Source organism: Opisthocomus hoazin, chromosome Z (genome assembly GCF_030867145.1).
Source record: "Opisthocomus hoazin isolate bOpiHoa1 chromosome Z, bOpiHoa1.hap1, whole genome shotgun sequence".
NCBI lineage: Eukaryota > Metazoa > Chordata > Aves > Opisthocomiformes > Opisthocomidae > Opisthocomus > Opisthocomus hoazin.
The window spans coordinates 80880873-80950446 of NC_134454.1; the positions used below are offsets into that span (position 1 = coordinate 80880873).

Genomic DNA, 69574 nt, shown 5'->3' on the forward strand with positions numbered 1-69574 from the left:
GATATCTTGGGGCAGATTCATGCAGGTGGGTAACAAACTTACCACAACTGATGCTGCATTTCAGTGCTGGGCACTTCTATATTCTTAAATATAGAAATGGCCCCCAACGGCCTGTCTACCCATGCACTTCACTTTGTGGAAGTCCACCCTTGGAAGGGTGTAAGGCCAAATGATACTTCCTCAGAATATTTCCTCGACCTCCGACATTTTTTTGTGAGTCAGACTCCCTGAGTCAGAGGTGTCCTTGTATTTAATAGTCGTCAGTAGATTTTTCTCCCATGAATTTTGTTTAGTTATTTTTGAAGTCAGGTAAATTTTAAGCATTTGCAACATCCTGTGGCAAACAGCTGCTCAATCTAATGACCTGTTTGGGTGCAGAATAATTTCCTTTGATTTATTTTGATCCTGCCACCTGCTCATTTTTTTGATGGCCTCATCCTCACGATGGAGATGATGATGAGTGGTCCTTTCCTATCCAACCACACTCTGCCTCTTGTAATTTTGCAGGCTCTGCCATAACCTTTCCCTTGGATGTCTTTCAGGGACAGAAGAGTCCCAGCCTGTGCAGCTGTTCCTCCTATGGACACAGAGACCTTATGGTCTTATGGTCACCTGAAGATGATTTGCCTTTTGCGTCCATCCCTTTCATAATAAGCACCATGAGTCTTGGGTACACTGCTCCCCCCCCCCCCCCCCCCCCCGCCCCCGTTGTTTAATGGACAAATCAAAGGAAAATGGTCCAAAGTGAGATGTCCACCATCTGCCAAAGTGACTTCAAATTGTCCCATACCCCTATTTTCTTTCCTGGGTGCTGCTGCTGTGCTCACCCAGGCTGCAAGACCTGGTGCCTGAGGGATCTGTCTCTTTGTGTTTCCCCCTACACCAGGCACAGCGGGGGGCAAAGGAAACCCCAGGTGACAGCAGAGCCTTTCCTCTCCAGCATAAAACTTGCGTGCAGTAACCAGACTGTTTCAGAACATAGGCTCATACCCTGGGGGGCCAGGAAGCCTTCTGCTCATGGCTTGGTAACCCACAGCAGGGCAGTATGGGGTACCTGAGTGAGAGCATCCAGCTAAGAGTTTCAAGCATGCCTGTGACCCCTGGGTTTGGGCGTTTGGGATTTCTGGAACTGCCTTGGAGGTTAGACAGCACAAAGCCCTCAGCTCCCTCTGTAGCCTTCAGTGCCTTCAGGAGGCCTGTGTTCCCCTCACTCATCTCAGGGCATGTCTCTCCCGGGTGTCTAAGCAAGGGCAGGTAACTTCTACCCTTCAAGGTCAAATCAGGCTGAAGGGCAGCAAAACGGATTTGTCCAGATTCCCCAAAGCCAGTGCCCAGTTTTTGTGTTGGTGGAAAGACCCTTATGATAGAATCACAGAGTCACAGAAGGGGTTGGAAGGGACCTCTGTGGGTCATCTAGTCCAACCCTCCTGCCGAAGCACGGTCACCTACAGTAGGTTGTAAAGGACCTTGTCCAGGCGGGTCTTGAATATCTCCAGAGAAGGAGACTCCACAACCTCCCTGGGCAGCCTGTTCCAGTGCTCCGTCACCCTCAGAGGGAAGAAGTTCTTCCTCATGTTCAGATGGAACTTCCTGTTCCTCAGTTTGTGCCCATTGCCCCTTGTCCTGTCACTGGACACCACTGAAAAGAGCTTGGCCCCATCCTCCTGACACCCACCCTTCAGGTATTTGTAAGCATGTATGAGGTCCCCTCTCAGCCTTCTCTTCTTCAGGCTGAACAAGCCCAGCTCCCTCAGCCTCTCCTCGTAGGAGAGATGCTCCAGTCCCCTCACCATCCTTGTAGCCCTCCGCTGGACTGTGTCCAGTAGTTCTTCATCTTTTTTGAACTGGGGAGCCCAGAACTGGACAGATTACTCCAGATGAGGCCTCACTAGGGCAGTGTAGAGGGGAAGGAGAACCTCCCTCGTCCTGCTGGCCATACTCCTCTTGATGCACCCCAGGATTCCATTGGCTTTCTTGGCAGCCAGGGCACACTGCTGGCTCATGGTTAACCTGCCGTCCACGAGGACACCCTGGTCCCTCTCCGCAGAGCTGCTCTCCAGCAGGTCCGCCCCAAGCCTGTACTGATGCATGGGGTTGTTCCTCCCCTGTGCAGGACCCTGCATTTGCCTTTGTTGAACCTCATCAGATTCCTCTCTGCCCAACTTTCCAGCCTGTCCAGGTCACGCTGAATGGCAGCACAGCCTGCTGGTGTGTCTACCACACCTCCCAGTTTGGTGTCATCAGCAAACTTGCTGAGGGTACATTCTAACTCTTCATCCAGGTCGTTGATGAAGAAGTTGAACAAGGCTGGGCCCAGTACTGACCCCTGGGGGACACCACTAGTTACAGGCCTCCAACTAGACTCAGCGTCGCTGATGACAACCCTCTGAGTTCTGCCATTCAGCCAGTTCTTAATCCATCCCACCGACCGCTTATCCAGCCCATACTTCCTGAGCTTCCCTAGGAGGATATTATGGGAGACAGTGTCGAAAGCCTTGCTGAAGTCGAGCTAGACAACATCTACGGCTCTCCCTTCATCTACCTCAAAGGGGTCTTCCCTGATGGGGAAGACATCTCTGACCTCATTAGACAAAAGCTCTGTCTCACAGAGCAGCCTTGTGGGGGCTGTAGGGACTAGGGAAGAGGGGTTCATCCCAGCCCAAAGCCAGGGTGTTCCTCTCTGTCCTTCCAGTCCCAAAGCACCCTGTGGTGTGAGACCAAACACTTGGAACTTATCCCTGTGGAGCAGGAGGGCCAGGAGAACAGCCTCAACACCCACAGGGTAAGAATTCTGCAAGCTGTTGCTGAAGCAGCAGAGCTTTGAAGCTGGTTTCTTGTAGCACCCTCTTGTGTGGTGTCTCATGTGGCTAGTAATACAATTCAGCGTGCCCCACTATCTTCCTCCCTAGTGAAGGAAGACTTTGGTCTTTCTAGTGCTCCCAGCTGAGCTGCCTAATTCCACAGAACATCTCTGAAGCACTCACATCTGGGGGTGAAGCTGCCCCTCTGGGTTAAAAACCACGAACGAGGAGGCATCTGGCAGAGACAGACAACACAGTTGCATAATCTCTGTTTCTGTGAGAACCGACAGCAAAATGGAGAACTGTGAGGGAGTTTCCCGAATGCCCCTGTCAGCTCTGACTCAGCTTTCCTGCACCCCGGCAACCCCTGCCTCTGCCCTGCCTCAGTTTCCCCACTGAGCAGACAAGAATGGACCATACCTGTCCTGAAGAGTCATTGGTATGGGGGGGCTGGGGCAAAGAAAAAAAGGGCCGGAGCTGTTAAATCTGAGTCAGGTGTGCCTGAAGATTTCAACTAATCAAGTCATCATCATCATCATCATCATCACCTCCACTGACGCTTGCCCAGTGCCATGTGGGTTGGGTTTGGCTGAAAGGGAGGGAGCGAGGGCGCTCACATTGCCAGGCGGTTTGGCACTCAGAGGTTTAAACCATGAATAAATAAACACCTAATTTGCATGTTTCTGGCTCTCTACACTGCACCTAGTCTCAGGAGCAGTCTGGAATTTTTTTTTCTGGGGGGAAAACATAGCACTATCCTGCTGCAGGGAGATTGAGGAGGACTGTTTTTGTGGAACAGACAAGGCAAACGAACCATTGCTGATAAAACATGGCACAACTACAGGAGGAAAGGGGGCAGAGCTTTCCACCTCCCTCAGTCTCCGATGTGCTTTTTGGAGGCTGCAGGTTGTTTCTTACCATCAGAAAAAAAAAGGAAAGGGGTTTCTCCTGCTTGTTGCTATGTGTAAAGCCCACAGCAACAGCCGGGAAATCAGATAAATTCGCTCCCTAGCCTGTCACAGAAAGCAAACAAAAGCGATCAGAAAATAGAAACAAGGGACAAAAAAACCAATCTATGCAAAAAAGGAATTGGTGATTTGAAAGGAGGCAAAACACGTTACGAAATGTATCAACATCTTTTCATGTTAGTTCAGGTCACCACAGTTTTGAGATACAGCTGCCAGAGCCACTGACTCTGGACAGTCAAAATCAGCCTCTCCCTCTCCGACCCCGACCTACAGGTATGGATTCATTTAGTCCTCTCTGAATTTTTGACCGTTTAGGCTACTTTTTTTTGCCTAAGGAGGAGTGTATAACACCCACACCCCGTTCGCCCCTCAGCATATGACTGACCAAGGAGGGCTCTGGCTGTCCTACCAGCCTGCAAACCATAGCTTTACCCCAGTAAAGCCCTGGAGCCGCTGCTGCCGCCGGTGGTGGGATGCAAAGCCAATGCCCCATCCCCATGCAAACAGGTGGGGTTCAATGAACCAGGTGAGACTTAACCCCATCCAAGCACGGAGTGATGACTGAGACTCATCCAAGTCAATGCTGCATTGCCCAGGTAGTCCCAAGCACTGGGAGGGACCTTGGCATCCCTCTGACCCCATCCGACAAGTGAGGAGCTTGTGATGTCCGAGCCAGGAGCTAGGCTCCAGCTCTCTTTGGACTTTTTCTCTTTTGATGGCTGCCAGGAACATGCTGGTGCCTGCCTGAATCCCCGGGTGAAGCCGTTGTGGTTTTATTTAAAGCTTCAGCAGTCTTTGGCATGATGAGGTCCCCCACATCTTGGCCATCGTGAAGACTGCTCATTAGCTATGGGTTTCTGTGATATGGCCATACTGAGAAGTGCTGCATCCTCGTATGGCTGAACTGTGCCTTTCTGCCACTCCAGGCATTATCGCTGAGATCAGGTTTTTGGGAGGCCTGGAAGAAAACAGCTGTGGCCGTGGGGTGGCCAAGGGGGGTAAGGGATGGATGCAAACGTCCGATAGGAAGAGCCCAGGGCAGGAGCTGGATTTGCCCATGGGGAAGCATGAGACACCTCCGGGTGATGCCGAGCCCTGGGGACATGCCGAGGTTTTAGCTCGAGATTTAGCTCCCCGCAGCTGCCGTGGGACCAGAGCATTCCCACATCAGCAGCGTTTGCGGGAAGGCCCTGGGGTGGGACAAGGTGGTGAAGAGGGAGAGCGACGCAGCATGAGCCAGGGTCAAGGTGACAGCAGGAGAGGAACAGAGGGACAAGGACATGTGTGCACGTGGGTGTGCGTGTGAGTGCGCGCTCGTGCACAGCGGTTTGAGCTGTGTGGTCGAGGGCACCAGCAGCGCGGTGGGCTGAGGTTGGGAGGTGCTCAGGTTTTTGAGAGATGCTCTCAGGAAGCGCAGCGCCAAGCAGCCCTGTGCCTCCTCTTGCCCCAGCTCAGCGAGTTCAAAGGTCTGAGCCTGTGGGCAGGAGGTTGCTGGGCTGGGATCTAGCACGATGTTTGCAAACAGCCTTGGCAGGCCAAAGGGATTTGGGTCTCCTTGGAAAAAAAGCCCCGCAGGAAGCCTGTCTGCAAATCACCACCAGGCTTTTCACTCTGCCAAGAGAATCTCTTCTGTAAAGAGATGGTGGGGAGCAGCAACCCCCTTTTTCTTCTGCAACTCCTCCTTTTTGGGACACCAGTGATCCCTGCCAGTGGTTCAACATGGCCCCTGGCCCTCCTTGCATCCTAGGGGAAACCGCACTGCTCCACCAGCATGGGGGAACCAAGTGAGGAACAGGAGGGGAAGAGCTCAGCTGGTCCCAGCAGTGCTGTTATCTCATGTGAGATATTTCGGGTACCGGCTGTCACACTGGCTCGTCCCATTGCAGAGTGGCAGGCTGTGTGCCCACACGTGACACCCATTTGCGTGGAGCGAAGGGATGGGTTGTGGTTTTTGCCCTGGAACTGGTGGTCGTGGACCTTCTGGGGCCTGGGGTTGACTGTGTAGGACACAGCATCAGGTATTTAGCTGTCTTGGGTGTCTATCTGACAGGAGTCAGAGGCTGTGTAGTGGCTTCTTTAGTGCGATGTAGATGTTTTAAAGGAAGTGTGCATGTGATTGTGGGGAGTTCTGCCGTTTGTAAGATGCCACTGTTGAATTTTGATGGCGGTGTCTGCGTAGCTGGTGTTGATGTGGGATTTCCCCAGGGGTGCGTTGATGCCAGCTTGCTGTCCATCTGCACCTCTCCAGAGAGCTCTGGGATGCCATGCTGAGAAGATGCTGGCACACAGAGCTTGGGGTTGCTCGCTCTTGGTGAGAAACTGCCTGGGAACGGCTTCACCTGGGGTAGGAAACACCAGATTCTTGGGGACAGAGTCATGGGAAGGATCCCTCCGATTCCCCAGGGGTTTCCGGGTGGTGGGATGAAGCATGGTTGGGAGCCCGGCAGCGGGTGGGCAGCCGGGGCCACGCTGCAGCTTTTTGTGCAAGGTGGGATGGTAGGAGGTGCGTGATGCCTGCGAGGGCGGGCACGGGGTGTGGAATGCTGTAAAATATTTTTTTATTATTAGTATTAGTATTAGCATTGTGGGATGGGGCGTAATTAATGACTCACCAGGTGCTGAAATACTTCGTTAAATAACCCGTTCTGGGAAAGGCGTCACCGGCCCTGCACTGTGCTGCCCGGCTGCCCCGGGGTGGCACATCCAGGACCCAACCTGCCCTGGTCCCCCGAGTCCCCCTAACCCCCCCGGCACCCTCAGAGCTGGCAGCTTCTTGCTGTGGCTCTGTGTGCGTGAGCACACGTGTCTGCAGGTGCGTGCGTGTTGGTCCGTGCGCCTGTGCACGCGTGTATTTGCGGGTGGGTGTGTACGCGTGTGCGTGCGTTTGTACGTGTAGGGGTGCCAGAGGTGTGTGCGCACGTGTGCGTGCGTGTGGGCGTAATGTATGCTTGTATTTACATGTGTACACGGATTTGTGCATCTCTGTGCTTACGCGCACGCCTGTGTGCGTGCACGAGCGTGCGTGTGTGCTTAGAGGTACGGGTGTGAGCAGGGGGGGTGTGTACCTACGCACATCCGTGTGGGCATGTGCAGCTGTACGTGTGTGTCTATGTGCACACGTGCGCACGCAGCTCTGCGTGCCCTCAAGCAGTGCAGGGACGTGACCCTGCGGCCAGCGATGGCCAAACTGGTTTTCCCAGCATTCCCGAAAATCCTGCGCAGGGCCGTAATTACCCTCGCCTGCCATCGGCGGGGAGCCCGGCGCCGCAGGTATGCCCACAGCACCCAGGGGTGTCGGGCAGTGGATCACGTCTCGGGGAGCAGCGCGGCACAGTGGGGAAGGGGCGCGGTGAACCGCGGAATGGGGGAGAGGAGTGGGTCTGGAGCATGGGGGGTCCCGGTCCCATCAGGGGCGGGAGGGAAGGGGGAGGGATGGGACCTCCTCCAGCCAAGGAGCTGTTTCTTTTGGGAACACAGAGGATAAACTCCTCCTGAGTTAGGAGCTGACGCTGTAATTTGTACTCAGGAGAGTCTCTGGGGCTGTGCACAAGAATTGCTTGCAAAACAAAGGGGAGTTAAACATCTGCGCTAACTGGAAGTCAATTTTGGAGGCGACCTTGGGATGCAAGGGAGTGGAAGGGAGCATATGCATGAGCGCAGATGGATGAAGGCGGTTCATCTCCCCAGCTCAAGGGGCAGGGGTAAGCCTGCAGGACCCAACCCAGGCCGCTGAGATGGAGGAAGAAGCAATTCAGGGTTGCAGCGGGCAAAAATCCTCTGCTGGGATGCTCTGGAGAAGGCTGGGGATGTCGCTGATGGCGGCTGGGACTGAGAGGCCGTGACACACTGACTGGGCAGGAGCTGCGATGAGCAGTAACAGGGACCAGAAACCTCATCTCAGACCTACAGCTGTCACCTGCACCCCTGCTGCGAGCGTCTGCCTGCAGGACGTGGTCCTCAAACGCGGCAGCAGGTCAGCGTGGCTCTTGGGAGACTTTCCTTGGAAAGCAGGAGCCAAATGCCCCCCTGAAGGAGTCCTCATCCTCTGGCTGACACAAGGCAGAGACCCCGCTCTCAGCAGGTTTTATTGCATGGAAGTTGTTTAATACCGGGGACGTGAGGCTTGCAGCGCTCTCGGCAGTGGGGCTGGCGGCCGTGCCCAGCCAGGCAGCAGGTCAGGCGACGCACGGGGTGCTGCCAGCCCTTCCTGGGAATGCAGACGATGCCTGACCCCAAGCAGGGGCTTGGCACCGGGGTTTCCCAGGCAGAGACGCTGCGCAGCAGCAGTGCGTGGAAGCAAGCTCTGCCAGGTGAGAGCTGTGAGGCTGCAGGCGCCGAAGGACATGGCATTGCCCAGGTTTTTTCCCTCCAGCACCCAACCTTCTTATTCTTTCCCTAAACCTTGTTTTTCCCCAGACATGCTTGTGTTTCCCGTGAGCACAGCCCACGAGCAGAGTGGGCTGATTTGGCTTATGGGTCCTGTGTTGGAGGCAGAGTTCAGGCCAGTTCACTGGGGAGCTCTCTGAACACCTACATTTACCTTTCGGACGGATCTGTGATCTTCCACCCTCTGTCTTAACACGCCTACATGCTTGCTCTTGATCTTATGGCGTTCCCACAGAGCAGGAAAAAACCTGAACTGAGAGAGGCTGGGGTTCAGGCAGAAGAAATTGGACCTGACATAGCAATGACACACTCCTGGCTGGGTTTGCTAGCCCAGAGCAGAGTCCTTCTAAAGAAGGATGGTCCCATTGGACTCACAACATCGCTGTTCCATGGCAGGGTGCGGAGTAGTGAATTAAACCATCCACAGTTATGCAAAAGCTAGTCAAAGAGCTGGAAGGAGTACTGAAATTATCTGAGTCCCAAACCTGTGACCTCCTGTTCAGGGACACACATGGGGTGGGCTTTTAAATACCCTGACAACCCAAATCTGGTCAGACCTGAGTTGTGGAGTTGCTTCTGTAAAGGCATATGTATGTAAAGTCATATATAAAGGGGATATTTCTCCCGCTGTGGTCATCTGCACGTAGGCTGCCGCTGGCCCAGCTCCTGTGGGAGCTGGCCAAGCCGGGTCAGGCTGCCACAACTTTGCCTTGTGCTCTCTGCAGGTCACGTAGGGGATGTCCACCCTGATTAATCATGCAGTACCAGAGCCCGACTCTGCGGTGTACAGGCAGCTGCACGCTCGCCCTACCCTGGATCAACCGGGTCATGCTGCCTGCAGACTGGCTGCTTTGGGAAACAAAGCTGTTTTCTGGGCGCAGGCAGCGGTTCTCTGCCTTCACTGTGTCTCAAAGGCTTCAAGCAACTCAGGGTTGTTCGAAAATCCTCACGCCAGAAGGCAAAGGCAGCTCTACCGCTGAGCCACTGGAAGGGGGTGATTTTCCAGACCCGCTTTCAGCTGTTCGCCAGAACCGCGCGTACTGTGTGAACTGCAGCTTGTTTCACGGCGTGCGCATCGGATCGGCCGCTCTGAGCCCAGCTGATGCTCCGCTCACCCACCCCACCCACCCAGACAGACCCAAATGTCCCCCGTGTCTACCCTGTGAAGTCACACCAGATGGAAAACTGCAGTCTGGTTTGTCTGTTAAGCCCCAGTACACCTCATCTTCCTCCCCCCAGTTACTTCAAGGTCGCTTTCGAACTCGATGTGGAAAACACAGCGCTGCTTCCATCAGGGTCCCCGAGGCCGGTGGGTGATAGAGGGGATTGTAAGAAACGTGAAACTATAACAAAAAAGCCTTAATATTTTTAGTTTTTAGTAGTCTTTAGTACTGTAACTTGTATTTCTGCATGCATAGTGATCTAATGATGTAACTGTTACACTAATCCCTGTTCTCTCATTAAGGAATGTAGTGGAAGGACGTGGGCACAAGCTATCACTTAGTCGTTAGACAAAATAATTAAGTGAAACAAAAGTGGTCTTGGTTCTCAGCAAATAATTGGGATAATTGTGGGATAAAAGAGACTCCTGAATAATTCCACTCCAGACAGCTCGGCCTGGGGAGCGCAAATGCACCAAGCTACAGAGATAAGGAGGCACCCAGAGCGCAAAACAACACCAGAGCCAAACAACCTGAAGGACACGATAGACATGATCCTAGAACAGAGTTTGCCCAGAAACAAATGTCAATCAGTGAACAGCATGATGAAGAGGATGGGCCTTCATCTTGGGACCCCTGAAGACCACCCAAAGATGCTAACAGACATGCGTGAAAGATATTTACATATGCTAATTAGTTCCTAGAAATATAATGAATATTTACATGTGTGATTGTATCTAACCTGAAGCAACAGGGTGCCTGGTGCGCACGTTTGGAGGAGAAATCCCCCGTGTGCCCGGCGCCGCAATAAAGAATCCCTGCTGAACAGTACACGTTGTGCTGTTAGGTTTTTCCTACCGGATCTTCGAATCATGGGGCAATGCCGGTCCCGGACCGGGTCGGTCCCGCGGGGGGAGCTGGCGTGTGGGGCGTCAGGCCGCGCCGGGCTGCCCCGAGAACTGCGGCTTTGGGGTGAAAGGTTGTGAATCTGGGTTACGGCCCGCCTGGGCCTGCCGCTCCGGGCTCCGTCGCAGCCAAGGGAGGAGGAGGCCCCAGCCGAGGGCCTGCGGGGCCCGGGGCAGGCGGAGGCGGCAGGCGGAGGCACCCGGCGGGGGGATCCGGCGGGGGAACCCCGCGGCCGCGCCGTGACGGGACCGAGCGGCCGCGCTGCCGCCAAGCACCCGGATCCGCTGCAAAGCGCGCACGACCTGCCGCAAAGCGAGGAAGCGGCCTCTTTCCCTCCCCCTCCCAGACGTGGGCGGGGCGGGAAGGCGGGGCGCGGGGCGGCGAGGCCAATAGGGAGCGTCGCGCTGGCGGGGGCGGCCAATGGGGAGCGGCGCCGGGCGGCGGGCAGGGCGCGCGGCTCCGCACGTGGTGGCGGCGGGGCCTAGGCGTGCGCGGCGGCGGCCATGGCGGTGAGGTGGGGGGCCCGGGGCGGGGGGCCCGGGGCTGGGGCCCGGCGGACCCCGGGCGATCCGGGCCCCGGGCGATCCGGGCCCCGGGCGAGCTGTGCTGTGTTCCCCTCGCAGGGCGCGGAGGCGGCGGCGGCGCGGGGCGGGAAGAGGGCCGTCCCGGCCGGGAGCGGGGCCCCGCAGCCGGCGAAGCTGAGCCGGGCCGAGCTGTACAGGCCGCCGACCAACGAGGAGCTGAGCCGGCTGAAGGAGACGGAGGATCTATTCCACTCCAGCCTGCTCCGCCTGCAGGTCAGCCGGGAGGCCCGCCGGCCCGGCTGTGGGCCGCGCTGGGGGCCGGGGCCGTGGGAGGGGGGGGGAGCAGCGGGACCCCGGGCTCCCGGGAGCCGCATGGGGAGGAGCCCCGGCCGCTGGCGGGGCCCTGAGCCCTCCGCACCCGCTGGGTCCGGGCAGCGGGGCCTGGGGCGGAGGGCGCAGCCTCCGCGTTGCCGGGTTATCGGTGTTTCCGCCGAAACTCGCGTTGCCGTCCCGCCTGTGCCTCTTTTGCACCGCTAAAACCGACCCCCTCCAGCGCACAGCGGCGGCGTGGTGGAGGCGCAGCCCCGCGCCACGCTGCGGGCCTGGGGAGGAGTGGCTGGAAAGCTGCCCGGAGCAAAAGGACCTGGGGAGCCGGTCGACAGTCGGCTGAACGTGACCCAGCAGTGTTCCCAGGTGGCCAAGAAGGCCAACAGCATCCTGGCTTGTACCAGGAGGAGTGTGGCCAGCAGGAGTAGGGAGGTGATCGTGCCCCTGTACTCGGCACTGGTGAGGCTGCACCTCCGGTACTGTGTTCAGTTTAGGGCCCCTCACTACAAGAAGGACATTGAGGGGCTGGAGCGTGTCCAGAGAAGTGCAACGAGGCTGGTGAGGGGCTGGAGAAACAAGTCTTACGAGGAGTGGCTGAGAGAAGTGGGGCTGTTTAGTCTGGGTAAGAGGAGGCTGAGGGGAGACTTTATCGCTCTCTACCACTACCTGAAAGGCAGTTGTAGCGAGGCAGATGTTGGTCTCTTCTCCCAAGTAACTCGCCATAGCACAAGAGGAAATGGCCCCAAGGTGCCTCAGGGGAGGTTCAGATTGGATCTTAGGAAAAATTTCTTTACTGAAAGACTGGTCAAGCATTGGAACAGGCTGCCCACGGATGTGCTGGACTCACCAGCCATGGACGGGCTCAAAAAAGTCTGCATACGGCATTTCAGGACACGGTTTAGGAGGCATGGTGCTGTTGGGCTGAGGCTTCCACTTGATGATCTTGGAGGTCTTTTTCAACCTTAATGACTCTACAGTTCCAACCTTCACCTCCTCCCGTCAGAGCTCTACAGCTACAGCAGCTGGCCCCGCTCCAGGGAAGGGAACTGCTGGAGTCCCCATCCCTGGAGGTGTTCAAGGCACAGTGGTGTTGGGTTGATGGTTGGACTTCATGATCTTAGAGGTCTTTTCCAACCTATGATTCTGTGTGCCCTGATGTGGTGATTTATTGCGCACTGGGGTGAGGAGGTAACATCACTAAGCGCACCCAGCTCCTGTCTTTGACTGGCTTCTGGGTGGGACAGGAGGGTTGGCTTATGTCCTGGTAAAGCAAGCTCACCTGTGTTACAGGGAGGTCGGTCTGGTGACTGGCTCCTGGTTGTTGTGACGCTGCTGATTTTATGAGGAGCAGCTTTGACCTCCTGAAGAACTGCTGGTTGTGGTGGCAGGATCCCTAGGGTCTGCAGGGTTGTTCTGTGGAGCTGAATCTCAGTCATACAAAAAATGTTTCTTGAGAGCTGGGCATACACAAATTACATCTATTTTTTTTTTTGTTTTTTTTTTTTTTGGCTGGACCTCACACAGAAGCCAGTGGGGTGGAGTTGATTTCCATCCAGCACTTTACAGGAGGTGGCAGGAGCTGCATTATCCTTCTGCCCATGCGCTGACCAGACTCCCTGCACCAGGCAGGGTTTATGGAGAGGCTCAGGTGTGATCCCCAGCTCACCTGCTGCCCTCTTCACCAGGCTCGTGGTTGGTGCTGGAGGATAAGGTAAAGGGCAGGAGCAATTCCAGTGTTGCAGCTGCCTTTCGTGGTCCCCTTTCCTTCTACAGATAGAAGAGCTTCTGAAGGAGGTGACATTGAAGGAGACGAAGAAGAAGAAGATTGATGCCTTCCTCCATGAGATTAACAGCCTGCTGAGTGCCATCCCAGAGACCCCAGAAACTGAAGTATGTTCTAGAGGGATGGAGGAGGCAGCAAGACCCCTGTGTGGGGCAGGCTCTGCTGTTGCTGTACAGGCAGAGGTCCCTGTGCGTTATCTCCCTAAGGGGCTGAAAAAATAATACCTTATTTTATGTTGGAGGGGGCAGGGGGATGCTCCATCTCTAAGCCCTGGATGCAGGCACCTGCAGTTGTGTGGGGTGAGGGGCCCTGGTCTCTGCATATCTGTTGGTGATGCTCAGAGCATTTCTCATCTCTTGTCTGTTCGCAGCTCACTGACCAGGCCTGGCTCCCCAAGGGTGTGAAGGTCCCGTTCCTGCAGGTGCCGTTCAGCGTGAAGGGCAGGTTCCGCTTCCTGCCCCCAGCCGAGCTGAGGGTGGTGGGCAGCTACCTGCTGGGCACCTGCATTAAGCCGGAGATCAACGTGGACGTGGCGGTGACCATGCCGCGAGTGAGTCTGGCCATGCCTGCTCCCAAATGGCCTGGGGCCCGGCTGAGCCCCGTCCCCTCCTGTCCCCCACAGCCTCTGCCCTGTCCTCGCTGTTCCTGAGTGAGGTTGCAGCACCTGGACCTGCAGTGTCGCAACTCCCGTGAGCGGCTGGGGAGTGCAGTCTCACCGCTCGCTCAAACAGAGCTTGCAGCTGCTTTGATTTTAGTTCCTCATGAGGATCTTCCTTCTCTCTGCCTGGGGTGGACCTCTTCCACATTGCTGGGGAGACAGATGCTGTCCAGTGTTGTACCCCATTACCATTCTGCCCCAGCTCCCAAGTCGGTGCTACGGGGAGGGTGATACTTGCAGGCCGTTACCCCTCCAGAGCTCCGTCCTCTTGCAGCCCAGATTTTGTGTGATGGAGTTTGAGACCAAGCGACGGCCTGTTTGGCTGTATGGCTCTGCTCTGTCTCCTGTGATCCTAGAGCCTGGTGAGCCAGCAGCAAGGTAGTGCTCCTGCTCGATTTGGAGCCCCTTGGGGCTGTAGTAGCCTGTCTGACACAGGGCTGCCTGTGGGGCCAGAGGGTGGTGGGTGGTGTGTTGCCTCGGGCTGAACTGGGCACTGCAGGCAGGTGAGGTGGGGTTGCCCCGTCCCTCTCTTCCCAGGAGATCTTCCAGGACAAAGATAACCTGAACCAGCGCTACCACCGGAAGAGAGCTCTGTACCTGGCCCGCATTGCCCAGCATTTCTCCAAGGAGAAGCTCTTCGGCAGCGTGAAGTTTGCCTACATGAACAGCAACCATCTCAAGCCCATCCTGCTCCTGAGGCCGCAAGGTAGCACTTGAGCATATCTCTGTTGGGGCGAGTGAGTTGGGTGCTGGCATTAGCTGGAGGGTGGTGGTGGTCTCACTAGAGACCCTTTGGAGAGCGGTCAGTTTGGGCCTGTCATCACAATTGGTGGCAACTTTTGGAGCTTCGGTTTGCCCAGTTGTCTCCTTCCTTCACACTTCCTAGTCCTCAAGGTCTCTTCCCATGCTGTGGTTCCTGATCTGCCTCTGCAGCTTGGCAGGGCTCCCCAGCCTTCGCCTTGCTGGCTGGCCCTCCCTGTGGGTACTTCAGGGAATTAAGCAGACCCTACAAAATCACATCTGTGTCTAGTGCTGTCCTTCCTCCTGCCCTCCCCGTCCTTGCTCCGCACCGTCCCCTTGCCTTCCCAAGGCACTGGTGAGCAGCCTGGCTCTTTTCTGGGATGAGATGGAATGCACTGGCTGCTGGGTGCTGCTTGTTTCTGCCGACCCAAGGTGACAGCAGGTTTGGATCTGGGACAGGCAGTAGCGTGGCAAGGCCAGGGCAGGCAGGAGGTTGCTGAGAGAACAAATGGGTACCCGACGGGCCAGGGGCGGTGGAGGAAGATGGTCGTGAACAGTGTGACTTCAGGGTTATCGGTGGCTGTGGAATGTGGTCACTCTCTGCTCTCAGATGATGTCCACTGCTGCTGAGCTTTGCTGGGAAGGAGCTTTTCCTTTCCCCAAGCTGAGGATGCTCCTTGTTTTCTCAAGTCATTCTCTGCATCTCTGATATCCCTTCCTCCTGCATATCTATTCCCTGGTGCTTACAGACAAGGATGAGAAGATAGTCACCGTCCGACTCCATGCCTGCCCTGCCCCGGGTCTCTTCAAACCCAGCCGCTTCTATCCCAGCAAGAACAATGTCCGGACAGCCTGGTTCATGGAGCAGAGCACCCCCAACGAAGGTAGGACCTGGGGCTGGGAGAACACGAGGCTGCTTGGTTCAGCCAGAGACTGCACCCAGCACCGGGAGGTGGGTTTGCTGCAGCCCTGTTCTGTGAACAGGAGGTTTGTAGTTGGGTCCAACGTGCTGTCGTCTCCCCACACAGGAGTCACCGAGCCCCCGACCCCACACTACAACAACTCCATCCTCTGCGACACGGTGCTGCTGTCCCACCTGCAGTTCTTATCTAGCGCAGCCACCGACTTCCCGGGCATGAAGGATGGCCTGGCCCTTCTCAAAGTTTGGCTGAACCAGCGGCAGCTCAGCAAGGTGTGTCCTGTGCCAGGGGACAGGGAAGGCTCTGCTCGCCTGGCTAATGCGCCTTTGGCCTGCTTTCCCTTCCTAGGGGTGGAAAGGTGGTGGATTGGTCCTGGTGGGTGGTGTGGTGGGCTTGTGACTTGTGTGAGCTGTGTTAGGTTTCAAGAAGCTCCATCTTACCCTGTGGTTGGGTGAGTCTGTGTGTACCGGACAATCATGCTTCCTTGAGATCCCTGGAATGATCGGTTTTTGGGGTGGGGTTTTTTTTTAGGGTGGAATTCATCCCATTTCCCAAAGAACTTTAAGGTGTTGCCTTCCTGCGAGGCGATCTGTATCTCTGCTCATTGTACAGGGCTTTGCCTAGATTGTCTTCCTGCCAGGGTTGGGGCTTGAGGGCTGCCCTGCTGGTGATGATAGAGATCAGAAGCAGTCATGTCGGATGGGCTCTGGGGCTTGTGGTGCCTTGTTGAGCTCTCCTTGGCTCAGCCCTCTGTTTTCACAGGGCTTGGGGTGCTTCAGCGGCTTCTTGGTCTCCATGCTGGTTGCCTACCTGCTGATGAAACGCAAGATCGTGAAGATGATGAGTGGGTACCAGGTGCTGAGGAGCACCCTGCAGTTCCTGGGTGAGTTTCCGGGGAAAGGCTAGTGTCAGCAGAGTCTCCGTATTAAGCCTGAATATGGTTGGGAGAAGGGGGAATTGGGGCTTTTCTCCCTCTGATGCTGAGAACCCTGTGGGTGAGGTGGGCAGATGGGGATGAGGCAGCAGAGCAGGGCTGGATGGAGCAGCTTGCAGAGGGGTGGGTAGCCCTGGAGGCCAGCATCGTGTTGTAGCACTGTTTGCGTTGTGAGACTGTGGTGGTATTGGCACATGGCCGTACTACTCTCACCAGTGGGGGACAAGGCATGACTTGTTCCTTCCTGTCTGCCCACAGCCACCACTGACCTGAGTGTGACGGGGATCAGCCTAGCGAAGGATGTGGATGCCTCCCTGGTAAGCAGCCTCCGGCGGGGGTTGTGCCTGCGTCTGGCTGTGCTGCCACCACTGCCTGGGCAGGGATGTGCCTGTTACAGGGAATCTGGACGGCAGCGAGGTGGTGGTGTCCCGGTGTCTGTGCTGCGCCGTGGCACTAAGGTCTGTGTTTGCTCTTCCAGCCTGTCCTGGATGACTTCCACCAGGCGTTTGAAGTGGTCTTTGTGGATCCCTCCGGGCTGGTGAACCTCTGTGCTGATATGACTGCCAGCAAATACCACCAGGTACCAGGCAGGTTGTGGTGGCATCCTGAGATGCCATCTTAGGAGCAAGCTGAGGCAAGCAGAGGGTGCTTAGACATCTTGGAGGAGGATATTGGACTCTTAAGCTTTTTGAACTTTTAACATCGATCTCTGTCTCTGAAGCTTAGAAGTGCATTTTAAGGATTGTATTGCTGGCTTACCTGTCTTGCTTCAGTGACAGAGGAAAGTTGTTTTCCTCTTCATGGGTACCTTTGGGTGAAGCCGAGCATCTGTTTGACAGAAATAACTGTTTTGGAGCAGAACAACACTACCTTGATGGCAGGCATATCAAGGAGGGACTGTCTGGCCCGCAGCGACAGCTGTTGGTGACTTGGCTTCACGCTGAGTACAGAGGCTGTCTGGGATCAGGGTCTGGTGGTGACCATGGATCTGTGGTGGCTGTGTTTGATGGAGGAGCATTAGCGACTGCTGCTGGAGGGATTTGCTTTCCTTCTCCCCTCCAATTCATGCTCATGCTCTGTCTTGTCTCCTTGCTCAGGTCCAGTTCGAAGCCAAGCACTCCATGGAAATTTTGGATGATCGCATGGTGGACGGCTTTCAGGTGCTGCTCATGACTGCGAAGCCCATGCTCAGAACCTTTGACCATGTCTTCCAGTGAGTCTTGCTGTGCTGTTGGGGTAGTGCTGAGGAGCCTGTTCAGAGAGGAGTGGGCTGCTTCTGGCTTTGGACTGGGGTGGATTTGGACTTACTTGGTGGGAAGTGGCCACGCTAGCTCTGAGATAGACACTGGTGCCTCTGGCATTTGGCCACTCCACTTCTACTGTCTAGATAGCCTCCCAGGAGAAGGAAGTGCTTTGGTCTTTGGGAATGATAACTGTCCCAGGGATCAGCATCTGTGGTGCATCCTGAGATGCCAAAGTGCAGTGTTTCTTTCTTCTTGTAGCCACCATCCTCAGCTAGGACCCTCAGCTCCCCACTTTATCCATCCCCTAGCATATGTGTCTCTCAGAATGGATTTGGTGGCAGAGGTGGGTGACCAGCTTCTCTCCTTCTTCTGCAGCCTGAAGCATGTCTCCAAGCTGCAGGGTGCCTGCAAGAAGATGCAGCTGCTGAACGAGCTGATGGATTGGGGTGGGAACTACGTGGCTGCAGCCCTTCCTTTTGTTGTCTCGCTGCTGACCCGTGGGCTGGCTAGGAGAGCACTGCTCGTGGCTCACGCCTTGCCCCAGATCCCTGAGGTAATGCAGCTCGGCAATGACACTGCATCCTTCGCAGCACCTGGGGTCTTGTGTGTCCCTCGTGGCACTGCTGGGTGTGGGGACGAGACCTTTGCTCACTGGGGGAGGAGACAGACCTGTCCTCTTTGTGGGATATACAGGACCTGAGGCCCTGCACTGCTTTGTGGGCTGCAACTGTAAGGCTGGTTCTAGGCACAATTCCTGGCCCAGCAATGGGGCAGGGTGAAGACAACTGGTTTTCTCATCAGGGACACCTATTAAATGAGGGTTTCCCTGTCCGTGCTTGTGCAGGCACCAAAGAGCGTGTAGCAGGAGGTTCATCTAGCAGCCCGATATTGTGGCAGCCATTGCTCCAGCAACCTCATTTCTCCTTTTGCTTCATGTTCCCCATTTTCCCCCAGTGGTCAATTGATGCTGAGCCCCCGAAACACAAGGATGTTGGGTCCCTGACATTTGGGCTCCTGTTTGTCCCTGAGTTTGCTGCCAGCACATTGGAGAAGGGTCCGCAGGCCGACAGCCCTGAGGTAAGGGGAGCCCTGCTTGTGCTGAGTTGGGTGGAGCAGAGCTGGTGTTCTTCTGTGGTTGCGGGTGGCTGTGGGGCTGGCTAGTGGTCATGGGAGTGGTTTGTCTGGCTCCAGTGCTGACCCATGTCCTTGGCCTTGCTTGGCCAACATCCACCCCACAGGCCCTGGACTTCCGGACCTTCTGGGGGGAGAAATCGGAGCTGCGGCGGTTCCAGGATGGCAGCATCTGCGAGGCGGTGGTGTGGGAGGCTGACACCATCTGCCAGAAACGCCTCATTCCTGAGCAGATCGTCAGGCACCTGCTGAAGCTGTAAGTCATACCAAGCAGCAGCCGAGGCTGGGAGACCTGCAGCTGCATGGGGTCACTGCCACTCTCCTGTCTTGTGCCACGTCCCTGGTAACCCTGTTGTCAGCTTTGCCCTTTGGGGGTCGTTGTGGGTAGCTTTGGCTTTGTGAAATCTGGAAGTCACTTTGGTGATGGTCCTGATGCTGCGAGCTGCTTCCCAAGAGAAGGTGGGGAGGGCAAGCGCATGGTGCTGTAGCTTCTGCTGGTGGCAATGTGAAGGGCAAGGAGGCAGCATGGTCCTGCCCTTACGTGCAAATGGGATGTTGGGACACTCATTGTTCGCAGAGCTGGAAGAGAATCCATCTGGACCTTACAGGATGTTTCATTAAATCCTCTGAGACCCTGTAGTGGTCCCTACAGCATTGGAAAGCCTCCCTGTAGCAGGTTAGGCCTTCTGCTGAAAATGAGACCCTCTTGCTGAGAACAAAGGGGTTGTGTGGCCTCTTTATCTTGACTTGAGAAGGGGCCTTGTGAGGAAAGGCTGCATGTTGGCAGCTTCAGCTTTGAATCGTGTGAAGCTGAACGAGGAGTTGTGCCGCTTTGGGTGGATAACTTGGGCATGGAAGGAATGCACAGAGATTGGTGTCCTCCCCATGACCTTCCTGTATGGAGGGGTTCCTTGCTCTTGAACTGACCCTTGCCTGTGGGCACAGCGTGCAGTGTCAGGATGGATGGGCTGATGTGTCGTAGGTCTGATGCTCTGTTTTCTTCTTCCACATAGCCACACGGACATTCCTGACTCCTCCATCTGCTACACTGGAGCCCTGCTGGAGTCTGTGATCAGGACTGGGCAAGAGGTACAGTTGGGGCTGTGGGTTTCTCAGGGAAGGGAGGTATGAGAAGGGCTTAAGAGGAGGTCGTTTTAGCTTTCTGGCCCTGTGGCAGCTAGGTGGTTCCAAAGAGAAGGAAGCAAGGGTAAGGAAAGTGCCCGCCTGTCGGCGCTTGGATGGGCAGCATGGTGGTCTCCTTGGATCTGCTGAGCCTTTCATGCCAGCCAGGGGGTAGCTGCTGAAGTCCTCTTGCTCTGGTAGCCCCTGCAGCCGATTTTCTCCTGCAAACACCCCACTGGCCTCCTCTATCTGCTTGTGTCCACTATGTCCACATTGTCTGAGGATATATCACTGTCCCGCTCTGCTTCTCCGGCTGCACCTTTCAGGTCCTGTGTCCTTCAAAACGTGGGCCAGACAATCCTGTGCCTTCATCCCTTAGGCCCACCAGAGAGACCCTGAAGGATCTTTCCTGGCATGCTGCAAAGTGTGGATCAGGCACACTGAGGCCTCCGTACTGTTACAGCTGAACGTGCATCTGAAGCAAAGAAAAGATACATTTTGGAGGCTGGGGAATACTGCCCTCCTTACTTGTGCTCTCCAGCTTGTGAAATTAAAGCCATGATGAGCCGTGAGCACTTTGGCACCACTATGCTGGTCTTTGGTAAAAACAGCTTTTTACCTGGTTGTTGGATGGAGGAGGAAGTTGTTTCCTTTCCCTTTTTAAGAGCAAAGGGGACCAAATCTGACTGAAAGTCCCCTGTGCCAGGACTAGTTGTGGTCTGGGTCGGAGCTACACATCAGATTTGTGGTGAGATGCTGGTTTGTAGAGCCCACTGTGTGGTGAGGCAGCAAAAGCTCTGCGCTGTGACCCTTCAACCTAGCGTGGGGTGGGCAGGGTGGATAAAGGCCATGCTGAGAGGCGATGCGCTTTCCCAGAGCTGGAGGGGCATTTGGGAGTCCGGTTGTTGCTGGTCCTCAGCGAAAGAAGGAGACAAACTGAAGCACAGGAAGTTCCGTCTGAACATGAGGAAGAACTTCTTCCCTCTAAGGGTGACGGAGCACTGGAACAGGCTGCCCAGGGAGGTTGTGGAGTCTCCTTCTCTGGAGATATTCGAGACCCGCCTGGACAAGGTCCTGTGCAGCCTGCTGTAGGTGACCCTGCTTCGGCCGGGGGGTTGGACTAGATGACCCACAGAGGTCCCTGACCATTCTGGGATTCTGTGATTCTGAGATGCTCGCTCTTGTGTGCAGAGCAGTGGGTAAGGTGTGTGTCTCTGCTCCTCCAGCTGCTTGTTTGCCTGGGGGGTCTGCCGTGCTCAAGGGACGCGGGGAGTGAGGGAAGGTGGATGGTGCAGCCAGCTGTAGAGTCGGGCAGGACGGGGTCTGTCGTTCGTGGCGCACCCCGCAGAGGGTGCTGCTGCTCTGCCGTAAAGCCCAGGCTGGATGGATGCGTGCAGCTCCCCTTGGCCACGTAGGAGCCCGGTGCTTTGGTGTTGGTGAAGACCTTTTCTCCTTGTTCAGGCTCCTCTGCTGTCCTTTAGGGAGGTGGAAGCAGCAAGGGCAGCAGCAATTCTCCTTCTGGTGCTCCTCATCCACCCTCCCCAGGGCTCCTGCAGTGGTCTGGATATTTTCTGTCTTTCCTTTTGCCATGCTTCATAGCTCTGTCTTGGCTGAGGATGTAGTTGGAGCAGTTTTCTGTTAACTGCTGCCCCTGTTGGCATCTTGATAACCAGTGTGGAGGCAGTGGCAGAGCTCTCACCTTGCTAGTGTGTGGTCTCTTTACCCCAAATCAGTCTTAGCTGCTCCCTTCCTAGGGAGAATGCTGGCAATACAGCTCTCGGTGCTGCCTGAGTGTCTTGCACAGGAAATAATTTCACTTGCTTCTTGTAATGCAGCCTCTAGGATGCCGGTGGCTTCTGAGGAGCCACAGACAGTCTTGCCCTTGGCTTCCCTCTCTCTCTCTCACCTCCCCGTTTCGCTGAGTGCTCTTACCAGAAGCGGCTCCCTGGGGTGTCAATCCTGGCTCCTCGGAGCTTGGATGCGATGTCAGCCTGAGAGGCAGGTGAGGTGGGCATCCGTGCAGGAGTGGGAGAAGTGAACGGAGAGGCTCCCTGTGTGTCCGCAGGCATCAGGGACGGGCGAGGAGGCCATGGTCAGCGTCATCTGCTCCTACGATGACCTGAGCCGCAAGCTGTGGAACCTGAAGGAGCTGCCGCTGACGGTGACTGCTGTGCAGGGCGTGCATCCAGCCCTCCGGTATACAGATGTGAGTGTCCTCGGGCACAGCCCACGTGTGGGGGTCTGTGAGGAGCTGGGGGGAGGCCCTGGGCTGAGGGAACAGAGAATTTGTCACCCTTCTGCTTTGGTGGTTCCTGAGAGCCCTTGGGGTGATGCAGTGCCTCTTCTTTGCTGTCCTGGAGCTGGCTGTGCACAAGTTTGGCAAGCTGGCCATGCCCAGGAGCTTTGCTGGAGTGGGAGGTTTGGGTGAGGGGGTGCATGGTGCCCGGGGTTTCTGCTCCTTGTTCTCACTCCCCGGGCGGCTGTTGTCTCCCAGGTCTTCCCTCCCATTCCCATGAAGCCGATTTATTCCTTCCATGCCCGACTCAGGACCAAGCACTTGCTGCTTCCCTCGGAGGAGAAGCCTTGCCCGGCCTACATGGCCCCTTTGAAGAGTAAGTGGGGAGAGGTGTGAGCGGGGGATGATTTGGGGGGACGGAAGCAGAGGCACGTGGTGGCGCTGGCTCCGTTACTGCTGTGTTGGTGTGCTGCATGCAGCAGCAGAGCCCCAGCTCCTCCTGCTCTCCTGCTGTAACCTCTAGTCCCAGCCACCCCAACACCTTATTTTTGCCTGGGGCTCACTGGCCTCCTGCTGTCCCTCTGCCCCCAGTCATCTGCCACATGGAAGGCAGTGGCCGGTGGCCACAGGACAAAGAAGCCATCAAGCGCATCAAGGCGGCTTTCCACCTCCAGCTGGCTGAGCTCCTCCAGGAGCAGCACCAGCTCGTTTGCAGACCTGCGGTTACCCACACCGACGTGTACAAGGTAGGGGGGAGCAAACGGGGACCTTCTCCAGACTAGACTTGTTGCTGAGGAGGCAGGCGGGGGGGCTGTGGCAGTGGTCCTACTGGTCAAAACCAGGATTTGGATGGTGGGCATAGGAAAGAGCATAGTGAGACTGCGCTGATGCCAGGACACTGCTGTTGTGTCCCTGAGGTGCAGCGTAGCCTGCTTACATTACCACCAAGCCTGACTTCACCTTCTGCTCCCACCTCAGGATGGCTACATTTTCCGTCTCCAAGTAGCCTACCACCGGGAGCCCCTGATCTTGAAGGAAGTGGTCACCCCTGAAGGGATGCTGAAGTACCAGGACACAGAGGAGTCTCGGCAGCTGGAGCTGGAGACGTTGCATCTGCCCTATCTAACCAGCTCCCTGCATGGGTAGGTGAGGCGGGGGGTGCCTGGGGGTCCAGGACGTGGGATGTGGCTGGAAAGCGGTGTGGAGGTGCCCTTAGATGTTGAAGGGTGATGGCGGGGAGAGGAGCTTGTGGTGGGAAGTGGCCCTTCTGCCTACCTCGTGAGAGGCTCTGCGGGGGGATGGAGAGATGAGGTGGCACCGGTTGTCCCTGTTGTCACATCCAAGGTCACTGGTATGGGGAGACAAGTACTAAAGAGCCGCCTGGTTAGGGATGAGCATGTGGCAGCATTTCCCCTTCGTTCCCCCAAAACCTCAAGACCTGCAGAGAGTGCCCTGCGCTCATGAGGCTGCACACATGTTCCTGGCAGACATTTGCCCCTCTTCTCTTCTGCTGAATGCCAAGAGGTCATTTTGGGTCCTGCAATGTGTGAGTTGAGCAGTGGCTTGTCTCCCTCCTGGCAGGCTCCAGCAGCAGCACCCCGTCTTTGGCAGCACTTGCCGTCTGGCCAAGCGCTGGGTCCGCGCCCAGCTTCTGAGCGACAACATCTCTGAGGAGTGTTTGGACCTCCTGGTGGCGTTTCTCTTCCTCCACCCGGCCCCTTTCACACCACCCAGGTGAGGTTGAGGAACCTAGGCTGGCCCGGTGGGGATTTAGTCCTTTTTTTAGCTTACCTGGGATGGAGGAGGGATGGAATACTGCTAGGTGCTCTGGGTGCTGGGAGGGTGCATAGCAGGGAATGTGAGACCCCTGCGCTGCCAAGACGCTGTCCCAAGCCCTGCTGCCAATGGCTGTCCAGAGCAGATGGAGGTGCTTGGCACTGCAGGGCTGTGGCTTCCCCTACCTTGTGCGCCGCAGGGAAGCAGGTAAGGACGGGAGCAAGTGTCCTCGTGGCCTCGGTGCAGGTGGCATAGCCACGGGGTGCTGTGTGCCTTCATGAGTACCCATGTGGCCCCTTGTCCTGGGGGTGAAGACCAGGAGAAGCAGGGGCCAGGGCTGCGCTGTGGCTACCAGCATGCTGGGGCTCCTGGGTTCCCTGGGAGGGATGTTATGGTGGTGCTGGTGGCTGCAGCCTCCCTTCCTGCTGGAGAGGATTCCAAAGGGAAGGGCCAGAGGTCAGCCACTGAAAGCTGAACTGAACTGGCACGTTTGTAAATAACCCAGCAAGGCTTGCCTGGCCCCTGGCAAGTGGATGGGATATAGCCCAGAGGGGATGAAATTAAGTTAAAGGGACTGCTTTTGCTCCATCTGGAGCCAAAAAATTACTCTGCCCTGCACTTGGCGTCTGATTTCCTTCCCCAGAGTAGCAAGGAGTAACAGCCTGATGCCTAGAATGCTTTTGTGTCTCCTAAAATGCCCTCCTAGCAGGAGCCCCATCGTCCCAGCTGTCTGGGTTCGCACACGTGTTGTGTCACAGGGGAAGAAGCACACTGGGAGCATGGCTGGTGTTGTTTGGAGCTGCACCAGAGAAGGGAGCAGCCCTCTCTCCACCTCCCTCTTGTTCCAACCCCAGGAGACTGGGTCGGGGGAGTGGTGGGAGATGGGGTGACCGGGGGCACTGTTTCACTTTTTTGCTGATTTCTTTTACTTGGGGAGGGAGGAACAAGGGGGAAAGACTTTCTCTGGGGATTCAGAGAAGGGGAAGCGCCTTGTGCTTGTTCTGGACTTCCCTCTTCCACCACAGACATCCCTTTTTGGGCTGCATGTGGGCTGGGCATTGCTAAGTCACCTCCAAGTCCCGGTTGCTGCCAATGGCGACAATGCTAGCGTTGAACTGTTTTGTCTCGCCTGCAGCTCTCCCCAGGTGGGGTTCCTGCGCTTCCTCGACCTGCTGGCAACCTTTGACTGGAAAAACAACCCTCTGATCGTCAACCTGAACGCTGGCCTCACAGGTGAGCAGGCAGCATACGGGAGAGCAGCAATGTGAGGGTCTTGAGCCCTTCTTGGTCAGCGCCTGGTTCCAGGGGTCTTGGATATGCAGAGGTGTCACAGCTTCTGCTGGGGGCAAGGGGTTTTTCCCCTCCCTTACTCCTGTCTTGCCCTGCTTTTGAAGCCCTCTGCTACTTCGTAGCAGGCGTCTTTGCTGGAGGATTTGCCCTGACTCTTGCGGGCTGAAGCTTCAGTTGTGCTGGGAGAGCAGTCAGGCTCCTGAATGGGAAGCTTCAAAGCCTCCTGCGCTGTGTCTGCTTTGAGAGCGCTGCTGCACCACTCAGACCACGGGGATCATCTACTAGTCCCCGATTTCAAAACCTGCAATGGAAAAGGGCTGCAGTCCTCCAGGTTTTACCTCCTGAGCGTTCAGAATTTCCTTGTAAAGGTCTCTGGTTTCCAAAGGAGCACGCTGGTGCATCCTAGTGGACCTGTGGTCCTGCCCTCTTCCGTGTGTTTTGTTGATCATCTTTTGGATATGTGCTGAATTTCCCCAGGAGCCAGAAGAGACCATGGGATTGTGCTGGTTTGGGTGATGGTTGGGTGGGGGAGATAGCTACACCCAGCAGTTAAAGCCAATTTTTAAGAAAAGGTAAACTTGTTCGATAGCGGTGTGTGTAATGCTGGAGGGACCGCTGTTTTTGTGGGCTTCAGCACTCCCTCACTCCTTTTTTCAGACAGAGAACTGGGTTTTGTAAACTGGTATTTTTCTACCCTCCAGCTTTTTTAATGAACTAAAAGGGAAGCGGTTTTGGCCAAAGAGCTACTTGTTTCCCCCTTGAGGAGGGCAGGGATGGCGGGGACATAGAAAACTCTTTGGATACATTGCCTACCGTTAGCTTATAATGTGAGTTCCCAACCCGTGTCAGTCCCTGTGCCTGCCGTGTCTTGAGCCGTGCCTGGGCCCACCTGGGTGAGTTTAGAGCAAAGGTCCATCTAGCCCTGCATCCTGTCTCCAAAACTTCCTCCATGTGGATGCCGAGGGAAGTGTGAGAGTAGAGCCAAGCCCGAGGTGATGGAGCTATGATGGTGCGTGGACTGCGGGATCGGAGGGCGGGAGAGGATAAAGCCTGTTGTACTGCACTTTTCTGGGCTTTGATATGTGGGTGAGGAGGCTGGACGGCGGTCGATGGGGCAGAGCATCTCACCCGTCTGCCTGCTCTCCAGACACTGACTGCACAGAGATCAAGAACAAGTTTGTGGCTGCTCGCTCTCGCCTCCCCGTCATGTTCATCGCCACCCCCAAAGACCAGTGGAGCTCCATGTGGACCCAAGAGCGACCCTCGGCCCAGGTGAGCTGGGCCCTCTGTCTTTGCCCTGCGATGGTTGCTGGCTTGGGGCAGTTCCCTGCTCCCACTGCTGGACCCAGCTCCAATGGCCCTGTGCATGAGCAGCATCCCTGCTGCATCCAGGATTGCCGAGTTTCACCCCCCGGCTCTACTCCCTCCCTAGATACTGCAGCGCCTTCTTGTGCTGGCCTCAGAGTCTCTCTGTGCCCTGGAGGAGCAGCTCATGGACCCGCTCAACAGTCAGGATGTGAAGGTAAACCCCTGGGGCACCACCACAAGGGTTTTCAGGCTCTGGCAAAGCATACTGGTCTTCAGTGGTAATTGCTGGGATGTGGTAGTAGGATTCAGGCTGTGGATGTGCGTGGTTGTTCTGGGATGAAGAGCAGCAAGGAGAGAATCATAGAATCATAGGTTGGAAAAGACCTCTAAGATCATCAAGTGGAAGCCTCAGCCCGACAGCACCATGCCTGCTAAACCATATCCTGAAGTGCCGTATGTAGATGTTTTTTGAGCCTGTCCGTGGCTGGTGAGTCCAGCACATCCGTGGGCAGCCTGTTCCAATGCTTGACCAGTCTTTCAGTAAAGAAATTTTTCCTAAGATCCAATCTGAACCTCCCCTGAGGCAACTTGGGGCCATTTCCTCTTGTGCTATGGCGAGTTACTTGGGAGAAGAGACCAACATCTGCCTCGCTACAACTGCCTTTCAGGTAGTGGTAGAGAGCGATAAAGTCTCCCCTCAGCCTCCTCTTACCCAGACTAAACAGCCCCACTTCTCTCAGCCACTCCTCGTAAGACTTGTTCTCTATACCCTTCACCAGCCTCGTTGCACTTCTCTGGACACGCTCCAGCACCTCAATGTCCTTCGTGTAGTGAGAGGCCCAAAACTGAACACAGTATTCCAGGTGCAGCCTCACCAGTGCCGAGTACAGGGGCACGATCACCTCCCTGCTCCTGCTGGCCACACTATTCCTGATACAAGCCAGGATGCCGTTGACCTTCTTGGCCACCTGGGCACACTACTGGCTCATGTTCAGCCGGCTGTCGACCAGCACCCCGAGGTCCTTTTTCACCGGGCAGCTTTCCAGCCACTCCTCCCCAGGCCTGTAGCGTTGCGTGGGCTGGTGTGACCCGAGTGCAGGACCTGGCATTTGGCCTTGTAAAACCTCATACAGTTGGCCCTCGGCCCATCGATGCAGCCTGTCTAGATCCCTCTGCAGAGCCTTCCTACCCTCAAGCAGGTCAATGCTCCCACCCAGCTTGGTGTCATCTGCAAACTTACTGAGGGAGCACTCAATCCCCTCATCCAGTTCATTGATAAAGATGTTCGACAAGACCGGACTCAAAACTGAGCCCTGGGGAACACCACTCCTGACCAGCCACCAAGTGGATTTAACTCCATTCCACCATCACTGTCTGCGTTCAGCCATTCAGCCAGTTCTTTATCCAGTGATGGGAACACCCATCCAAACCACAGGCAGCCAGTTTCTCCAGAAGGATGCTGTGGGAAACAGTGTCAAAGGCCTGACTAAAGTCCAGGCAGACAACATCCACAGCCTTTCCCTCATCTGCTAGGCGGGTCACCTGGTCATAGAAGGAGATCAGGTTGTTCAAGCAGCACCTGCCTTTCATGAGCCCATGCTGGCTGGGCCTGATCCCCTGGTTGTCCTCCACATGCCTGGTGAGCGCACTCAGGATGAATCGCTCCATAATATTTCCCGGCACCGAGGTCAGGCTGACAGGCCTGTAGTTCCCAGGATCCTCCTTCCTGCCCTTCTTCTAGATTGGTGTTACACTGGTGATCCTAAAGGGAGAATGAATGGGAGAATGGGGGCTGGTGCCCCCCTGTGCTACCCTGCTTCTGGGTGACCCAGCTCTGCATAGCAGCTTGGGGTGAAATACCATTGACTAGGAAACATTTGGTTTGTATTCTCTGGTTTTCTTGGGACCTGAGCAAACCTGTGATGATCCTGTGCTAATCAGTCTGTGGCTGGAGCAAATGACTCCTCTGGGAGACTCTCTTGGTGTATCTGTACAAATCTGGCTTATGTGCTCGAGTCTAACCAGACCCGTGGTGGCAGATGTTTTGGCAGGATGCCAACGGGCACTATAGGAAGGTGTTATTTTGGTTTGAGCAGAGGAGCAAGGCCGTGTATAGTTTAACCTTCTTAATTTTCTCAGTGATTTTGTGTTTTAAGTTAAAACATCCATTACTGAAATCTACCTGGGAGACGTGGAGATGTTTATTTGCCCTTTGAAGGGAGATGCATGGAGGGGAGCTTGTTGGTGCACCAAGTAGTGACCTAGGCAATTGAAGCTGAGAGGACTCAAAAAGCCAAACAGTGGTTAGATGTGACAAATTCACATTAGGAAACACCCCCCCCCCCCCCATATAGCAGATTTTTTTTTTTTTTCTGTCTGGGCAGTACAAAAAGTATTTACCGACACTGCTTTCGGTTCCACTGCATTATGTGCTGGAAGTGTTGCAGGGGTGAGATCTACTTAAGGTGCTAGCAGTGTTCATGGCAGGGTTGTGAGGGGTGAGATGCTGCATATGTAAGCAGTGCCCAGTGTGCCACAGTCGTGGTGTGGACCCAAAACCAAAATTCAAGAGGTGTGGTGTGAGCTGGGCGTGGTTAGCTCCCGAAATGAGCCATCAGCTGTCCAGAGCATCCTCCTAACCCCTCGTCTCAGCCTCCGTGGTCCTCCTTCCCTCTCCCCTCCCCTTGGCCGTTGCAGTGGAGTCCTTTCCCATCCCCAGGGTATCCTTCTGGTCCGTACCAGTGTCCTCCCAGGCCTGTGGGATGCTGTTTCCAGGGCTGCTAATGTATTTGTAAGCAAAGCTTGGGGCAGGGAGGAGGGAAAAGCCTTTCCAGTGCAACTTGGAGTTGCCTCCTCTTCTAATGTATCAAAGAGGGTGCTCCAAGGCTTTTTTTGCCTTTTCATTTGGGTGACTTGGGGCCATGCCCACTCTCATGCAGATACAGACATGGGTTTGTGAGCTCCATTTCTTTGCTCCCAGGGGGCATAATAAGACATGGACTTGGTCAGCTGGGTGGGAAAGGAGGTCTGCGTGGACTAGAGCTGGGACTTGCTGCTAGTCACTAAGATTCTTCATGTGAGATCTCCCCAGTCTGGCTATAAACCAGCTCCAAGCAGTGGGTTTTCTGCCAGCACCAAGTTGGGCGGTGTCCCATGCCTCTGTTCATGTCCCTGCACCATTTATTTCACAAAAACGTACACATAGTTTCTAAGTTTTCTTTTTTTTCCTTTTAATGCAGCTGTATCCACTGTGCCAGATCCTGCCTGTCCAAATGTTTATGTGTCTGGGATTGCTTCCCTCCATTAACGGGGCTTGCTCACACTCTCTGCCTCCTTGATGGAAGATGCTGCTGCCCACTGGGGCAGCTCCTGTTGGGCAGATGGGACCGTCCCGTTGTTACATAGGTCCTCATGTCCCCTGGGTGTCATTCGGCTCCCGTTAGCTTCTTGGCTCCCCTCTTTGTTCTGGAACTCTGCCACATGTGGCATGGTTACCTGTCTGTTACCTGTCTCAGCTCACCGTCTGTCCCTCTCTGACTGCCCACCCCACTGTTGTGCACTCAGGTGGGCTTCCTGGGGTCTCTGGTCAGGGCTGGAGAGCACCATGTTGGCCCTGTGGAGAGCTCTTCTCCAGGCACCGTCCCCAACTCCTGGGGACAGCAGTTGGATTTTTCTGCCAACCTGGGAAACCAGTAGGGTAGAGAGTGTAGTCCTTCTGGCTAGACATCTGACGTGGGAGGGAGCATCTGCCTTCTCTAAGTGTTGAGCTTACTGCGCAGTAGGTCTGTGACAATCGAATGTGTCCTTCCTTGTGCACTTTGGTGGTCTAGAGACCATTTAGGCTGTCCACCTGGAGGAGGCCATGGGGGAACCACCTTGCTCTCTACAGGGTCCTTGTTACAGCACTTGCATGGGGCATGAGGGTCGCATCCTTTGGATGTGAGCAAAGCCCATGCTGGAACAGGGATGTGTCTCAGCCCAGAGGGAATGGGGTGGCCGGCATGGGCTGGAGCTCCCTGGGGCTCTGCCACAGCCATATTTTTCCTGTGGATGTTTTGGCAAAATTCTGACATTAATCTCACAAAAATTTTGGCTTTGGTTTACTGTTCTCTAAGAAGAAAGGAATAAAATGCAAACAAAGACTTGGGAAACCTCTCCTGTCTTCTGCTCACCTGTGTCCTATGTTGAGCAGCACTGGTCTTTTTTTCCCTGCAGATGGTCTTCCGCCCTCCTTTGGACTCCTACGATGTCCTAATCCACCTGAATCCAAACCAGATTCCTCGACACCTGGAGGGCGTGGACCGACCGCTAAAGTCGTTTTCTCGGGGTATGGTGAAGAACAGCACTTCTGTGAAGATCCTCTTTCCTGTGGTGGACTATGACCCCGTACAGTGCTACCTCCAGGAGCTGAGAGTAAGCACAGCCCATTGGGGAGGCCCAGGGGGTTGCCTGCTTAACGGGGAGCTGGCTTCTGGTGTTCAGATTATTAGTTGCCTGCCACTGCAGGACCTAGTTAGTGACAGCTTTATGTTATTTTGCATGTGACGGTCACTCTTTGTGTGCATCTGAAATCACTTCTTCAGCAGAAGGCCTGTTGAATGCATTCTTCCACTTCTTCCATGGAAATGGGAGTGCTGCTGATGTGAGAATGACCTCAGATACAAAGCACATGAAGCTTTTGCTGAAGAATGTGATATTTCATGCAAAAGTATGTTTAAGCCTTTTGTCTCTAGGTCATTAATTGACTTTTAATGGCTTCTTGCACCAGCTGGGGTGTGTGATGGACAGTAGCTACACATATTTTCTGGAGGGATGTACAGGAGTCCATGGCATGGCACCAGTAGGGCTCCTGCTGTTAGGCCAATGGTTGCGTGAGCCATAGAGGCTGAAGATTGGTCACTGGATGGTTTCTCTGGGGCTGGTTACGTGCATGATGGCAGAGGAAGTTGGTAATGTGGGTATATGGAGAACATCAGTATACAGTTATCAACCCAGTGCTTCTCCACCATGTAGCCATGCCAAAGACTCAGCAAGCTGGGGAGATATGCAAGATGCTGGGCGGCAGCGGTGGTCCACAGTGGATCTGGACAGCCAGTACTTTGCAGATGTGCAGCCTCTGCCTCTGTGGCCCTTCCCAGCTTTGTGTGCAGGAGCTGAGTAAGTGTTACTGTGCGGAGAGGTGGGGCTGTGATGCCCTTTTTTGAAAACCTGGCTTGACTTTGAAGTGCTGTCACCCCTTACCTGCAGAAGTGCTGTGGGCAGTGTCAGAACTGCCATAGGAATCGTAGGCTGGCTTTGGCAGGAAGGGTGCTGCAGACTGGAACAGGCTGCCCAGGGAGGTTGTGGAGTCTCCTTCTCTGGAGATATTCAAGACCCGCCTGGACAAGGTCCTGTGCAGCCTGCTGTAGGTGACCCTGCTTCGGCAGGGGGGTTGGACTAGATGACCCACAGAGGTCCCTTCCAACCCCTACTATTCTGTGATTCTGTGATTCTGATTCTGTGATTCCCCACTCAGGGCAGAGCCAGCGTTGACGCTGGAGCAGCCTGTGCAGAGCCCGGCCCTGTTGAATGCTGACTGTCTCCAGGGGTGGAGATTTCCTGCCTCCCTGTCACAATGTTCAGCCACCGTCGTGCAAATTTGTTTCTTAATGTCTTACTGGGATTTCCCTTGTTGCAGCTTGTGTTGGCTCCTCAGGTCCCTGCGGCAACCGGCCTGTGCTAGCTGCAGCTTGCTGGAAGGCAGAGCTGGAGGTGGGGAGGCTCCAGCTTTAGCTGTGCTTTGGCAGCTCCTGGCTGGCCCTCCCAGCCCTCCTGGGCAGCATGGCAGGTCAGAGGGCTTTCCTCTTGCCCTTCTCCCAACCAACACGCCAGGAGGGTTTTGTCCACCTTCCCATATGCTTCTCTTGCCTGAAGATTTGGTACCAGCTTCTCTCCAAGCTTGTGCTGGGGAAGGAGGTGTGCCTGCAGAAGAAGAATAGGTTTGGGTAGTGTCTCTTCTGGGCTGCCTCCTACAGGGTTTAGCATTTGCTGGTGCCTCAGTTGGCTAAACCTGCATGGCCACCGAGCATTTCTCTGCTACCTCTGCCAGGCTTGGTGGTGGTGGCAGCTGCAAGGAGGGACAGCAGAAAGGGCCAGATCTTGCCTCCAGGTCCGTAGAAGGAATTGCAGAGGTACCTGAACTAAAACTCCAGTTCAGGTTGGAAAATGCTGGGCCCTTTAGGTTCAAGCTCCCCTTTCACCTTAACCCAAGTAGCTTAGGAGATGGCCAAAGAAAACCTCGAAGGGTTTATTTGAAGGTTTCTTCAACCCTAGGCACAGCCCTGTTACCTTCCATGCTGCTTGCCAGCTGCATTTCGTGCTGATCTTTGCCGGTTTGTGAGAATGTGCTGTGGCTTTTGTAGAGCTCCCAGGTCTAGCAAGGTGTGAGCTTGGTCCTTCTGTCACCCACAGCTGGTTGGGACAGTCTAGGGGGAGGCAAGGAAGGGAGAGACAGGGATGCATGCAAGACCTTTTTAAATTGAGGAAGACCTCAGAATTGTCCCACAATTTACCTGCAAGTAATGCTGCTTGTTTAGCTGGAGAGACGTGAAGGAGAAGAGGGGAGAGCAGGTGCTTGGTTCTCTCCTGCCTGTGAGAAGGAAGGTGATTTTGAAGCTGGAGGACACATTGCAGAGAGTATTTGAGGGTTTTGTTGGGGGGTCCAGGATATGCAAGGAGGAGAGGGAGAAGCACCCTGCACAAAAATTTTAAAAGGGAGCAGGAAGCACAGCAATTGGGAATGTTCACTATTTTACTCTTTCTTGGCATCTGGATCTGAGGAAGAATATCAAGACCAGCCCCTCTCTTCTGTTCCCTGCATGATGAGGATTTGATCTGCCACTATGAAACCTCAACCAAGAGGCATAGGTCTGGGTAGGAAATGGAGTTTTCTGAGCCCGAAATCCCTCTCCATGCCATAGTGGAAGGGAGATTAGAGTTGAACAGAGCCTTTCAGCAGCTGCCAAGGTGCTGGAGGTGCCTGCACGCATGAGGCTGAAGCCTCTGTGTCTTCAGAGGGGTCAGGGCTAAGAGACTTTCATGGAGACCTGGCAGGAGGTGGACTTCTTGCTTGAAGAGGCGCTGGAGGCTGTTGGTTGAGCCGATGGGGAGAGCAGGCTCCCTGGGGAGGCTGTTAGCAGGCTTGCAGCAGATCACACTGTCTGTCGCGGCACTTGATCAGGAAACTCAGTGGGGTGTGTTGCAGTTTATAGGACTCTTTTGTGCTTCTAGTCAACTTGGTGTCAGCAAATGGCTCCAGAAGTGAAAGGTGCAGAAGAGACTTCCCTGAAAAGCAGCTTTCATTATCCTTTAAGCAATTATGACTTAATTGATCCAGTCAATTATGACATTCAAAGTGATTTTTTACTGTCTGTTTTCTCTCTTTCTTTATACAGGTAGTAATAGACTTGGAATAGGATTTGGTTGGGTTGCAAATTAAAGCTGGTCCTAAATCCAGTATACTAACATTGCAATGAAGAAACATGAATATGCGCAAAGGTCACATTGCCTCATTGGAAGCAGTGTTGTGTTCGCTTGGTGTCTCTGTCTTTGGCCTGAGGGTGCTTGGGAGGAACAGAGCAGAAACCAGTCACAGGTTTCTCTGAAGAGTGAAGTATGGAGTGGAGAGCTTGAAATCTGCCTCGGCACCCCTGGATGGGGGGGCTTTTCCTCCTCTTGAAGGCTCTCAGATGGGTATGGCTGTGTTGCCTTGCGGCCGTCATATTGGAGGTATCCTGCAGTACCAGTTCACTGGGCTCTCGTAGCTTCCAGATCAGTAGCAGGCAGACCTGAAGGGGCTGATGAATATCTCTTTCTGGGCAAACAGGTGTTTGCTTTTCAAAAATCAAAGCGGTGATGCTGCATGTGCTTTCCTGTAACTTAGCCGTGTCCTTCTCCTGTGCTGAAGGCCTCAAAAGCTGACTTTTCACTGCAGGGTCACCAGCAAGCAGGTGATGCATACTGTCGGTCAAAACTACCCCATCAGAAACCATCCTGCTTCGTGTCTCAGTGTACCGATGTTGTTGCTTGAAGGCAAGGCCTTTGCGTCGGCTTTGTGCTTTGGCCTGGCTTTGGTTGGTAGCCTCTCCAGCATCTTTGCATTTCTCTTCCCCGGCTTTTGCTTCTCCAAGCAGCATTCAGCTCATCCTCATCTTGAAGGCTGGGATCCCCGGGGGTGATCCAGTTGCAGCAAGAAGTTGGTGCTGGAAAGGAGTGTGGTGACAGCAGTGAATCCTTATGAGACATTTTGGATGAGAAGGCACTTGGCCGCAGACCCGATTGGCTTTGACTCAGAATAATTTGCTCTCCCTTAATAGTACAAACCACAGAATTGAGCAACAGCATTGTAGCCGAGGCTGACAGTGCAGCTGTGGTGGGTTTATAGCAACGAAGGGAGACATCTGCCATGCAGCAGTACTGTGGGATTTTGTTCACTTTTATGGGCAGACGAGAAACATCTGCCATGTTCTGAGCTTGCCACATGAAAAAGGAATTTAAAGGGCCAGGCATATTGATTGAGTTGAGAGGGGCAGGGAGTAGCAGCTTCCCCAGTGCCCCTGGCCCAGTAACCAGGAGGTCCACTTTTCTTCTGTCCAGCCTGTAGCTCCTGAGAGGTGCCTGCTCTTCTCAAATCAAAAGGGATAGCAAGGCAGGAGCACTCTGGAGCTGAAGGATTGCTGCAGGCCTTCCCCAAGGGGCCTAACTGAAGGAGAAAATGAAAGGAGGGGAGGTGATGAGTCCTGACTGCCTTAATTTTTCCTTCTCTAAGGAGATGTGCTGCAGGAGCTGGTCTGGTCACGTTATTGTGGTGCCTGGGAGGCTCTGGGTAGAGATGAAAGGCTGGTTGTGGGATTCACACAGCAGATTCTTAAATTCCAGGACAGATCTGAGAGAAAAGGGCTGTTCTGGTGACTTGTCCAGATGAGACGGCTTTGCAGACAGACGCTTTTGAGGGAAAGCAGGTGCCAGATGTCCTGCAGAGAGGGCTTCCCTGGAGCTTCAGCCCAATCACCAGCCTCCCCAGCACCTATGGTCTCAAGCACTTCAGCAAGAAAACGCTGGGTCTGGTTCCAGCGGGGATTCTCCAGCAAGGCTAAAGGAAGTTTTAAGTGCCTCAAATAAGGCTCTTGTAGGATCTCTGTCATGGTGACTGTTGAGCTGCAGAACCCCAGCCATTTGCTGGGGATGTGGCGTGGGAAGGCTCCGTCAGCGCAGCTCTTACTCCAGGGTGGCGTGGCTGTCTTTGAGCTCGAGGGATGATCTTTCTGCATGGATCCAGTGAGTCCTGTGGATATATACTCGTGATGCCCATCTGCATGCATTCAGGAGCTCACAGAGCTCTGGTCACCTCCTCAGGGTTCAGAGCTGTTCTGTCCTGTTGGGGAGAATCAGATGAAGCTGCCTGTGCCGTGTCCATCTGCATATCTATTATGGCTGTTAAAAAGCCCTAGCATTTCTTACCGGATCTTTGGTGTCAGTGGGTGTGAGGTGCTCTCTTTCACTGAAGTTTAGCTTTCTGTGGCTGCACATGTCTATTGGAGAGCTCGTGTCAGAGGAGCTGCCCATCTTGTACACGGGGCATCTTTCCTGTGCAGATGAGCAGGAAAATGCTTCCTGCTTTACTGTAAACATCCTTCTCTCTAAAACTGTTTTGCACTTCTTGCACCTTCAGACAAGACTTTTCTGGAAGACTTTTTCTTTCTTCCTGCCATGGTGCAGGAATGCATATCTTGCTACTGCATGTTAGGAAGGAATTAATGATATTAAAAGTTCTCAGTCTCTTACTGAGACTGGTCGTGTAAGCTGTGGTCACAGGAGGTAGCTGGAACTGGTGAAATGTTTTCAGGTCAGGCCGCTGCATTCATGTTTTGACTGACAGGCCTGAGTCCTTTTATGGAGACTTCCAGACAGGCAGAGACGAAAAAGCTCTGTGGACTTTCATGGCACAGAGGAAACTTTCCTGTCTGGATCTGTGACCTTGGAGGGGCAGAGGTGCCAGGAAATTCCCCGCTTGTAGAGCTTCAGAGCAGCTGTGTGACCCTTAGCGTAGTGCCCACGGTTGGGGGTGGATGCACATGTGTGTGCATATGCACACGGGCATGCATGTGTATATTGAGGCGCCAGCCCCTGTGCTCCTTGGGTGTGCTCAGAGGGCAGCTGTGGCTATGCTGCTTCGGTGTTGGTAATGCCCTTGTAGAGGTCTGCCTCGGACTCGTCCCACAGGGAGCAACTGAAGACTTTCAGCACAGGTGGTTTGTTGGATCAGTGGACAAGGCATGTTTGCTCATGCAGCCAGGAGAACACGGGTGGCTTTCTTCCATGCCATACTTCTTTGCCACTGCCCCAAACCCCTGGGACAAGGGTGTGCCTGTGGCTGTCATGAGGCACTCGGAGGTGGAAAAGCTTGGATAGTTTAAAACCCCTTTTACCTGGTGAATCCCAAACCTAACACCCATCTTTCTTTTCTCTTTTAAAGCACCTCTGACACAGAAGCAACCCCAGCCTGGTTTTCTCGACAGTGCTCCTTGCTCTGTTTGGGCATGGGGGAAGGCTCTGCCCGTATCGTGTAACCTGTGAGCATCGGGGCAGGTTGCAATAGGATGACAAGAACTTTTAAATGTTAACCACAAATGTAGTTTGTTGGAAGTAAGTAGCTTTAATAGGGTCTTATACTGGTAGATCTCTTGCTGATAACACTTAAAATATTCTAAGCACTGCAGAAATGTTGATTGATGCATTTGCCACTTGAACTGCTGTTGCACCAGGAAGAGCTGCTAGGCACATTTCAGGTGCAGAGAACTCCCCAAACAGCTCCTGTTTTTCCAGCAGCTGTGATGCAGTGAGCCCAACCTCTGAATATAAGTAGGAGCAGTGAAAAAATGGGTGGATAAATGGTTAGGCCAAAAAAACCCACCCCTAAACAACAACAGTGTAGTTGCTTAACTAGCAGTGAGCACTTACCTCATTGCAAAATCCATGCTTCAGCCTGAGCTGCTTAATCCAGTAATCCCATTTTAGATCAGGGTATTGTTTTACTTGCCACTGTTCTGCATCCTTTCATTCAAACAAGCCAGATGGCTCCTTACAGACTTTGAGCTAATCTTCTTCCAGGTGCCATGTGCCCCCCTTCCCTGGAGTATTAGGCTCCTGCAGATCACAGCCCTGAGCTCGCAGGTCCTCTGTGCCTCTGCAAGATGGGATCCTTCTGCAGGCTTTGCTGATGGCAGGGATCCATCTGAGCAAGGAGAGCTTCCCCTGAGGCTTTAAAGCCGAATTGCAACCAAAGACAGCAGCAGCTTGAGAAGGGAATAGGGGTTCAAATGCACTCCCTACATTTTCTTTCTTTTCTCTTAAACTTTCCCTTGAGGAAGGTGTTTGCAGGCTCAGGCAAGCCCAGTAGCACTGGGCATGGCGCATGGGATGTGGAAAGGGAGGTGAAATCTGTTTGCTTTTACTCCTCACGGCTGTGTACACACACAAGTGTGGTGACTAACACACCGGACCCTTTTAATGCTGCAGTTTCCCAGGAGTTGAGTGTGCCTCTGCACAACTCAGTGGAGCTGGCCCAAGCGCTTTCACGTGGATGACACTGGGAGCAGCACCAGTGCAGAAGCTTGCCCATTGCTGGGATTTTGAACTGGATGCCATCCTTTTAACATCTGCCCTTTGCTCCCCACTGTCTGGATAAAAGGTGATGGGTATCAGGCTGAGCAGTGGTTTTACTGGGAAATGAGCTGAGCCTGGGGGGGTTCCTTTCCTGCAAATGCTCCTGGCTCCTGTCCAGCAAGACATGCCTGTAAAAAAATACCTTTCTCATAGGGAGCGTCACGTGGGACTCGAGACCTTGCCCTGTGGAGTAGCAGGGCTTTTTCAGGTTCTTACATGCTCTGCTCCTCTCCAGTTCGGAAAGCTGCACATTGGCGGTCAGTGCGCCCTGAGCTTTCTTTCCCTCTGTTGAGCTTTCCCTCCCTCCTGCTCTCTGCCTTTCGGCAAAAGGAGGAGCGTTCCCTGTTGACTGGGCTCTAAGCGTAACTTGTCTCTTTCTCAGTCTATTTTTAGACAGTGTTTTTTCTAGTCAGTTTGGGGAGGTAGTGCCTTGACCAGCATTGTCCCCCTGAAGATCCATGAAGAGGGATGAGCTGGCAGCTCTCAGGATCTCCCCAGATTGATGTCCTAATCGTGTTGCCCACTGTTTGTGACACTTCAAAGTCTTAGCTCATAAAGCTGACTCTGAAGGTTGCAGACAATACCACCCCTCCCTGCTTATCAGGTCTTTACTCTTAAAATGCCACCCCACCCTTTGGGATCACAGGTAACACCAACCCAATCCATCTTTTTTTCCTCCTACTGCCATCCTGGTATGTCCATACAAGACCCCTTCCAGGCTTGCCTTTGATTTTTTTTCATGCACATCCTCATGAAAACCTCACGATACAGTGATGCCAACAGAGACCTCTCTTTGTAAAAGCGTAGCTGAGTTGCAGCTGGGGAGACTAAGGGGATGGTGAGGATGAAGATGGAGAAGAGGGTCTGTATTTCTTGCAGTGGGTTGCTCCCAAAGCTGATGAGGCCATGTGCAGAAACTTGTCCTGTAGTGATGCTGGGGGCTGTTGGCTTTGCCTGCTAGACATGTGCCATTGCCTGGTCTTAATCTCCACCAAGATGAACAAGTGTCAGGGAGCAGCTTCTTGGCTGTCTTGGTCAGCTGCGCTCAGGATGTGTGTATCCAGGTACCAGCACGTTGGGTGCTGAGCTGTAGGACCAGACATTTGCATTCAAAAAGTTGCTTGCATACAGGGTTGTTTATGTCTGCTGCAATGCTCATCCCCTGCCTTCCTGCAGTGCTGGGAATCCAGCTTGCTTGGGCTTGGGGGAAACCAGACTGTGGACTTTAGTCATCTCTTTATGCAAGATCTCCTGAGCTTTTCTGCCCAGCACCACCAAAGGAGCTACTCATTGACACAGCTGCTGAAACGCAAGAAGAGCAGATTCCTGCAGTGTCTCTGAGCATTCCACCTCTTTGCACCTCACAGGACTTTGTGTTACTTAAAATTTCCACTTTTACATTTCCTTTTGGGACACTGTGTGCGGACAGCACGCACGAGGTTTGTCCTGGGGGAAGAAGGAGATTTGATACCTTTGTTGCATGCATTTCAGAGCTCGCGATGCTGGCCTCCAGTGGAAGGTCCTTGACTGGGGTTGGTCTTTGCTGCCGTGTAGTGAAGTTTATTGTGGCGGGATTGCCTGCTGTGCGGGCCCACCTCTTGCCATCTGATGCACTGCGAAGTCTTGGACATGGCTGTTGGATGCTGGGAGAGGACAGCTTGGTAGTGCCAGATGCAGCAGGTCCCCCATGACCGTGGTGAGGAACACTTGGTGGATTGTCAACTAGGAGGTCTAATGTGCTAAATCTGGGTGCTGATTTCTGGGCACTCTTGCAGGCCTGTGGGAGGTGGTGGATCATATTTCTGCTTTCTGGGACAGTAAGAGGTAGCCAGCGATGAAACTTGGAGGCAGTGCACCGTATCCATCAAGGCTAGGGGAAAAGAGGCAGCAGGAGGCACTTAGGGTTTGTCCATGGGCTGTCAGTTGCTTTCCTTGTTGGGACTTCACTGGAAGAGTTGCAGTTTCAGTCCTGGCTGGTGTGGAGCTACTGTGTGTCCTTGTGTGAGGAGACTCAACCAGGGTGGACTCTGGCTCTGGGACGTCTGGCACAAACTTTGTTTGTTTTCTATTCAGGATGCCTTCAGTGATCTTGCCTTGTTCTTCTACGACAAGCATGGTGGCGAAGTGATTGCAGTTTTGTGGAAGCCTTTGAGCTTTCAGCCTCAGCCTTTTAAGGTGAGTTCTTGCCTCTGCTTTAAGCTTCATGTTACCTTTATGACTGGAAAGCTGGGAGGGCTTTTTACCTGCATTGTGATTGTGTTGTCTAAATCTCATCAGCCCCAAAGCCCTTTGAGAAATGGAGCTCATACTTCTGTCCCTTTTTAGAAAGTCTGAAACCAAGACAGGGTTGTGGCCACAGTGCCCTCAGTCATCAGCAGAGCTGAGAAGGGAACATGTGTCCCTGGACAAGCCCCGGCACCGTGATCATGGTCAGAACAGAGGTCTCTGTCCCAGGTTCTCTCCTCTGGTCTCGTCCTGGGAGGTGGGCGATGCCTTGTTTGCCAAAGACAGGAGGGTTGGACTAGATGACCCACAGAGGTCCCTTCCAACCCCTACTATTCTGTGATTCTGTGATTCTGTGACATTTGGTGTGTGCAGCAGACTATCCCATTCTCGTGGCCTTGGGCATCTTCCCAAGAAATACCCAACACGCAAGAAGCGGAAGTGACAAGCCTAGGGTCATAGTGCCCAAGTCCTATCGATGTGTGGAGATATTTTCCAGCTACACTGTGTGGGCTGGCAAACTCTAGAGGGTGGTTAAGCTAGGTGTGAGGTACGCTGGAGTGATTCATGCTGCTTTCTATGAAGGAAAGACGCAAAGAAACCAGTGACTCATGGCTCGGAGTTGGCAGCCCAGGCTCTTCTGCTGTCAGTCTCTGGGTGACTGATCTCCCCTCTCTTCCTGGCCAGAGGGCACTGGCTGTTCAGCCTAGCTGCAGTTGTGAAACCCAGTTATTCAGAGTGGTGAAATGAGAGGAGGCAGTGCTTGCATCTGAGCAGAGTGTGGCTTGATTAAACATGAGGGTTTTCTTTTACTGGTGAAGCCAAGGAGGTCTTCCCTCTCAAGGTCTTGACACCCAACAACAGAGCGGACCCCAGCCCGGGCAGCTCTTACTCGGGACCACATTGTGGTCGCTGTCACGTAGCCTGTCTGTTCTGCTCACTCAAGCTCCGCCATGCACCTACACGCTCTTTTCCCATCTCCACCATCCCCCTGGCCATTGCTTCTCTTCCCGCCTTGTCGTCTTGGTCTGTGTCTCCACGGTAAAACCTAAAAGGGACTGAAAAGGCCACTCTTGCAGTTTATTAGCTGTTGTAATGAGCCATGATGGTGTTGAGAAGTGAAGCTTCGATAATGGGATGTAGTGGTGTGGCAGGTGTTGGATGTGACAAGGTGGGAGAACAATTTGCTGCTATTTGGGGCTTGCAGAGGTTGTAAAGCTGCTCTGAGCGGGTGCTTCCATTTGCGCAATGTTTGTGTGTGTCCTGCAGGTCTCCAGCATGAAAGGAAGGATGGTGACAACTCAGAACAGTGAGCTGGTCTGCGTACCCAACATAGAGGCAATTCTGGAGGACTTCGAGGTTTTGGGAGAAGGCCTGGTCAAAAGTGTGGAAGCTCGTACAGAGAAATGGACTATCTGAGGCCACTGAGAGGGGTCAGAGGCACCCATCCTGAAGCAGCATTTGTTCACTGTGGGACTGTTTCTTTTTAAAAATTAGTCCTAGGAAAAAAGCTTTCAGCTTTTATAATCCCAGAACTGTGTGTTTTACTCTATTTGTCTTTCTGTGTCTTGTTTAGACAAGTGGTGGGACCTGTTATTGTTTTCAAGAATACAAATGCTTTTTTATTTTGAAGAAAATACAAAGATGGGATAAAATTTTTGAAAGTGCCCCTGTTTGGTGTAGGAAACAAAGCTGTGTTCACAAAAAATGCCAAGGCCCAACAATTCTGGCCAAGGTGTGCATTGGGAAGGCAGTTTCCTAGCTCAATAGAGAGTTCGTAGCAGCTGCTGTTAACTCTAACGGTTAGCAAAATCAGAAAACTGAGCCATTCAAAAATGACCAGGTTATTCCCCTCTACACAGCCCCAGCGAGACTTATCTGGCATGCTGTGTCCAGTGCTGGGCTTGCCAGTAAAAGAGAGTCATGGACACATTGGAGTAGGTCCAGTGGAGGGCAGGGAACATAACAGAGGGGTTGAAGCCTCTGTCATACAAGGAGAGGTTGCGGGAGCTGAGGTTCTTCAGCCTGGAGAAGAGAAGGCTCAGGAGGATCTTACCAATGTGTATAATACCTGATGGGGGAGTAGAGAAGATGGAGCCAGGCTCTTCTCAGTGATGCCCATTGGTGGGATGAGAGAAGTAAATTGAAATGCAGGAAATTCTACTTGCAACCCTTTTTTTACCATGCAAGTAGCTGAACTGGTGCAGCTTGCCCAGGGAGGTGGTGGAGTCTCCATCCTTGGAGATATTCAAAACCCAACTGGACATGGTCCAGGGCAGCGTACTGTAGGTGACCCTACTCTGAGCAGGGTTGCTGGATTATTTCTCTCATGTGAAATGCTCGTGGGAACTCCTGATGGGGAAAGAGAAATAAGAGGAAGCAAATGTAGTCATCCCATCCTCTCTTCTGACGAAGGCTGGATGCACGTTCCAACAGCAAAGTGCGGGTGAATCACATGCACAGTAAGTAAAACAAACTTGGTGATAGCAGATATTGCGGAAACCAAAAGTAGATCAAGGTTGGAAAGGCAAGTGGATGTTCAGGCAGTTTGGTAGCTGTAGACAACTTTAGACAACAATGTAGTTAGACAACTGTAAGGAGCATGTCAGATGGGGTGTTAAATCTGTTGCTTCAAGACCTACTGGCCTCTCCAGCTGTTGGAAGTGGGTCCGAGGCTTTGTGGAGGAGATTCATAACTTATTTTTCAGTTTTTTTCTCTGAATCACTTGAAAGCGAGCCATGGCAGAGATGTGGCACTGGGCTGATGCTGTCTACCTGCTGCCCATTGATCCAGTGTTTGGAGGCACAGTGTGTCCTACGGGATAGATACATGTATGCAGCATCCCTGGTTTTGGGATATATCTGCTGTATTGAAGTGATGTTATTTCTCTCTCTCTTCCTGGTGCTGGTGTCTGAGAGAGGCTGTAGGTGGAATACTTCACCCATCTCCTGCTTGGAAGAGCTTTTTGAGTACGCCTAAGCTGGAAACATTGAAAGCACTTAGTGGGCAAAACAGATCTCAAACCTGAGAACAAAGCAGGACTTTCTGTTGCTTCTGTGACCCCTGCAGCCTAAGAAGCTGCGGACAGGTCCATGAGCAAATTAGATGCAGGCAGTGATTTTGACAGGTTTCAGAAGCAGTTAAATAAGGATTAATTTTTAAGCTTCTCTTTGTTGTGTTTTATCATCCTCTAGATGCTGGAATCGCCCAATCCACCTTCAGCGATAGCTGTAATTTTCCTCAGTAGTCGGATTGTTCCTACTTTTCGTGCCTATCTGCCTCCGCTTCGAATGCATGGTTTGACACTGGGATCCTGTAGACTTGCCAGCACAACAGCTCGACCACACTCGACTTGCCGCATCGGTTGCTTGTGCCAGAGCTCTGCCTGTTCCTTCCACGCCCCGTCCTGCCCTTGCTTTTCCCCTTGCTGTGTGTTGCGCATGTAAATGGTTTTGGGCCAGGGCGCTCTCCTCGCTGTGTGTATCCATGATTTTCCCTAGGGCGGAGGTGTCTTCTCTGCCAAAGCCCATGTCAGCTCGCAGCAGAGCAGAGCTCCTCCAGCCCCTCTGCCGCACCAGGAGGATGGGAAGGTCCTGCTCCCCCTTCCTGGCCCTGCTGCGGGATGCAGCCCCTCACTGGCTTATTCCCTGCCTGGCAATGTTTATGGAGAGCTGGTCTCTGGTTTTGCTGATGAGCAGTTCTGTAATCCTCCTGCCCTGTCTTCCCCAGCCAGCTCCCACGGCAGGGTAGCTTGTGAAGTACTCCGTAGGGGTACCCCTGCAGCACCTCTGGTTTCATCTGCTGCTATTGCGTTGTCAGGTACCGTATTGCTGCTCCTTCCTTTTCCTTTTTGCCTTGGAAAAGATGTAAAACTGTGCATAGCTTCAATCTGCTGTGTATGGGATCTCCTCTCAGCTCCTCCATCCCTGGGTAAAACACTGCCGTTTGCAGGCTAGCCTTCTGCAAACAGAACAGTGCCAAGTTAGCTGATGATGAATGAACCCACTCATAAACAAGCCCTCATGCAGGTACCAACCTGCTAGTATTTCGCAAGGCAACGCCCCTGTGCTCAGCAGACAGATGTGTGCCTAGGTCAAGCCTGTGCTGCAGATGTCTGCTGGTGTAAAGGTCCATTTTGGTGACAGATAATGGTATCGTATCTCAGCAAAGGCCTTGAAATATGTGCATTTAGGACTGGCAGAACTGCCTGCTGTAGGTGACCCTGCTTTGGCAGGGGGGTTGGACTAGATGATCCACAGAGGTCCCTTCCAACCCCTACCATTCTGTGATTCTGTGATCACTGCTAACCCAGCTTACATCATCTGTAGGGGATACATCTGTGTTGGCAAAAGTTGCCCGGGTTGCACGTCATCCCAGCGGTGCTCACAATGCTCCTCACGTTGCCAAAGCAGTGGTTGATCCACCAGCTCCTGCCTCCTCTTTCAGAGGAAAAGTAACTCCTCAATGCCCCAAAGCCTGTTGGAGTGGGCCCAGAGGAGGCCACAAAAATGATCAGAGGGCTGGAACACCTCTGCTGTGAGGAAAGGCTGAGAGAGTTGGGTCTGTTCAGCCTGGAGAAGGCTCTAGGGAGACCTTATTGCAGCCTTCCAGTGCTTAACGGGGCTTCTAAGAAAGATTGGCACAGGCTTTTTAGCAGGGGCTGTTATGATGGCACAAGGGGTCATGGTTTTAAACTGAAAGGGGGGGATTCAGACTCGATAGAAGGAAGACATTTTTGACCATGAGGGTGGAGAAACACTGGCACAGGTTGGCCAGAGAGGTTGTCTATGACCCGTCCCTGGAAACGTTCCAGGTCACATTGGATAGAGACTCTGAGCAACATGATCTAGTTGAAGATGGCCCTGCTCATTGCTACAGGGAGTTAGATCAGATGACCTTGGAAGGTCCCTTTGATGATTCTATAATTCTGTGAAAGCCCCCAGTATCCAAACCTTTAAAGGCACATTTGACCCATACTGGAGCCCTTGTTTGTACGGTCAAACATTGCAAATGTTCTGGGTCACGTTTTATGATCTGCTAAAGACAGACCCTTGTGGCCAATGTGGGTGGACAAAACCACCTTGAAATTTCACTGGAAAGCCTGGGGCTGCTCTTTGGGACTGGGTGTTAGCGATCTCTGACTTCTTGAGCAACAGTTGGTATCTAAAGCAAAATGCAAAGCACCTCTGCCTCTGAGGGGTCTAGAAAGGCAGGATCCAAAGGAAAGGGGTGTCTCCGGCACATAAGAATGCAGTCTCAGTTGCAAACTTTGTCTCCTGTTGTGACCAATTTACTGCTCTTGTTGGTGCCCCATGACTAATTTGTTTTGTGAAAGCTGGGGTAGGGCCTGGGTTATTCAGAGCACGCTTGTTTGACAACCCGTGCTGGGTTTCCACTTCCAGAGCCGTGAGTGGGCACTGGCTTGCTGGCAGGTGTTTGCTTAGCTGTGGTCCCAGCCGTCAGCAAGCGCTGTGCAAACACGGAGCTGCCCTGCAGAGCCCGTGCCCTGTCATGCCACGAAAGGCGGGACGAGGGGAAGGGGAGGGAAGCGCCGGAGCTGAGGCCACTGCCGTGGGCTGTGGTGTGTTTCCACCGCTACCACGCCGATTTTACAAAGCTACTTTTCAAGGTGCTTTGAAGGTCTTTTATGGTGAGTCTCCCGAGCACAGACAGGGAGGTGTTTCCAAGCGCAAGGCTGGGCCGGAGCGAAGTTGATGACGCTTAACAGGTGGATGGATTCAGCCAAGACAGGGCTCAGCAGTGTCTGCTTTCTGGCAGACCTTTCCAAAAGCTGGTGCATCCTCCTGGGCCTTTACCTGAGCCACCCCTTGGGCAGCTTTCTCCTAAAAGGGTCACCTCGTGCTTTGCAAGGATGCTCTCTGAAGAAGCATTTGTTGGGAGGCAGCTGGTGCTGACTCGGGAGAGGGGATGATGGATGGAGCCTTGCTTCTGCCACCAGGCCCCTGCTTGCCGAGCACCCTCGACAGTTTTGAGTGGCAATCGCAAGATTTATGAAAGGAAGCTGGGGAAACAGGTTGATGGAACACAGCTGGGATGGCGGGATGATCAGAGCAGGTTGCATGCTATGGGGTTTCCCTGCCCGCTGAGCTGTTCGGCTCTCACGGATCAGGCCTGCCGAGGTGGTTCTGGAGGTGGTCTGGGGTCTCCATGGTTGTCAGGCTTCAGGCTGACTCCCTGATTGCAAGAAGCGTGTGTTTTCTGGAAAGAACGGCAGTTGTGGGGAGCATTGTGCTCAGGCACCCACAATCACTGGTCATTTTTGAAAACCCTTAGGCTAAATTTGCATGGCTGGCTGGGGAAGGAGCCTGGTTTTTTTGGCATGGAAGGGGAATATGCTCCTCTAGTTTCCTGTTCCCACAGCAGTCATGCTTCTTGGCTGGGGGCTGGCTTGTTTGCCAGGGTTTCTGTTATCAGGAAAGTGCTGCGGACCTGAAGTGATTTTTCCTGGCCAAGGCAGGAGCTCTCTGGAAGCGCCAGTGGCGAAGCGGTTCTGACGGGTGGCAGCTTTTGATGCGCGTGGTCTCCTCGGTCAGGCAGAGTGATGCTGCTCTTAGCAAGTGCAGGGTGCACACAGGGATGGGAAGACCCAAAGGTCAGGGCAGGGTGGACTGAAAAATGGGAGAAATGTGGTCTGAAAAGGCGCTGGAGAAGAGATGCTGGTTGCTGGCACCTCAGGGCCGTGCTGGGGTAACAGGAGGAAACTGCAACTTGCTCAAACAGCCTGAGCCTTGGCTGGCGTGAGGATACATCCTCCAGTGCCATGAAGCCTTTGCAGAGAGCCCAAGTGCTAAAGGCTCAGCAGCCACTAGAAGAAAAGTAAGCACTGGCTGTGAGCAGGGTGGGGAGGTGCATGGCTGGAGGTGCCGTGGTGCGCACTTGCAGAGGAATGAACCAGGGACACATCAAGGATCTGCCCGTTTGCCTGCTGACTGTTGTGACCGGGTTTGGCAAACTCACTGCCTCTTCCCACCAGAGAGTGAGTGCATTGGGTTTGCGTGGCAAGGTTTTGGTAGCAGGAGTGGCTGCAGGGGTGGCTTCTGCGAGAAGCTGCCAGAAGCTTCCTCCGTGTCTGATAGAGCCAATGCCGGCTGGCTCCACGACGGACCCGCTGCTGGCCAAGGCCGAGCCCATCAGTGATGGTGGTGGCGCCTCTGGGATAACAGATTTAAAAGGGAGAAAAGTTTCTGCACAACGGCAGCTGCAGCTGGAGAGTGGAGTGAGAATGTGTGAGAGAAACAACTCTGCAGACACTGAGGTCAGTGAAGAAGGAGGTGGAGGAGGTGCTCCAGGTGCCAGAGCAGAGATTCCCCTGCAGCTGGTGGAAGTCCATGGTGGAGCAGATGGTGGAGGAGCCCAAAGGAGGCTGTGACCCCGTGGAGAGCCCGTGCTGGAGCAGGCTCCTGGCAGGACCTGTGGCCCCGTGGACAGAGGAGCCCATGCTGGAGCAGGTTTGCTGGCAGGGCTTGTGACCCTGTGGGGGACCCACGCTGGAGCAGCCTGTTCCTGGAGGACTGCAGCCCATGGGAGGGACCCACCCTGGGGCAGTTTGTGAAGAGCTGCAGCCTGTGGGAAGGAGCCATGTTGGAGAAATTCATGGAGGACTGTCTCCCATGGGGAGGACCCCACACTGGAGCAGGGGCAGAGAGTGATGCAAGTGGTGGAGGAATCAACAAGGAAAGGCGCGCTGCTGGACCTCGTGTTAACAAACAAGGAGGGACTGGTGGAGGATGTGAAGGTTGGAGGTAGACTCGGCTGCAGTGACCATGAAATGGTTGAGTTCAGGATCCTGCGTGGAGGAAGCAGGGCGATAAGCAGGATCAAAACCCTGGACCTCAGGAGGGCTGACTTTGCCCTCTTCAAGGAGCTACTGGGAGGAATCCCGTGGGCCAGGGCTCTCGAAGGCAGGGGGGTCCATGAGTGCTGGTCGCTCTTTAAACAACACTTCTTCCATGCACAGGAGCAATGCATCCCCCTGAGAAAGAAATTTAGCAAAGGAGGCAGGAGACCTGCATGGTTAAACAAGGAGCTTCTAGTGGAGATCAGGCAGAAGAGAAAGGTCCATGGAATGTGGAAAGAGGGACAGGCCACTTGGGAAGAGTACAGGAACGTGGTGAGAGCATGCAGGGATGCGACGAGGAAGGCCAAGGCTCACCTGGAATTGAAGCTGGCAAGGGATGTCAAAAACAACAAGAAGGGCTTCTTCAACTACATCAGCAGCAAAAGGAAGGCTAGGGACAACGTGGGGCCGCTGCTGAATGAGGCGGGTGTCCTGGTGACGGAGGATGCGGAGAAGGCAGAGCTACTGAATGCCTTCTTTGCTTCAGTCTTCAGTGCTAAGACTGGCCCTCAGGAATCCCAGGCCCCGGAGGTAAGAGAAGAAGCCTACAAAGAGGACGGCTTTCCCTTGGTCGAGGAGGACTGTGTGAGGGATCGCTTAAGTGATCTGGATGTCCACAAATCCATGGGCCCCGATGGAATGCACCCACAAGTGCTGAGGGAGCTGGCGGATGTCATTGCTGAGCCACTCTCCATCATCTTTGAGAGGTCCTGGAGGACAGGAGAGGTGCCCGAGGACTGGAGAAAGGCCAATGTCACTCCAGTCTTCAAAAAGGGCAAGAAAGAGGACCCAGGGAACTAGAGGCCGGTCAGCCTCACCTCCATCCCGGGAAAGGTGATGGAGCAGCTTATCGTGGAGGCCATCATGAAGCAAGTGGAAGAAAAGAAGGTCATCAGGAGTAGTCAGCATGGATTCACCAAGGGGAAATCATGCCTGACCAATCTGATAGCTTTCTACAATGACATGACTGGCTGGGTAGACGAAGGGAGAGCCGTGGATGTTGTCTACCTTGACTTCAGCAAGGCTTTCGACACAGTCTCCCATGATATCCTCCTAGGGAAGCTGAGGAAGTGTGGGCTGGATGAGTGGTCGGTGAAGTGGATAGAGAACTGGCTGAATGGCAGAACTCAGAGGGTTGTCATCAGCGGCGCTGAGTCTAGTTGGAGGCTGGTAACAAGTGGTGTCCCCCAGGGGTCAGTACTGGGCCCAGTCTTGTTTAACTTCTTCATCAACGACCTGGATGGAGAGTTAGAATGTACCCTCAGCAAGTTTGCTGATGACACCAAACTGGGAGGTGTGGTAGATACACCAGAAGGCTGTGCTGCCATTCAGCGTGACCTGGATAGGCTGGAAAGCTGGGCAGAGAGGAACATGATGAGGTTCAACAAAGGCAAATGCAGGGTCCTGCCCCTGGGGAGGAACAACCTCATGCACCAGTACAGGCTTGGGGTGGACCTGCTGGAGAGCAGCTCTGCGGAGAGGGACCTGGGTGTCCTGGTGGATGACAGGTTAACCATGAGCCAGCAGTGTGCCCTGGCTGCCAAGAAAGCCAATGGCATCCTGGGATGCATCAAGAAGAGTGTGGCCAGCAGGACGAGGGAGGTTCTCCTTCCCCTCTACACTGCCCTGGTGAGGCCTCATCTGGAGTACTGTGTCCAGTTCTGGGCTCCCCAGTTCAAGAAAGATGAATAGCTACTGGAGAGAGTCCAGCAGAGGGCTATGAGGATGGTGAGGGGACTGGAGCATCTCTCCTGCGAGGAGAGGCTGAGGGAGCTGGGCTTGTTCAGCCTGAAGAAGAGAAGGCTGCAAGGGGACCTTATAAATGCCTACAAATATCTGAAGGGTGGGTGTCAGGAGGATGGGGCCAAGCTCTTTTCAGTGGTGCCCAGTGACAGGACAAGGGGCAATGGGCACAAACTGAGGCACAGGAAGTTCCGTCTGAACATGAGGAAGAACTTCTTCCCTCTGAGGGTGACGGAGCACTGGAACAGGCTGCCCAAGGAGGTTGTGGAGTCTCCTTCTCTGGAGATATTCAAGACCCGCCTGGACAAGGTCCTGTGCAGCCTGCTGTAGGTGACCCTGCTTCGGCAGGGAGGTTGGACTAGATGACCCACAGAGGTCCCTTCCAACCCCTACTATTGTGTGATTCTGTGATTCTGTGAGAAGGAAGGAGCAGCAGAGGCAACATGTGATGAGCTGAACGTAACCCCCATTCCCCGTCCCCCTGCGCTGCTCGGGGGGAGGAGGGAGAGAGTGAAATTGGGAGTAAAACTGAGCCCGGGAAGAGAGGAGGGGTTGGGGGAAATTGTTTTTAAGACTTTTTTTGTTTGTTTCTCATTAGCCTACTCTGATTCATATGGTGATAAATTAAACGAATTTCCCCAAGACGAGTATGTTTTGCCCGTGATGGTATCTGCTGAGTGATCTCCCTGTCCTTATCTCAGCCCACGAGCCTTTCATCGTATTTTCTGTCTCTTGTCCAGCTGAGAGGGGGGAGTGATAAAGCGGTTTTGGGCAGGCCAAAGCTCTGGATGCCTGATGGCATCCAGCCAGGGTCAACCTGTCACAGTGAGAGAGGGAGGATCTGTTCCTCAGGTCTTCGTTTGCGGTCATTAATGAAGGTGCCGAGGGCTTGCCAAGAGCCGGCACAGAAATGCTCGTGCCTCGTGCTGGTGGCTCCTGTGCTGCCGAAGGCACCAAACAGACCGTTCCTGTTCGTGCCGCTTCTGGATGTGCCTGGAAGGGCTGAGGGAGGTGCCAGCAAAGGGCATGGCAGGAGCCTGGGACGGTGGTGATTAATTAGCTGGAGTCTCTCCCTTCTGGCTAATTCCCCCATTGTTTCTGTGCGTATTAAAACGTTGAGGATTGCAGTCTTTGGAAGGAAAACTACAGCGGTGCCTCAGCTGGGCTGCAAGTTTGTAGCTTGCTGTCTTTTCCCTGCCAAAACATGCGGTAGCTGAGGTTGGTTTTGCTGAATGCTGACCTGCCTCGTGCTAACGCAGGGCCAGACTACGGTTGTGGGCTGGAGATGCTACCACAGGGTAATGGTGTCCTTCTGCGTGCTTGGAGACCTCTGTTGTGTTACAGAATGAGGGTTCTCATATCACTGGTGGCAGCCGGGTCTGTAGTGACACCAGGGAGCAGCAGACCCGGTCCTGGAGCGAAGAGACCCCGAACCGAAGGCAGAGCGGAGGGGCAGGTGGTGCCAGCTCTCCTCCGTCCAGCGGGATCGGCAGGGCTGGTGTCCCGCAGCGCAGGGCTGAGCCAGCTCTCGCTGTTAGGTCTTGTCGGTGGGGATTAGCTTTGCTAAAGGCTCAGCCAGGTGGAATAATGGGCAACCGAATTCCAGGCTCCCTCCCACGCCAACCTGGGGCTGCGGAAGGGTAACCCGTCTTCCACGGCTGGGGCACCACAACTTGTCCCTTCCCCGGCTGTCCCATCCCAAGGAGCTTTCCTTTCCCCTACGCCTGTCAAAACAGACCCCCGTGCCCCTCCCTCTCATGGACACAGGGCAATATATTGCCCTGCCGTACGTCTGCCCTATACCCTGTATTCATATAGATAAGCCTGCACCTTGTCCTTCACTTTCGTGAGGGTGCCTGGGTACCTCTTGGGGGATGGCGAGGTGTTGGGGAACCACACACCTTTCCCCGGCACAGAGAGCTGTGGGACCGGTGGCCTGTGCCACGTCGTCGCTCGCCAGTGGCAAAGAGCAGAGGCTCCTGGTCTCCAGCCCTGCAGCTCCTGCCCCTGGCGCACCCTCACCCAGCCAAAAGCAATTTTCCCGAGTGAGTAATACTCGCAGCTCCTGCCCCGTGACAACGATGTTTTTCATCAGGAGCTGCAGTTTGTTTAATGCCAGCAATTTTCCACAGCTCGTCACAAAGAAGCAGCGAGACACTTTCCCTGCCCTGAAGCACCGACGGTTGGAGGGAGGTGGGATGGGACACGGAGGGTGCGAGCGGCAGCTGCGGAGGGAGCGTTGCAGGGAGCGTGGGCTCCGTGCTCTGATGGGGTGGTAACATCACAGCTGTGGGTCCTGCTGTGGCAGAAGAGCCCCGTAATGACCCCAAAAATCAGGGGAGCCCATTCCTGTGATCTGAGGCAGGAGGATTTGTCTGGATTCTGCGGTGTTCCTGCCTGGCTCCCGCTCTTGCTCATGCTGGCTTGCATGAGATGGGCTTGCAGGGCCCCCTTCTCCTGCCGTGGGCACGGACCTTGTCTCATCCGTCAATGAAAGCATCCAAAAGTGTGTTTGGCCTCCCTGCCCCAGTGGCAAGCTCGCCATCCCAGGGTGGGATTGCGCCACTGGAAAAACGCCTTGCAGCCCCTGGTCTGGCGGTGCGGGACACAGCTGCCTTTACCTCCCTGTCTCAGCTTTCTGCTGCAGGGCTCGCGGAGATGGCGGAGCCAAAGCCACAGGGCAAGTCCCCGGTAGGGCTGGGAGCAGCCACATGTCTCCAGCCGCTCTCGTCCCCTCTTCTAAGGAGGAGCTGACGCTGCCTCGGGTCTTTGCAGGCTGGGAAGAGCAGCGCAGCGTCTCGCAAACAGCTCCTTTCCGAGCATGGAAATATTTCCACCCACCTGGTGCTGCGCCTGAAGAATAAAGTTCGAAGCTGCCAAGGGGGTTTATTTCGAAGGGGCGCAGGGTTGCCGGTGCTCGGGAGCGATCCAGGATAGACTGTCAGCCCGTAACACACTTCTGCGCGGCCCCTCCTGCCCCTGCGGGTGCCGGCGCGCAGCTGCGGGGCAGCTCCCTGGAAATGGGACGCTGCGAAGCTGCCGTCCCCCCTGCGACGGGGGCAGGAGAGCCCTGCCCGAGCAGGGGAATTTCCCCCATGAGGTGGTCGCCCTTGGAAATAGGGGGTGCGTTGGCTGCAGTTTTGCACAGGGGGAGAAATTTGGTGGTGCGAGAGGAGAAGAGGATGAAGAAAACAGACTGCTCAGCAGTAAGCAGCCCTGAATCCACGAGCTGCGTTGTCTGGAGGATGCAGGGTGGGAGCCGGAGGGCAGCTGGGTGCTCTTTGGGCTTGCAGCTCCCGGTGGCAGTGCTGGCAGCTGGGACGGAGGTGGTGGTTGACATGGAGGTGGCCTGGGGGCCAGCAGGCATCGCGGCAGGTCAGCCCGGTGGTGGAGGGGTCTGTGGGCTGCCCGCCCAGGTCCCAGTTGGGTTTTGCAGCTTGCAAGCCAGGTGCCACCCCTGCGTGTCTCTGCTGTGTCCCCGGAGCAAGCTGGAGAGGGCTGGGCTGCCTCCATGCCACCCTACGGGGAGAAAGATGAAATCTGGGACCCACAGGCTGCCGGGGCACCCCGTTATTGCAGATGTGGGGTGGGCCAGCTCCCCTCTGCCTCCTGAACCACCCCAACTGTTCCAGCCTTGAAGGGACCGGGGGTCCAGCCATGCTCCCAGCCCTCAGCCCCATCTCCCGGTGCAGCCTTGGCCAGGTCCCGCGGCGGTGGTGGCTGCTTCTGCTGGGCTGTCGCTGAAACACGCTGGCGAAACTCAGCCGCAGGACCCACGTGTCTCGAGTTTCGTCTGAAACCACAACGCTGTTGGTAGGTTTCTGTGCGAAGCTCAGCAACCCCCTTTGGGCTTGCGCCAGCGCTTCCAGCAAACCTTTATTTGTTAGCATTAGTTTTTCTTCAGGAATTTTGGCTGGGCCACGTGGACTGGCAGGCCTTGCTAGGGCTGGGATTTACAGCTTGAACTGGTTGGTACCCCTGGGGCAAACGGGTCTCAGCCTGAGCCGGGGCAGACCTCGGCCGTGCCAGCACACGCACTGCAGCCCTTGGGAAGGTGTTGCTCTCCTGGGAAAAAACTTGGCAGCCCCCATTGGGAGCTGCCAGAGACAGCAAAGGTGAGTTCACTACCAGAGCAGCCATCTGGGGCTCCCGAGAGAAGAAAACTCTTTCGCTTGTCCCTGAATTGGTGGGTTTTGCTCTGATGAGGAGCGCGGCGTGTTGCAAGGAGCAGGAGTGTTGAAACACGCTGGTGCCCGGGGAGCCGAGGGCTGCTCAGCGATCACCAAGTTATCAAGAAGGCATGGATCCAGGCTGTGTGCATTGGTGGCAAAAATACCTGACCTGGGAGTGGGGCTGGTGGGCACAGATGTAGCACAAAGAGGAAAGTAGAGCTTCCAGTGGCCTCTGCTTTGCCCAAGCTGCCTCCACGCTGCCTTCTGTAGCATACCCATCTCCAGTTAAACCCTTGGGCTTCGGGTTACCCTTGCACTGCCTGCTAGGACAGGCTGAACCTGCGTTTACCCAAAGAGTTCTGCAAAGTCCTGAGAGGAGAACCCCTTGCAGGAGCTGTGCCCACCCAGCTCTTGCCTTGAGCCCCAGCTCACTCCTTGGGAGTGTGTCCGCTTGGCTGGTAGGGCAGCTGTGAGGGCTGGAGGGCAGCATCTCGCTTCCCACTGACCTTCTAGGGGACTGGGTGTCCACCTCCTGGTCCTGGGTTGGGAGTGGGGAGGCCCTAGCTGGGCTCCTCAGTCCCATGGGTCCCACAAGCACTGTCATCCCTAATGCTGCTTCTGAGCCCTGTCACAGGGTTCTCCTGGGACAGAGGGGGAAAGGCTGAGAAGGGCAGAGCGGGTGGAAACTTCTCATGCTGCTCTCTCTGAAGCAGCACAAAGGACGTGGGCTCCTCCAAGCGTCGGTTTGGGTTCAGTCTTTCCAGTGGGAGTGTAGCAGTGGTGTGAATAGCTCCTGTATTCGCCTTTAATCCACCTGAGATTTCAGCATAACACATCCAAGGAGTGGTCTCCAGCAGACGGATGGATGCTGCCTGTGCTCTCCATGAGCAGGTTGGGTCCTGGCTCTGCAGGGAGGTTTGCCCTGACCCCGTTAAGCTAGGACTTCAAAGGGATGCTGCTGAATGTCATGAGACATGCAGCTGGGGACCATATATCAGCTGTGCCGTGGATCTTGCTCCTCTCAGGCTGAAGGGCTGCATGTCTCTCACCCCATGGGAGATGCTCCCCTGGCATGAGGTGGCAATGCCAGACTGCCCTGTGCATTCAGGGAGTGGGGAACACCATCTTTACCTTCCTCTCATAAAGCAGAGATGAGTCACGGTGGAGCTGTGCTTGCTCTTACCTGCTCTTTGGCTCAAGGGACTCTTGTTTGGGTGTTTTTTTTTAAATTGCCTTGCAAGGTGGAAGAGCTCAAGCAAAAATCAAGGAGAGGGCCCCCCTCGTTTCCACCCTCACCCCATCTCTCTGTGACCCCACCTGCAGGTAATCTCCTGCTCCCAGGGCTCAGGTCCCCGAGTCCGAAGTCCCAGCTCTGACCCTGCCATGCCCTGGCCGCGTGCTGGGGAAGCAGATGTGCTACGAAAGGTGGAACAGCAGGCAGAGGTGGGATGGTCAAGACTGCAGCAGCAGGGAAAGGTGCAAAATCCTGAAGGAAAAAGCACAGGGAGACAGGGGGCGTGTTGGGCATCGTGGTGGGACCTTCCCCAGGAGCTGTGAAGATGAGCAGACAGACCCTGGCCAGCAAAGATCCTTTGGTCACCTTTTTGAAGTGGTGAGCACACTGACACCTAAGCCACAGAGCTCACGAAGTCCTGGCTATCTTTTGTGTGCATGTGTTGGCCAGTAAATAATCGCTTTACACTTTTAAGGCCAGCCTGTTTTCCAGCCTTGGCAGCTTTGATTCATCCAGGTCCCTTGTAAGAAAGCTAAGCAGAGTCATGCCATCCTGCTGCTGTCCTGAACATCTCATGCGTGCCAAGGACAGTGCTGGGAGTATGGAAGGCTGTGTGGGGCTGAGAGGAGGTACCCTAGAACGTGTTGGGCAAACAGGACTGGCCACTGGGTGCTGTACCCCGCTGTTAGCTGGCTGTGCTACCTCATAACTGCTTCCTACCACCATCCTCTGTTAAGCAGAGCTTGTGTGAGCTGTCCCTGCCCAGCACTGCAAGGCTGGGTGGCACAGCCTTTCATCCAAGATCTGGTGCGGTTCTGAAAGCAAGGCTCCCTCCACCAAGCAGGATGGACAGGTTCGGGGTGGGAATTGCTGGGTGTGGAGCTATTTGGCCTGGGTCATGCCAGCGGTCAGCCTTGATGGTCATGGTCCATCTGCTTTGCAGATCTCTGGATGTCAATGTTTGCTCCACAGGGGTCAGCTGCAGTAATGCCAGGAATGGGACACAGGTGTGTGTCCTGGCCTGGGCTAAGGAATCTGACCCACTGCCCGTGTTGTTGCTTCATCCTGCTGCTGTGTTGCCTCACTGCCTCCCCTTGCGTGATCCTGAGATGTCCCTTCCTTCAGCAATGCCCTGTGCAGTGGAAGTGAGGTGTGAGACCACCTGCTTTGCTGGGCACCCTCTCTATCACAGCACTTCCTACGAGGGGGTTCAGGTCAGCTCAGCTTCCCCAGCATTAAAAAAAAGAGTAGGTGACACTAGTTGTGAAGAGAGTTGCAGTGCCTTGAGAGCCCTGACTCCTTACTGAGGCTATTTTTCCACCGCTGTAGCTGTCATTGCCAGGCACTGAGCCCGTTTGTAGTGTGAACCCCAAGAGATGTTCCCAAGGTGACGTTTTGGTAGCCTGCAGCATGAGATCCACAGGCTGGCTCTGCAGCTGGAATTGCTCTGCTAGGCAGAGCTCACCACAAGGACTCAGCTCTTCCCTACCATATGCGAGAATGTGACAAGATAAAAATGCATGTTCCTCCCCCTGCTTTCATCCTGAGATGCTCCCTGACATGCTGGACTAATGAAGACAACAGATCTGCTGCTGTTGATGCTTCTGTTCTCTCTAATTTGAGAATTGCCCACAGTCCGTGAGAGATCTGGGCTGCGCACGATGCGGCGGTAGATAGCAGTGCTCACACCCAGATGTGCAGGAGGTCGTTCTGGGAAAGGGAATCTTCCTGTTACGAGTAGGCTCTGCCCTTGGTAAAGAATCTCTCTCAGTTCCCATTTGTACATCACAAAACGCTCCCTGGATGACGAGGTAGTGTTTGCACTTGGCCGGATGGACTGATCTTTCTCAAGTTACTTTCTTTATTTATTCCCCACTTTTATCATTGATCTCAATGTGAGAAAAAATCCAACCCTGACATGCAAAGTCATGAGAGTGCACAGCAATAGCTGAAGGTGAAAGGAGTGCGTGGGTGCCCTGAGGAAGGGGAGGTGAGTGCTCCCATGTTACATCTGTGATCTGTCTGCTCTGCCCATGGCTGCCCATGCCTGATGCCTCCGAGAAGATGTCAGCTTCCCTTGGCTTGTAACACTTCATTGGCCGAAGAGGCTGTAGAGAGAACGATAAGGAGGTGGCTGGGCAGCAAGTGGTGCCCCAAAGCTCTAGCAGCAGATAAGCAGTAAATTAGAAAATGTAAGAAGTTGAGGAAGATGACAAGCAAGAGAGCTGCTTGCTGAGCTACCTGACAACCTGCCTCCCCCTGCGCTGGGCACCGTGCTGACGTTTCTCCCATGCCCTAGCAGGAAAGCAATGAGAGTGGTGGTGCAGGGAAAACCTTCCCTGCCTGTCTTACCCCACACGCAGGGCATCACCCGCTTGGCTCAGCAGTGCTCCTTACCTGGACTCCGTGGTGAATGCTGCTGCTTCTGCTCTGACCAAAAGCAGACATACAGCCTTTTTGGCAAAGAGCAGTGGATCCCCTACAAGACATAGTTTCTGAGCAGCGGGAGTGGCACTAGATCCAGAAGTCTGTTGGCTGAGCTGGGCCAGGCAGCCAAGTTCTTGCCTGGTGCAAATCCGCTGGGCTCCCTCCCTTCACATGGTGTGGACCATTTCCATCATGGCTTTACACCGTGCCTGACCTCCTGCATGTAGATCAGAGCCCCGAAAATGCCTTAACGATTGTGATAACTAATAAGCACGACAGAAAAATGCTGGAAAATGCTGTATTGTGGCAAGAAGTATACAATGATATCTGTATAATGGAGTCAAGTTGTACCTATCAGTGGGAATGTCACTGCTGCCTGTCTTCCAATATATATACATCTGTCACTTTCCATTGCCATTCCTTAGACAGTCACTAGACCCCAGGAACAAGGGGAAGAAGAAACATGTTCTTTATTCTGCTAGAGCCCAAGGAGGGGTGGACACCGCTCTGGGCTTCTGGGGAGCGGCTGGTGCCATGTAGAGGGTGATTCTGGACTTGCAACGCATGGCTGCCTCTGCTTTCTGAGAGCTCCCCATAAATCACCCCGACCCCAGCGGGGGCTTTAGTGACCCCACAGCAGCAACTAGAGTGCTGCTGCATCTGCGTCTTGTGGTCTTCTGCCCTGTGACCCTTCCTGCACAGCCCAAGGCACAGCAGCTCCATCGTGGCCATTTTGGACCCAGGAATGGAAATCCTGTGTGAGGCTCCTCTGCAACGCCTGGGAAGGGGTCTGCTGTGGGACAGGGACACCTCTAACCCGTGTGGTCTTTCCCATCTAGGAAACGTATTAACTGCTCTGGCCTCTATACAGTGCACAGCAGGGGAATTCCCAAAATTCCCAAAATACTCTAGTCTGAGCGTGGAAATTTTTAAGCCTAATACCCACCAGTTCCATCCCCCTTAATTCCGGGCAGGGGAGGGTTCATAGTCTTGGTCTGTCCTCTCCTGCAGCTAGCTTCCTTTCCTTCACCTGCTGCTTTCCTATTTTTGCCTTTTTGCTCTCTAATCCCATCCTGTGACAGCAGGAGACCCAGGTCCAGCTCCCTCTCTGCCTGCAGGCACCTGAATCCAAGTGGCTCATGAAGGCTCAAGTGGGCTTGAGAGGGTGCTGAGGTTAAGGTTTCTCAACAGCTCTCCTGCTGAACGCCCTCTGCCATGCCCTTTCTGGTGGAGGTGACTTGCACTTCTGTATTATTTCATGCAAAGTGGGAAAGCTTTCCAAAGGAGAGATGTGGAAAACTCACCCATGGCCATCCGACACTCAGGGTGGCTGTCAGCACGTGGGCTGATCTCTTCAGTCTTGGGTCAAATTTACTCAGGGAGTATGGACTTCTCTGATTATCAGGTGAAGAGCACTAGGTGAAGAAGGTCAGTGCTGACTCCTCTGCATTATATCTGAGGCTTGACAAAGCCTTGGGAGATGGACTGATGGGCCCGTGCCTTGCCAGGAGCCCTCTCAGGCTCTGCCTACGTAGTACCAACATAGCCATTTCTTGGCCAAGCGTGTGCCATTAGTAATTTCCATTGCTTGGCTTTGGTGAATCGTTTGACGCTGAGAGTTTGCGATGTTCTCCTTGGAGCCTTGTTCTTTGGTGCAAAGTGCATTTATCATCATCGATTCCCTCACCCAGGAAATCCCTGGTGCAGGAAAGACGATGCTTGTCTGCATTGCCTCTGCGGTGGCCCATGTAGGGCTCCTATGCAGTCGGTGGGTCACACCTCCCCTGTGAATCTGGACAATCTTGTGCTGCTACCCACAGTGACAAAAAGCTCTGAGAGGCATCAGCCTGTGTATCGAATGGGGATGTGGAGTACCCGACTGTCACTGAGGCTGGACAGGACCAACTATGAAACCATTTTGTCAGATGCTGTTTTCTTTTGTCTGACTGTGATGGGAGCTTTGTGTCAGCAAGAGCTTCAAAGCCTGATTCTGAGAAGAGTAGCATGAACCTGTGATCATCTCCCGTTGCATAGGTCCCAGTGCAAAGTCTGTTTGCATTGGTAATTAGTGGGGATCTCCTGAATGCACCAGTTGTGTGAGACAGAGGTGTAGGTGGCACATCAGTCTTTCTGGGGAAAGTATGAGAGGTCCACACAAAGGGAGGATTTGGTGGAGGCATCGCTGGGGCCACGTTTCCCTGGTCACACTGTAGAACCAGTTTGCCGACCGGACAAACGGGAGGTGAGGCCAGCCCGAGCATCCCATGGGCTGGCAATTCATGTCTGCCCAGGGAGTTTTACTTGGAGTATTAAAGCCCACGGCTTTCTGCCAGGTGTGGGGCCAGTCATCATCAGGAACCCAGCACCTTGTACAAGAGCCCTCTCACTCTTGCATTACACACACTGTCTCCCTGGTGGCACAGGTTTGCTTTCCATCTAGTGACTCAGTGAACTAACCTTGGCACAGGAAAACCTTTGTGTACTGAATAACCCTTAGATAATATCATTTATGGAAGAAAAGGAAGATGGGTGGAAGGAGTAGCTAGGAGTAACTCCCTTGCCTCTGTCTCCCAGCCCAAACCCAATTGCTATCACAGCGGCCACTGAGCTCACTCAGGGTCGAAGTGTATGAATTTCTCCTGGTGCCACAGCCAGGCTTCCGCAGATTGATCTCTCTGTGGTACCTCCATGCCTGAGAACCTGTTTGACCCACCCATGGAGACCTTGGCTGTACAAAATGTTTCCTGATTTATCCTCCCCTTTCTCATCACCCAAGGAGGCAAGCTGTCTCCCTGCTCTGCCTGTGCACACCCTCATGCCCTGTCCTGCCTGTGGAAACTTCTCCTTGACTCATTCATTTCTGCAGGAGACAAGGTGGGAACTCCCTCCTTGGGTAGGGCTGGTTACAGGGAATGGTGCTCTGGCTGCCTTTCCACTGCTCACAGTTTCCCATCTGATTTTATCACACAGGGCAAGGTTTCTGGTTATTTTTTACGCTACATCTACTTCCAGCTGTGTTGAGAGAGGTCAGAGAGGCATAACACCCCTCCGCCTGGGTGTCCTCCATTTGACCCACCTCTGTCTTCCCATGCGGACAGCTGGTGCTTCTCTGATGGAAGGGAAATATGCCAGTGCACAAAGAGGACAATCCAACTCTTCTTGGATTCTCTTATGATCCTTCTCCTTGGAAGATCTGTTAGAAACCATCTCCCTCCAAGGCTCAGAAATATCCCATGAGGGCTCCTCTGCATCCCCATCTCACTTTTCAGAATATCACCTTCCATTTAAAAGCCCAGCCCAGCAGCAAAACCAGCCCTCAGAGAGGGCATTTTCCCTCTGCTTACACTTTTCAGTCTCCCTGCTGTACAAGAAACTTTTCCTCTGCAGATCTGACACAATGGACCAAGGAGTTCCCAGTGCTTCTTTGCCTCTGGGCCTTTCCATGATACTTCAAAGCACAGCTAAAACCTCACTGCTTATTTTCAGTTCATCTCCGCTATAGATTTATTGTTTTTCCTTTGTAATGTATGCTATTATCACTAAAACCAGCAGCAGTAACAGATTAATTTCACTGAGATCCCTGCTGATTCAATTTTACCCTGCTAGGAACCGTGGAAACTTTTGCAGAAGTTTCCTGCCCTGAAGTGCTTGCAAACTCAAAATCTTACCAAGACTTGTTGAAGCTGATTGAAAGAGTTGTACTAAAACCACAGGTAGCTTCAGGGATCTCCAACAGCAAGGTTTTCCAGGAGAAGGAGCAGGTCCCACCTGCTGTCCCTGTGGTGGTTTGATTGGAAATGCTGGGTCTAATTTAATGGTGGTTTTGGGCTTTAAAATCTATGAATCCAAGTCCTTTTCCTGGAAAAATCTGAATATTGTGGCACAGAAATGTGACCTTTGGCTTATTGAGGGGATCTCTGGCAGCAGACTCGACATAGCATTCCCACTTTGTTTTGGCTTCCACCTTCTGGTGTGAAACTTTCTCTATTATTGTCAGCATTCGAATGTTCCCCTCGGCTATTTCCTGCTGACTGGAAATCAGAAAGTGTCAGAAAAGAAAGCCAGGCCTTTCTGAGCAATGCATTCAAGAGAAGCTTCTCATTTCTCCCCTCCAAGGTGTGCTACAGCAGTGGATGGACACCCCCAGCCTCTGGGCAACCTGATCAGAGCCAGACGAGGTGAACGGCGAGGTGGTAGTGATTACAGGTCTGTTTTCTGTGGAACGCATAACCCTCCCTCCAGCTCGGCTATCCTCCAGCTGGGCTTGAAGCCAAAAGATAGGATTTGGCTGGGAGCTGCTCCTCTAGGGCTGGCTCAGGCGTGGAGGTGCACTCAGTGGGCACGTTTGTCACATGCGTGCCACACGCCTCCTGAAGAAAAGGAGAGCATCCTACTCTTTCTTTCGCTTCCTTGCTGCTCCTCGGATTAATTTTTCGTCATGTAAGTTAGCTGAGTGCTGGCTGATTGGGCCATGACCTGAGTTTTATATAATGCGTTGTGCAATGCACTTTATGTAATTAGAGGTTTCTTGTGTAATTTATTTACTGGACCAGACTTGATTCCTGTTATATGGGAGAAGGCTAAGTGGAGGGGCATAGATGGGTTTGCTGTTTCTGTGTTGCTCACCACCTGGGAGGGTGTAGTGTTAGAGGGGCAGGAAAGCAAATCCGTGCAGCTGTGAATTGAATAGCTCTCAGTCCACATCCACCTCCAAAACGGTCTCTCCATTCTCCCTAAATAGAAAGAAGTCATGGCTTGAGTTTGTCTTTCTGAGGGCCATGTCTAAAGCGGGCTCAGCTGCCCCCACTTTCCATGGGTTATAGTGGGCATCTCGGGCATGGCTTTCCCCTTTGATGCCTCAGTGATGCGCTTGGAGTTAGCCCTCACCGTTTCCTCTCCAAGGGGGCTGGATCGTGCTAGAAGGTGGGTCTGGAATGTGAGACGAGGATGTGATTCAGGCTGTGAGCTGAGGATATGACCCCTGCGGCATGAGATTAAAATCCAGTTCCTCCTGGCAGCTGCAGCCTGAGTGCACAAATCCTGCCTGCCCTTCACACTGCCCACTGAGGTGGTTAATCCATCAATGGGGCCTCATCTGTGCCCCGGGAGTGGAAGCATCCACACCCAGGCTGTGACGGAACAGCTAATCGGCTGGAAACAGCCCATGCAGATGCCAAATGGAAGAAAAATAACTATGGGGCCCTCTCATGAAACAGGCTCTGGGTCAGCATCACTGCTGGTTCTTTGTGTGGCTAGCATGTTAGTTGTCCAAAGGGCTGGTCAAATGGGGTGCTGCAGCATCCGAGAGCCTCCCTGGTACTCCAATTAGTCCTCTCCAGTCTTCTTCCCCTCCTGCTGAAGACAAAGTTGGGTCCTTGCTGAGATTGCTGGGGGTCTGCTGCAAGTGTGGCCGTGGCGTGGCATGGCTTGCACAGCCTCGTGAGGAGTGACTGCCCTGTCCATCTCACTGAGAAGCAGGGCCCTCACAATCATAGAATCATAGAATGCCTTGTGTTGGAAGGGACCTTTAGAGGTCATCTAGCCCAACCCCCTGCAGTGAGCAGGGACATCTTCAACTAGACCAGGCTGCTCAGAGCCCCGTCCAACCTGGCCTTGAATGTTTCTAGGGATGGGGCCTCCACTGCCTCTGTGGGCAACCTGTTCCTGTGTTTCACCACCCTCACTGTAAAAAGTTTCTTCCTTGTATCTAGTCTAAATCTACCCTCCCTTAGTTTAAAGCCATTGCTCCTTGTCCTGTCACAACATACCTTGCTAAAAAGATTTTCCCCATCTTTCCTATAGCCCTCTTCAGGTACCGAAAGGCCGCAATAAGGTCTCCCCGCAGCCTTCTCTTCTCCCGGCTGAACAGCCCAAACTGTCTCAGCCTTCCCTCGTAGGAGAGGTGTTCCAGCCCACAGGTGTTCCAGTTCTCTCGAATCACTTTTGTTGACCTCCTCTGGACCCACTCCCGTGTCCTTGTTTTGCTGAAGGCTTCAGAGCTGGACGCAGGACTCCTAGTGGGCTCTCACCGGAGCGGAGCAGAGGGGCAGAATCACCTCTCTCAACCTGCTGGCCACGCTGCTTTTGAAGCAGCCCAGGATACAGTTGGCCTTCTGGGCTGCAAGTGCACATTACCAGCTTGTGTTCACCTTTTCATCCACCAGCACCCAAAGTCCTTCTTGGCAGGGCTGCTCTCAATCCCTTCAATCTCCCAGACGCAGGACCCTGCACTTGGCCTTGTTGAACCTCACAATGTTCATACAGGTCCACTTTTGAGCCTGTCCAGGTCCCTCTGGAAAGCATCCCATCCTTCTGGTGTGTCAACTGCACCGCTCAGCTTGGTGTCGTCTACAGCCTTGCTGAGGGTGCACTCGATCCCACTGTCCATGTCATTGATGAGGTTGTCAAACAGCATGGGTCTCAGTACGGACCACTGAGGGACACCGCTTGTCACTGGCATCCATTTGGACATTGAGCCGTTGACCACTGCCTTCCGGCTGCGACCATCCAACTAATTCCTTAGCCACCAAACAGTCCACTCATCAAGTCCATATCTCTCCAATTTAGAGAGAAGGATGTGAGGGACCTTTGAAGGCTTTACAGAAGTCCACATAGATCATATCTGTAGCTCTTCCCTTGTCCACTGATATAGTCATGCCATCATAGAAAGCTACAAGGTTGGTCAGGCAGGACTTGCCCTTGGTGAAGCCATGCCGGCTGTCTTGAATAATATACAATACTTTTTCATGCTACAGAATCTGTGTGGGGGGGATAGCTTGAGATTTTATATTCTTTGGTATTCCTTTAAATTAGACGTATTTCACAGTGGCAGGAGAACCTGGCATCTGGCCGTGTGTGAGCCGAGAGGTTGGCGGAGTTGTCAGGAGTGTGAACAATGTCCTGCATGAAAAACTACAGCGGAGAAAGCTGTAGGGCTTTGTGTGCTAAATCACTTGGCCTTCGGTCAGTTCAGGTCTAATTAGTAAGGGCGAGGCTAGTGACTAGGACATCCTGATTCAAAGCAAAGAAGATACACAGGCAGTTTGATGGACCTTTGCTCTGTCTTAAACTGTGACCTGAACTAGCTGAGGAGCTTGATAAGAATTAAAATACTCCTCAGTGTGAAGAGAAATAAACCAGGGAAATTTCATGAGATGGGCATTACCAGATGCTTGATGGATCTGCTTGGCTTGTCCTTGTCACCTCTGCAGGAGGTGCAGTGCCCTGGTCTCAATGGGGAGCGTGGTCTGTACAGGACACCCTATATGAGACACTCCACACAACTCTGGTCCATGGAGCATTTCAGAGTAAGGGTATTCAGCCAAAAGTCTCCAGACTTAATTCTTTTGACAGAGCTAGAATATTTCCTGAGACTTCCCCCTTCATCCATGCTCCTGTTTCTTACTGCTATTTTGCATTGAATTTCGACTTTCACCGAAGCACATATGAAAGGCCAGGATGACTTTGATGGGTTTCCTGGTCACTGTTCTCAAGAGGTTTCATCACTTGTTTTATCCACCTCACCACCAACCAGCAAAAGCATAGAGCTCCAGGTACATTGCTGGGAGCTTACAGGTAAAATGTGAAGTGAAAACGGGTGTTGTGTCAACATGAGAATTTTGCAGTGGGGCAGGTTGTGCTGGGTGACAGCTCAGGCACGAGGAAAGCCATGCTTTTTGCTTTTGCTTCTGGGAATCCCTGCCTGAGCTTCCTTCTTCCCCGCAGATAACTGGAGCTGCGTGGTGCCAACATTGCAACCACATGCTCATTTGTGCAGGTTGTTACGAGACATGTGCTGCTGGTTGTTACAAGATGTGTGCTGTTTGGGCTGCACATTGCAGACCACGAGCAAGGAATCAGGAGCCGTTGGGAAAAATCTCCCGCTCGGAAGCAGAGAAGTAATTAAAAAGTAAACAATGCAATTCATCGCAGATGGAATAGAGGTTGTCTGTGAGTTGTCTACTGTGGTGGTCAGGTCTCTCTGTGGAGAGCCTGAACTAAGCAATGTTTTGAATAGTTCAAATGTTTTTTTCCTTGCAGTTGGCATTATGGAGTTCCATCTGCCAGTGTTATAAACCACTGTGCCGTCACCATGCCCAGGCCCATCAGCTCTTTGCTCACCGTATTTGTTAGCTCTGACCAGAATGCAATTTGAGGAGGACGGCACAGGTTTCGGTACAGACGCAGGAACAGTACTCTGTACAAACAGGGGAGAGGCAGACAAACAGTCAGGTAGACTGCAGCTGTATAGAAAATACTTTGCAGGCGGTTGTAGCAATTACAGCTAACCATAAGTCAACAGCGTCATGGTGTTGCAAAAAAGAAGGGAAAAGTTAAACATCTCTGGGATCTATAAACAGCAGCATTGTTTGTAGGTCATGTGAAATACTTCCAAAGATCTGTTAGTGTAGACCATACTCACACGGCAGTAATACGACCAACTCTGGGCACTACCCTTCAGGAAAGAGGAATGTAACAGAAGTGATTGGAGGGTGAGGAGTCATGACGCATGGAGAAGGACTGATGAGAACAGGGTTGTTTAGTCTAGAGCAGTGATTTTTCGGCCTGTGGTCTATTGTCTTCTGGTCTAGTTTTAAAGGGACTGGAAGAGGTGACTAAGAAAAGCAGGTTTTTGTATGTTTTAGAACTGTCTACATATACAATATCTCTAAAAAGGTCTACACTTGCAGGAGAACTTATTTAGGGCCCAACACTGAAGTGAGAGACAGCGAACCACTGCTGTTGCCCAGAGAAGACTGCAAGGGGCCCAGTGCCCATTTTTAAATGCATAAAATACAAGGAAGAAGCTGTTCTCCCAGTTGGAGGGGCAGAAAAATAGGAGAGTGTGTTGAAGCAGTGGAGATGGAGAAAGTGAAATGTTAAGAACAGTAGGATCACCAGGTGCTGGAATGTGTCATCTGGGCAGGCTAGAAATTCCCAGCACGGGAATCTCAAAGAACAGGCTAGATAAACATCTCTCAGTAATCACAAGGATAGGGCTGACCCCTTCTTGGCTCTCTCAAGGTCACATTGCATCCCAAGTCCCTGCGATTGTGTAACTAACAAGTGCTAATTTATGGTCATTGTTATTTAATATATTCATAAACACAGTTCAGAAGGGATTGAGCAACGAGCCAGTTGTCTCCTAATAGCTCACTTCCTTTTCTGGGTTAGTATAAGTATACTGAGCAACGCTAATCCACTAATCCAGCCCCAGGTATCGATGAATTGCTAGGCAGACCTCCCCAGGTCTGTTTTTCTATGATTCTGCATCACATGACTGGCATGTTGAGATAGTCTTTTTTTACAACATCTGATTTGATTCTAACTTTTCACAATGCTGACAAACAAATCTTTCTGAATGTCATCCATATCTCCTTTAATGGGCACTGTCTCAAATTTTACCTGGTAGCAGCGAGAAAAAAGGTAATTCCAGGAACAACTGGCAGAAACCTTGGCTGTGCTGCTACTGCTGTTGTTTGACAAGGATCCAGTTGCTCTAAAAGCACCTGGTGTCGCTTGAAGAAAGCAAAAGCTGCAGTTATTCACTGCAATACCTGTATTTGCTAGTGAGGAGAGACGTTTGAAAGCCAGTCAAAGCCTTGTTGTATATGTAGTTTTTCTAGAGAGGCAGCACTTCTTGCAGAGGACCTCACTAAGAGGTAAGAGAGAGAGTGGAAGAGCTGATGGACTTGGAATGTGGTTTGAGGACAGGGTATGTAAGGAGGATGAGCCAGGCAAGGTGAGACACTTGCACTCTGCATGGATGCATTCAGGACCTCTGTAATTGCAGTGCAAGGGCAGGGGCTGTCTATTTTTTGCTATATTTTGGCTGTTTACCAGTTGCATTCACTGCAGTTCTTTTGCAGTTTTAAAAGCTTCTTGTCTCACAAATCCTTGACTGACTTGTCTAAAGGGCTTGGGAAAGTTGAGGCACAGTTTAGAAGTGGGGCAGTCATTGCCTCTGGCATGCAATAGCTGATTAGCTTCACAGCACTGGTGAAAATGCATCTCACCTCACTGTGGACACCAGTCAGGGCACTTACATGTGCTGCCTGATTTTTCTTAACAGACTCTCTTTTAATCCTGCCTCTTGGAGAGGGGGTTTCCCTACTCCCGAGGGTTTCCTGGGTATCTTTGCCCAGGACTCATGGGGCAACATCATCAAAGGCAAAGTTATTTTGTAGGGCGGTAAAGCAAGCAAAAAGCGAACAGTGTTTCATGCTAGCGGCAACCCCTTTGCAGAAAGGCCTTGCAGGGCTTACTCTTTTGTCCAAATTAATAGAAGAGCTGCTGCAAGTGTCATCAGTAGCTAAGAGGCTTCACAGGCAGCAGTACAATTTGCTTGTTGGAGAACCCTTATAGGCATGTCAAGAATAAACTCTTAGGTTGAATGGACAAACACAGGTGCTACTAGTAAGTCCTATGAAATCAAAGAAATACTATAAACCTATTATTCAGAAGAGGTCATCTAAAGATTTGTCTTGAGATAGCAAATCTCAGTAACTAGCCAAAGCACAATCAAATTCTACTGGTTTCCTTTCCCATTGAAATTTTGTTTGTGTTTCATCTCCAGGAAAACATGTCCCAGTCATGAGATTAACAGGGACATATTGAATATTTAAACAAGAAACAAAAAACCAAAAAAAACCCAGCTGAATATTTTAAACCAGAATGTTTAAAAAACCCCATTTGCATCTATAAAGGTGTCAGTCTGATTAGTGGGCAGTCGTTTAAACACATTGCCCCACCCAAAACGCAGAAGTCTCTGATCTGTCATTTTGCTGAAACTTTGCTGAGTCTGACAATTGTGCTTTATGATAAACTTTTTTATTTCTGTTGTTCCTCTTGCCGGTGTTGTTTGCAGAGAGGGTGTGATGAGTGCTGATGGATGAGGATAGAGGACACATTTACATGTTCAGTTCTGAGTTTTTTTAATGATCACTTCTTTCCAAAGATCCAAGGAAGAAAGAAAATGCAATTCTTTTCTGCTCGTCTGGATTTGAAACAAGCTGTTGTGTTGCCTCCATGTCTTCACAATGAGTCAGTGTCCTCGTGGGGTTAACTCATTGAAATTTGCAGCTGGCTTTGTGGACTCTTTCATTCGTACTGAAACTAATTTTTTTCTTTTTTCTTGAGTAGGGAAATTATCTGAATGGGTTTCAATTTGGTGAGATGCCATTCTAGATTTTTTAGGGTCTTACAGGAGTGGAGATTTTGTTCCAGATAAACTGGACAAACTTTACTAGTTGTATAAAAGTCCTCTAGCATGCAAGTTGTCTTTTTAATGATATTAATTCTTGAAGAAAGTCTTGGTGCTTAATTTATTTTTAAAAAACCCACCATCTTTTCTTCCTAACATCCTTCAGATCCTTCTGAATTTTCTAAGGAAGTTGCCTATGTGCTGCCAGACAAATAATTTCCCGATTATTATAAATGCTCTGTATCGTGGTGGTGATCATGCGAACTATTTTTTTTTAGGGAGTTTGCAATATGCAACATAAACCCTCCCAGATTTACATATAAAAGCAATGAAGGGCTAATTACATGAAGGTTCGTGTAAGGTGAAAAAAATCCACATTAAACTTCTTCAAAGAGGTTTGTCACCACAATCAGTTAAGGAATAATCATCGCTAGTTACGAGTCTCAAATCAGAAAGATAACCAACATCTGTAGAAACTCTTCCAGCCATCTATTGGCTTGAAATATTTTACGGGTAGAAAGTGCCTCTAGAGGGACATACTTTTCATACAAAATCTGCAGTGCCTTTTGCCCAGACTTAACCCAGTGCCTTTCTCAAAGTAACATCTTTCTCAAACAAGCATCCTTCTTAAGCAGACCTTAGGCTCGTGTTTTTCTGGCATAGCTAGTGGCTCTAACAACACCCTCCTACAACTTTGCTCCCAGCCAACAGGCCATGTAATATTTCTTGCACAATAATACCTCATTGAAAAACATAAATACCTTACAAATCTTGCTTTCCTCATGTAGGTGTTGT

At 53.1% G+C, this 69574-nt stretch overlaps 1 protein-coding gene across 1 annotated transcript; it reads left to right on the top strand.

Annotated features, from left to right (window-relative positions):
* The first annotated feature begins 10721 nt into the window (after positions 1-10721).
* Positions 10722-41852, top strand: NOL6 (nucleolar protein 6). Its single transcript, XM_075411517.1, has 26 exons — positions 10722-10730; positions 10845-11018; positions 12846-12962; positions 13226-13405; positions 14051-14219; positions 15004-15138; positions 15283-15446; positions 15937-16057; positions 16367-16425; positions 16587-16688; positions 17206-17321; positions 17728-17905; positions 18307-18429; positions 18591-18739; positions 19497-19572; positions 21671-21811; positions 22100-22217; positions 22433-22587; positions 22820-22983; positions 23423-23575; positions 24753-24850; positions 26055-26179; positions 26340-26429; positions 30431-30628; positions 39992-40093; positions 41411-41852. The coding sequence occupies exons 1-26, from the start codon at positions 10725-10727 to the stop codon at positions 41558-41560; spliced, it is 3363 nt and encodes a 1120-aa protein (XP_075267632.1). The 5' UTR covers positions 10722-10724; the 3' UTR covers positions 41561-41852.
* Positions 41853-69574: the final 27722 nt, after the last annotated feature.

Bases quoted from the DNA above. Each gene is read 5' to 3' on its own strand.
- NOL6 (XM_075411517.1), top strand. The intron at 18,740-19,496 runs GTAAGTCATACC...TCTTCCACATAG, and splicing joins GTCAGGCACCTGCTGAAGCT to CCACACGGACATTCCTGACT. The intron at 23,576-24,752 runs GTGAGGTTGAGG...TCTCGCCTGCAG, and splicing joins GCCCCTTTCACACCACCCAG to CTCTCCCCAGGTGGGGTTCC.